Source organism: Symphodus melops (assembly GCF_947650265.1).
Source record: "Symphodus melops genome assembly, chromosome: 16".
NCBI lineage: Eukaryota > Metazoa > Chordata > Actinopteri > Labriformes > Labridae > Symphodus > Symphodus melops.
Window position 1 is genome coordinate 20,671,941 of NC_136706.1, and position 69,886 is coordinate 20,741,826.

At 42.4% G+C, this 69,886-nt stretch overlaps 7 protein-coding genes across 10 annotated transcripts in view; 3 read left to right on the forward strand and 4 right to left on the reverse strand.

The window, feature by feature from the left end:
* Positions 1-622: 622 nt before the first annotated feature.
* kcnv2a (potassium channel, subfamily V, member 2a) lies at positions 623-6,679 on the forward strand (the record flags this gene model as incomplete). The annotated part of the gene is made up of 9 exons (XM_079364042.1): positions 623-748; positions 1,005-1,145; positions 1,370-1,548; positions 1,630-1,801; positions 3,817-4,008; positions 4,611-4,865; positions 4,949-5,065; positions 5,577-5,702; positions 5,962-6,679. The coding sequence occupies 9 exons, from the start codon at positions 623-625 to the stop codon at positions 6,268-6,270; spliced, it is 1,617 nt and encodes a 538-aa protein (XP_079220168.1). The 3' UTR covers positions 6,271-6,679.
* A 115-nt stretch (positions 6,680-6,794) lies between these two features.
* pum3 (pumilio RNA-binding family member 3) lies at positions 6,795-14,223 on the reverse strand. The gene is made up of 18 exons (XM_079364039.1): positions 13,927-14,223; positions 13,356-13,423; positions 13,059-13,274; positions 12,789-12,975; positions 12,324-12,399; positions 12,064-12,157; positions 11,881-11,947; positions 11,488-11,662; positions 11,269-11,372; positions 10,714-10,792; positions 10,399-10,497; positions 10,183-10,236; positions 10,013-10,093; positions 9,736-9,878; positions 8,893-9,139; positions 8,541-8,628; positions 8,137-8,227; positions 6,795-7,757 (listed from the first exon to the last, which is right to left on the reverse strand). Exons 2-18 carry the CDS (start codon positions 13,420-13,422, stop codon positions 7,628-7,630), a joined length of 1,998 nt encoding a protein of 665 aa, XP_079220165.1. The 5' UTR covers position 13,423; positions 13,927-14,223; the 3' UTR covers positions 6,795-7,627.
* Positions 14,224-14,258: 35 nt separating this feature from the next.
* On the forward strand, positions 14,259-29,881 carry cfap44 (cilia and flagella associated protein 44). Of its 3 annotated transcripts, none has more exons than XM_079364035.1 (35): positions 14,259-14,509; positions 14,708-14,787; positions 14,934-15,084; positions 15,606-15,768; positions 15,988-16,090; positions 16,182-16,398; positions 16,603-16,717; positions 17,022-17,186; positions 17,801-17,956; positions 18,052-18,099; positions 18,284-18,383; positions 18,500-18,594; positions 18,680-18,889; positions 19,645-19,755; positions 19,849-20,001; positions 20,228-20,437; positions 21,206-21,348; positions 21,535-21,814; positions 21,998-22,053; positions 22,146-22,308; positions 22,407-22,537; positions 23,074-23,282; positions 23,359-23,503; positions 23,683-23,860; positions 23,958-24,199; positions 25,239-25,473; positions 25,587-25,790; positions 26,070-26,262; positions 26,357-26,464; positions 27,149-27,279; positions 27,396-27,512; positions 27,968-28,169; positions 28,348-28,508; positions 28,674-28,808; positions 29,476-29,881. In XM_079364035.1, the coding sequence occupies exons 2-35, from the start codon at positions 14,745-14,747 to the stop codon at positions 29,644-29,646; spliced, it is 5,244 nt and encodes a 1,747-aa protein (XP_079220161.1). In that variant the 5' UTR covers positions 14,259-14,509; positions 14,708-14,744; the 3' UTR covers positions 29,647-29,881. The 3 variants fall into 3 exon arrangements, with proteins under 3 accessions (XP_079220161.1, XP_079220162.1, XP_079220163.1); XM_079364036.1 differs by having other exon boundaries at positions 14,364-14,535; XM_079364037.1 differs by having other exon boundaries at positions 14,364-14,535; positions 14,712-14,787.
* Positions 29,882-30,662: 781 nt separating this feature from the next.
* brcc3 (BRCA1/BRCA2-containing complex, subunit 3) lies at positions 30,663-31,905 on the reverse strand. The gene has a single exon (XM_079364038.1). The coding sequence runs from the start codon at positions 31,745-31,747 to the stop codon at positions 30,965-30,967; it is 783 nt and encodes a 260-aa protein (XP_079220164.1). The 5' UTR covers positions 31,748-31,905; the 3' UTR covers positions 30,663-30,964.
* Positions 31,906-32,918: 1,013 nt separating this feature from the next.
* LOC306836901 (E3 ubiquitin/ISG15 ligase TRIM25-like) lies at positions 32,919-35,302 on the reverse strand. Its single transcript, XM_079364270.1, has one exon. The coding sequence runs from the start codon at positions 35,205-35,207 to the stop codon at positions 33,531-33,533; it is 1,677 nt and encodes a 558-aa protein (XP_079220396.1). The 5' UTR covers positions 35,208-35,302; the 3' UTR covers positions 32,919-33,530.
* A 2,011-nt stretch (positions 35,303-37,313) lies between these two features.
* Positions 37,314-39,904, reverse strand: LOC306836902 (cilia- and flagella-associated protein 20-like). The gene is made up of 6 exons (XM_079364271.1): positions 39,801-39,904; positions 38,287-38,366; positions 38,074-38,185; positions 37,778-37,966; positions 37,564-37,677; positions 37,314-37,423 (listed from the first exon to the last, which is right to left on the reverse strand). The coding sequence occupies exons 1-6, from the start codon at positions 39,882-39,884 to the stop codon at positions 37,418-37,420; spliced, it is 585 nt and encodes a 194-aa protein (XP_079220397.1). The 5' UTR covers positions 39,885-39,904; the 3' UTR covers positions 37,314-37,417.
* A 7,056-nt stretch (positions 39,905-46,960) lies between these two features.
* LOC306837522 (ras-related protein Rab-27B-like) overlaps positions 46,961-69,886 on the forward strand; it is a 49,517-nt gene continuing 26,591 nt past the window's right edge. The window contains exons 1-2 of one of the 2 annotated variants that reach the window (XM_079365255.1): positions 46,989-47,061; positions 69,130-69,320. The gene's annotated coding sequence lies outside the window, so the exon portion shown is untranslated. Of the gene's footprint in view, positions 47,062-69,129; positions 69,321-69,886 lie in introns of both variants that reach the window. The other variant, XM_079365254.1, reaches the window with a different exon arrangement.

Below are 69,886 nucleotides of genomic sequence, written 5' to 3' on the forward strand. Positions count from 1 at the left end.
CCAGGTCCAAAATCCTCCTCACACGTGTAACAGAAGGTGGAGGGTTTTACCGTTTCTCTCACTGTATGACTTGTTTAATAGCTGTGATTCGTGAAGCACTGAGGGTTTGAAAAGCGCTTTTCTTACTTGACTGCAATGTGACATCCGATAGTGTCAACATCATTAAACGGAACTGTGATGTATTCATCTTCAGCTGTCCCATCCAGCCCCTCTCAGGCGGGCTGCTGAAGTTACGAGCTGATGGGATAAGTGGGAGGAGAGAAAGAGATCAAGAGATGGATAAAAGAGGATAATAGTATTTAAAACTTTAAGCACCCAGATCATCTCAGTCAGCCGCAGCAGACGAGAGTCACTTCCTACCTCATTACTGTGTGTGTGTGTGTGTGTGTGTGTGACCTGATTTTTTTCTGAAGTCAAGTAAAAACACTTTCTCCCTCCTGCATGCATGATCAACCATTCGCACTATTATCTTGTGTGCTTGTGCTGCAGATGCGAGATGTCTGCTTGGCGTGTGCGCCGCTTTGATGAATAGACGGCGTGTGGAAGATACCAGGATGTTGTCAGGATGCGTCTCTTTGCAGGTTGCACGCTTTTAGGATAAAAACAAACGAACGAACGAACCATGCTGAGCCACATCAGAGCCCGAAGCAGGAGTTTGTTTCCTGGCAGCCGGACTCAGGCCATCAAAGACGTGGACGACTATCTGGACTTCAGCGGCACCTTCATCAGACCGTGGAGCTCCATGCAGGTCACAGACCTTTCTTCTTACCTCCACTTCTTTAGATGGTGACCACTCTGTCGAATGAAGTTGCATTGCTTTAAATCTTTGGAGCCAAATGTTCATGTTATTTTTCACTGTGCTCTGACTAAAGCGATCTGTTTGTGTTTAGGTCCTTTAGGTTGTACTCAGTGTCATCATGTCCTTACACGCAGTCATTCATGTCGTGCTGAAGATGTGGAGTGACACTGCTCAGCTGAAGTATTTTCTTTTCTTCCTGATTCAGGATCTGGGCCAGGACATCTACGATCTTTACGCTGAGTACGGAGACGAGGAGGAGGACGAGGATCGATGTCTGCTGTCTTCCTCTCACCTGCTGCTCTCTCCAACCGAACACGTCGCTCTCAACCTCAACGTTGGAGGAACGGTAACGTACAGAAGAAGCCCTGACTTCCTGTTGTGTCATGAAGGGGAGATCTCCAAACTGTCTGTTTGAGCACACACTGAAGAGTAGAGCAGGCGAAAGACGGGGGATGGACTTGTCTCATAAGTGGAGTTTTGTAGAAGGATGAGGGACACGTTAATGTTAGAGAAACAGGAAGTGTATTTTGCCTAATGTGTGACCTCTGTGCTCTCCTCTGTTCCCTGCAGGTGTACCTCTTACCCTACAGGTTAGCTGCCCGCTATCCAAAGACGAGGATTGGACGGTTGGCTTCATACTCTGACCACAACAAGAAGCTGGCGCTGTGCGACGACTACATCGTCCACAGCAAAGAATTCTTCTTCGACCGAGACCCCAAAATCTTCCACAACATCTTCAACTTCTACAGGTTTCAAATAAAACCGATCCCGTATTTATGTACACGGGTCGACCCCCTTGTGAATGACACCGTCTCTGTCCTCTTCGTCAGAACTGGAGTGTTGTGTATTAAAGACGAGCTGTGTCCCCGGAACTTCCTGGAGGAGATAAACTACTGGGGCGTGAGAATCAAAAACAGCCGACGCTGCTGCCGGATCTCCTTCGAGGAGAGGCAGGACGAGCTGAGCGAGCAGCTGAAGATACAGAGGCAGCTCATAGCAGAGGTAGGACGCCTGTGTGTGTGTGTGTGTGTGTGTGGGTGGGGTTGGTGTGTGAGAGGAAACAATCACTTGTACCAATCACATTCTCTGATTCACTTTGGACCCATCCACAATATTCCAGGGATGTGACGATTCAGACTAGGGGAAGAACAGGCGAGTGAGGTTAGACACCAGGAGTGAGAGACGGACAGAGAGTCATGTGACATCTTAAATGAAGCTGTATGAATGTAATTTCTAACCTTAGATAATGATGCATCATCTTGACCACATGACAACAACATTGCACGTTTTCTTTCCCCTCCGTCGCTGAGATCACAGGATAAATATTCTGACTGGCTGTTATAGACTGGTATAGTAATAATGTATTTTTGTAGGCCAACCCGAAAAAATGGCGCCAGTGGTTCCTACGTAAATTCGCCTATGGGATTTTTGCATTGGATTTTGGATCATTGCAGAAAATAAGCTCTGTGTCAAACACACGTTTCTGATGCATAGCTGTTTTGTTCAGCGAGATAATCTTTACAGATGAACATCATTTATATGAAGTTTGAAGAGTTAATGCAGCCCAGAGAAGTAAAAAGCTAACATTATGCTACAAGCTAACTACACCACGGTCGGTTTGTAAAGACGTCACGGCGTGATGACGTTTAATGTCTGCAACAACCACTGTAGTTTCAGTTAGCTACTCGTTAGCAACCGCCGTTTAAAGTTTGCGTAAAAACTTTAAAATTGACAAGTGGGGTCTTAGCTAACGTAGTTTATCTCGTCTAACAAAACGTCAACATCTCTTCAGCTTGTGTTAACCACAGACCTTATTTCAGGCGTCTAAACACAAACCCATTCAAAATCCCCATTGACTTTTAGTGGTTAGTTATTTTTACAGTCTATGGTTAGAACCATGGCGCTAAAATGCGAACTCACTTCCTGGTTTTAGGACTGATTCCTCCCTCATTCTTTCATTCAGACACTTTCGTTCTCGTTGACGCCCCCTGCAGGTGAGTCTTGAGTTCATCCGGGGTGTTAAAGGCCTTGCGGTTAGGTCGTGATGTACTTTGGGCTTTTGTTCTCCATGCAGGCTGCCCGGGTTCAAGTCCGACCTGTGGCATCTCTCCTGCATCTCGTGGATTGTATGGGAAGATTTTTAACACGAGCCAACATTTAAATATAATGTGAACAGTTTAAACTAGCCTCATTATGTTACATTACATCGGCGACATGAAGTAGGCTGGTCAACTACAATACTACTGACACTCCAGTCCACGCAGGGCTAGCTTGTTTTACTGCTAATTACCAAGAACATGAATCATGTCTCCCCAACATCAGCATGTGAGCAAGTGCGTCCTCACAGAGCTAACAGTGCTAGCATGGCTCTATTTCAGGATTTTATTTTCATTCTCTTGAAACTGCAAGACAGAGTCCAAGACAGATCTCCCTTTGGGGGGACGATGAGGTTGATCCAGATCTTGACTCGTCGTGCGGTGAAAGCATCAACTGTGTCTGTCTCTGGTGAGAGCGGCGTGACAAAGATGTGACTGAATGAATGAAGCATGAGGGGGAAACAGGACCAACATCAGCTCCTGAGGCGGGGAGCTTCTCGTGCTGCTCGGAGCTCGCTGAGTCGATGACGAACGAATGAACTCTTCTGTCCTGACACCATTCGGTTTAAAGAGACATCACCTGCTGGAGTCATTGGTTCAGGAGCTCCAGTTTCTTTTTTTGATTACCTGTGACATGTCAGTAATCTGCTGGCAGGCTGCTGACTCTGTCACTTTGACCTAGATTATAAATCACAACTGCAGCGTCTTGACAGCTGGAGAGTGGAGAATAAGCTCCGTCTTGGCACAGATTTAGACAGATGTTTCCATCACAGAGGTCTGACTGTGATGCAGTTTGTTGGACGAGTATTTTATTTTGAAATCTGGACTTGCTGCCCTCATTTTCCACAGGATGTGTTTTGTGTGTTTTTGATCCTTTGGTCGTCTCGAGTGCTGAGTTAGAATTGCATTTGTGCCTTTGAGGTGGAGATGGAGGAGAACGAGGCGTTGTTCCACGACATGGCCTTCGGGTCGACCAGACGGATCATCTGGAACCTGATGGAGAATCCCTTCAGCTCCATCACCGCCAAGCTGATGGGCGTGGCCTCCTCCATGTTCGTGCTGATCTCGCTTGTTGCCATGACGCTCAACACCGTGGAGGAGATGCAGTACAAGGTGTGTGTTTCACTTTTGTGCGGTTTTTCCAAAGTGACGTGTCAGATCATGCATTTTTAAAGTTGTTTGTTATGGAGGGCATGTTTTTGGTTTATCAAGGAGGAGAGCTGAAGAGAGGCAGGAAATGTTGAGAGGAGAGAGTTGAGGATGACGTGAAGCAAAGGGCAAAGGTCAGAGTCGAAGCCACAGACGCTGCGACCAGGACTTTGTTTACAGCAGGCACAGAGACACAGAAATCCTTCATCAAACAAACATTTTAACCCTTTCTAGGGCAAGTGACTATTTTTGGTCATTTCCACAAACATGTCCGCCTTCTGTACCTCAGTAAGGTGGAGAAGCATGTGATCCCCACTCAGCCAATCAGAAGAGATCACCCTATGTCACTGATCCTGCTATTGTGGCATTTGAACCAAATGTGCTAACTTTGTCAATGTTTATCACGCTTTTTACAATTTTTAAAAAAATGTTACAACAGAATTAAAGTTCTGTTATGTCCCTGAATAACTCTGAGGTTGAGTTTTTGAATTTCAAAGTATTTCAATGATACCTTTGAAAGAGTTTAGGATTTTTTGAAATGATAAGAGAGTCATTTTCTCTTCAAGACTGCGTCAGGTCAACCCAGCGGCAGATTCTACGGCGAGTATGCGGAGACTATCTGCATCACCTTCTTCACCCTGGAGTACCTGCTGCGCCTGGTCTCCACCCCGGACATCAGGTGCTTTGGACGCAGCGTGCTGAACACCGTCGACCTGATCGCCATCCTGCCTCACTACCTGCAGATGATCCTCGAGCACTTTGAGGGAGAGGACATCCACCCTCACTCAGGGGACATCGAGAACGTGGGACGTGTTGGGAAGGTGAGAGGGAGGCCGGGGTAAAAACCAAGAATCCGATCTGCTGTAGGTGTTTTTATTGGCTGGTGTTTTTCTCTCACCTTCAGCTGGGTCAGGTTCTGAGGATCATGCGTCTGATGAGAATCTTCAGGATCTTGAAGTTGGCTCGTCATTCGACAGGCCTCAGAGCCTTCGGCTTTACACTGAGACAGTGCTACCAGCAGGTCAGAGACTGAACTACATGAATCAATCAGGCACAGAGCTTCTGTTTATGTATTAACATACCTGAGACCACAGTGTAGCACAGTGTACTGAGAGTCTAGCCTGGTGACGTTCACGTCTTCTTCTGCACTTAGTGTTCACTTTGTGCACACTGAAAAAAATCTACTGTAAGCATTTGTAATGGTGCACAATGGAGTGTGCAATGCTGAACACGTTCCACCCTCACTGGTTGAAACTTGGCAGAGGAGGCATGAAACAGGAAGCACATACAGAAGTAAGAGTTACAGCTCATAGAATTAATGTTATCCATTTTAAACTCCTTTATTATAAAAAAGGGAAAAAAAGGGAAGGACTGAAAAAAAAAATCTTCATCACCCTTTCCAGAAAGGTCACAAAATGTTGTTGACGACACTGTATGGATGGAAGTATCCTAATTAAGACAGAATAACATTTATGAAGACACGCTTTATTTAAAAGGATGAGCTGAACATTTGTTGTTGTTTGTGCGTGCAGGTCGGCTGTTTGCTGCTCTTCATCGGTATGGGCATCTTCGTCTTCTCAGCCATGGTGTTCAGTGTGGAGCACGACGTCTACAACACCAACTTCACCTCCATACCACAGGCATGGTGGTGGGCCGCTGTGAGTGCTCAGACACGTGTTCACACGGTGGGATTCAACCGAAATGATTATGAGAGGAGAAAGCAAAAAGGATCCTTCAGACAGAACATAATATTATTACACAATATTTAAAAAACAAAACGCAAAAGGATGTAGTCAAAAAAATTATATTTTTTTAGTCAGAAAAAAAAGTTTAAACATTTAAAGCCTTTGTCTAAAAGTCTGTTTATTCTTCACAAAGTGTGAACAAACTTTCCCTCTTTGCGCTCTCCTGCTTCAGGTGAGTATTTCCACAGTGGGCTATGGCGACATGGTTCCTGAGACCAACCTGGGCCGAATCTTCGCCTTCGGCTGCATCTCCTTCGGCGTCATCCTCAACGGGATGCCCATCTCCATCCTCTACAACAAGTTCTCCGACTACTACACCAAGCTCAAGTCCCACGAGTACACGGCCGTGGCCAAGGCGCGCGGGAAGCTGCACTTTGCCCGGAGGGCGGCCAAGAAGTTTGCAGAGTGCTGCGAGGACGCGGTTCAGCCGAGGGCGTCCGGCCTGCAGGGAACCAGGTTTAAATTTACAGATGCTCAGTGAAAATCACAAGGCCCACAGTGACTGCACGTGTGTGGATCTCATGAATCAGAAAAACGCTGAAACTTTCAATCTATAGAAAAATCTCCCAAAAAAGGAAAAAAGGTTGATTTCAAGGTCCAGTCGATCAGAACGAGGCAGAGGAAGCTTGTCTGTGTTCACTGGGGGTGGCAGTAGCTTAGTCCTTCAAGTCCTGGTATGGACCCAAAATATAAAAATGAGTCTGGTTGCTGGAGAGATGCCAGGATACTTCTTCTAGTACCGCAGAGGGGCCTTTGTGCAAGGCATCAGAACCCCAACAACCCTGGTGTGCTCCGTGTATCAGTGTGACATCACTGTTTGTGAACGTGTGAGATTATCCACACGTTCATCACTCAGTAACAGAGTACTGAGTTCTCTTACATCTTCACACTGTTTATCAACCCAAAAATATCTCATTCGTTTAGCCTGAGTTCAACAGTAGCTGGACCTGTGTTGTGTTTGGTGTATCAACATGTTCACTGTCTGCTTCAAAATAATGAGAGAGATTTAATCACACAATCTTTATTTTTCCAACATATTTTTAAAGAATTACTCCTCACCATATAAAATCTGACTTTTCATTTCAAACAGGGAGAAACATGTTTTCAGTTTTCTGGACAACATGAAGCGGTGCTGCTGCAAACATTCAACATTCATCTGTCCATGTTTAGACACAGCTCTGAACCTCGAGTACAAAATAAAATGCTCTCTGCAGGAAGAAGTCAAAATCAGACAGCATGTTTTTTTTTTTTTTTCTGTGGTTCAACATAACTCACCCTTTAACACCTCTGCAGATGTGCACCATGAAATGTGAGTTTGGTTTCTCAGTTTGATGAAGAGATCATTTTCTGCACATTTAATGAAGTCTCATGAATGTGCTCGTTTGACCTTCTTCATTACAAACATGAACAGTGAGACGTCAATAGGACAGCAGAATCATGTCGCGCTCACCATTTTTGTAGTTTCTTCTCTTCGATTGCCATGTCGTTTATCCGCTTTTCCATTCTGTGCCAACTTCTGGCAGATGTTCACATTTTAAACTCAACTCTGAGGGCAGATTTATTTCACCAGCTGAGCTCTAATGTGTTTCAAGAATAATTTGTATTGGTCCTTTTTTTATTTGTGTCAAACGTCTCCTTTAACCCTTCTTCCTCCAAACCCTGCTCTTATTATCCCCAGTAAGAATTCAACAGTTCATCCATCAGGCTCTGAACGTGGTGGCTGTGCAGAGTTTCAGGCTCCATGTTCTTCAAAATACTCCTGCAGCTCTTCTGTGAAAAAATCATCACTGCTCCACAGAAGTGAAGCAGCGGACAGTTTTGTTTTTTTTGTAAAGTCTCTACTTGTTCAGATTCTCCAGCAGGATTTCAGCTCCTTTGTTGTTGCTGAGGCTGCTGAGCTCTGCTTTGATGGACTCCAGCGCTTCCTTCACCTCAGCAGACACTGACTTGTCACAGCTGTTCAGGAGGCTGTAAATGTAAAGGAAGAATTGTTTGTGAACAGCTCATCAGGTCAGCTCGTGCAGCGTCATGGACAAACGTGTGTGTGTGTGTGTGTGTGTGTGTGTGTGTGTGCGCGCGTGTGTGTGAGAAATCTGCCCCACACTGTCCAGAAGTTCCTTGCAGCCACGTGACCATATTTGGATGGATATAAATGACTACACCTATATCTGAGTTGACATGTTGCCATGGTAGCTATACCAAAGCGCAAAGCCTGCTTTAGCTTCTGTTTGGCTTGAAAAGGGAGCTTATTTCTGCCCCCTGCTGGCCACTACAGGTCAAAGACGTTTCCCATTGGAGGAGGATTCTAATGAACAGTGTGTGTGTGTGTGTTTGGGTGCGCACTGACCTGCAGAGCACCATGGCTCCTCTGTTGACTCTGATCCAGGTCTTCATTTTCTCTGGTCCCACCGTGTCCACCAGAATCCTCCCGAAGCGCTCTGAGAGGACGCGAGCAGAGGACAGGCTTTAGTTTTCCACATACTGACAGATTACACCAAAGACGGCCACATTAATGACTCCCTATTCTTTACAATGTAAAAACACTGATTTGACTACATTTGGGTGGAAAACATCCGTTAACGGGTCACTGGCGCCCTCTTGTGGCCATTTCAGCATTTAACAATTTCACCAACGTCCAGAGTAAAGCTGGCATCTGTGTTTTTATTTTTGTCCTCAGACATTTGAAATGGTATCTATTAACCTCAGCAGAAAAACAAAACAAACAGCTGCAGGTATGTCTGTGATTATTACCTTCCTTTCCAGCCTCTGCCAGAGTCATGTCCTGCTCTATGAGCCACTTCAGCACCAGGTGTCCTGCAGGATGCTCAGCCATGTGAAGCTGCAGCACACACACAGTACGGATGACGGGCAGCAGAAAAGAAACAACACAAGGTAACAGGGGAAACTTCCGTTACACGCAGATGAAAAGCCTTTAAGTGTTTAAATAAATGAAAGGTACAAAAAGATTCAGAATGACTTCGACTGTTAACTGTGACAGCTTCAATCTAATCTCTACAGTCAAAAGAACCTGTTCAACATTAACTCAGCTTCTACATCAACCAACACACACACACGCACGCACACACTGTACCTGTACCTGTACTTGTCCCTGTCCCTGTCCCTTTCCCTGTCGCTTGATCCCTCCGGGCACCAGCTCCTGATTGGCCAGCTGAGCCACAGCCGTCATGGCAGGCCGCAGGTCGCCGCAGGCTGAAGCCAGGATGTCACTGACAGTGACGCAACTCGTCTTATCCATCACCATGGCGGAGGCGTTGTCACGGAGATACTCCAGCAGAGCGGGGGAGACGGGTTCGATCAACTCCTTCCTTCGAACGGCCGAGTCTTTTTTACTGATGGGTGGAAGAGACAGCGGATATTTGACTGAAATAACTGGTGTGAGATTAGAGAAATCATAACGAGTCAGGACTGTTTCTGTTTAGTTTTAGAGCATCGACAGGTTTTTTTGGGATTGTTTGTGATTTTTTTTTGCAGGTTTGTGAAACTTGACTTAAAAAGAACCACAGCTAGGTTTTTGGTTTTTCAAACAGTGGACATGTCACCTGACTGAACCTGTTGGCCGGAGAAACTGAAGTTTACTTCTTTTTTCTCTCTTCTAGTTATGAACAGACCCCTAAAAAGTAGAGCGGGATTTGTAAAAAGAGTCGCCACTTCACATGTAACAGCAGTAAAAAAAAAAAAGGGTGTAAATATCCTGTGGACGTTTGTGACTCATGTCAGTGTGTAGCACTGGGCCATGGACGACCTTGGAGGTCACGACCTCTTGGTTGTCCTTGCTTTTTTCTTTGTTAAATTTATTAGCAGGCTTCCATGTGTCCAGCTGCTACGATGCCCCGCAGTTCTGTTACTGACAGGGGGGGCGGGGCTTACACTCCTGACCAGTGAGGTTACGGTTGACTTTGATTTGCAGTACTGTCCAGGATGTTACCTGTGTGTGTTGCCGTCTCCTTGCTCCAGCACCTTGATGATCTCTGGCAGCAGGTGAGCCGGGTCTCTGGGGCTCAGCAGGTACAACAACACCTTTTTTCCATATTTGTTGCCGATGACCTCGTTCAGAGACGCCAAGATTTCCTGACGGGAGGAGAACGCAGGAAACAGGATTTTAAGGATGTTACCAAATCATTGTTGTATCTTTCTTAACAGACAGCTTTTAGATGCTCCAATGAATCAATGTGACTTTTTTTTCTCAACATAATCAGACTCACTGAGAGCACGGCCTGTTTGACCAGCTTCGTGTCGTCCACACAGTCAAATATAGCCAGAAGAACGAGGTGACCGAACTCCCCCTGTAGACAAGAAGAGCAGGAGTTCATGATCTGTCAGTCTGATCTTATTCATGGTTTGTATGCTGAGCGGCGCCGCACTGAGAACTCACCGTAGCAAACTTCACCATGTACGTCTTCATGGTTTTGATGATGACCTTTCTGTCCTGAAAAACAAAAACAAAAGCCGAGCTCGGCTCAAATCAAAGACGCACAACGAGGCACACTTATTTGTGTTTTTTGTCCCTCCTTTTGAGGCTGAATCTGTTCATACAGGCGTTATCACTGGAAACAAAGAGCTCGGCATTATCTGATATGTGAGTACAGACCTTTGCCGTTCCGTGCCACAGACAGTTCATGGCCACTCGTGCTCCGTCGTGCGTGTGAGCCATGTAGACGACGGACTCTCTGATGGACTCGATCATCTCCTGCTCAGAACAGACCAATCAGAGGAGAGGGTTTCACTCTTAGTGCAGGAAGCACGACAAAAAAACGTGCCCGTTCATTTTTCAAAGTGTCTGTCTGTTGTCTCCTTCACCACTTCATTTGATTTTTATTGGATTTGTTTTGTTTCAAACATTTGGTCAGACTTTTACAGCAGACTGGACTTCAGGTATTTAATGATGAAGAAAGGTTTGAATCACCGTTCTCTGTTTTTCAGGAGAGAGCAGGAAGAAATCCAGAAAGACTTTGTGGACCAGAGAGTGTTTGATGACCTGTTCTCTGAAACGACAAAACACCAGTGAGTTCAACTCCTTCTATTCAGACAACAAAGAGGAAAAATGGGTTTCCTTATTTCAATTAAGTATATAAAGGATAACCGAGAAATACAGCTTCTTTATGAATTACATTACTTCTTATTACTTTTTTATTCTTACTTTGAAACCAGATTCATTTCAAATAGCGATGTATATTCATATAAAAACTTCATCATGTAAACTTGATCTTCCTTATTGATCATGTTTGAAATGATAACACACATACAGGCCTGTAATAGACACACACACACACACACACACACACACACACACACACACACACACACACACACACACACACACACACACACACACACACACACACACACACACACACACACACACACACACACACACACACACACACACACACACACACACACACACACACACACACACACACACACACACACTTTATTCACATGTTTGTTTTGGTCTTACTTCTGAGCCATGGGAGTGAGGGACTGTTTCATCTCATCGATGATGTTGTTCAGCTTGTCCGGGTTCTCCCTGGCAACCTTATCGATGGTGTTACACACAGTTGACTGCAAACACACACGCACAGACACACACACAGACACAGAAAGATGATCAGCAGCAGATATTTAATACACAAAGCTCAGCTCTATTGTGTGTGTGTATATGTGTGCGTGTGTGTACCTTGCACACGATGAAGGTGTTCCCGTACAGCTCCTCGGTGAGCATCAGTCTCTGTCCCAGCACGGCTTTGTCGTTGTAGGCGTACTCGATGATGGACGAGGCGGCGGAGTGGCGAAGCATCTGACGCACGTGACCTTTAAATGTTAGCATGACCGCCGCCAGCAGCTCCTTGTTCCTGAGGAGGGAAACACAAACACAACTCATTCACAACAAACTGAACGAACATCTGTACAGATCTATTTTATTGAAGGTTCTGCTGTTTTACAATCATTTCCCAACTGTTTTTTTTCTTTTCAAGTTTTCTCTTCATCTGCTTCACAAACCGTGTTGAACAGGAAGTTTGTGTTTGTCTTTTTTTAAACTTGGATGTTTGCTGAAAGAGAGCCGACTCACCCGTACATCAGCAGCTTCTTCACCACGTATTTGCCGTACTGAGACTTACACAGAGTGATGGTGTCATCTGAGGAAGACGACAAAGAGGGAGAGTTAACGGAGTTCAATCTGTGTGTCATCTGGACACACACACACACACACACACACACACAGAAAGAAAAGGGACTGAAGTTGTGTGCTTACCTTTGAGCTCGTCAAACACTTCTTTTCTCTGCTCGTGGCTGCCGAACTGAATGAAACACTGCAGGACTCGCACGGAGTCGTGAGCAAACGCCATCTAGAGGCAGCGGAACAACAGTCAACAAACAGCCAAACAAGATGCAGAACAAGATTTCTCCATATTCCCAAATCTCAGTGATCGACAGTGGACAGTCTAATGTCGTCAAGATTTAATGATGGAACTAAAAATAAACCCCCAAAAAAAGAGAGAGAGAGAGGCTCACCTGTTTGACCTTCCCGCGGATCAGATCGTGAAGCTCCGTCATCAGTTTCTTCTTCATTTCGTTTTTACATTCCTTCCTGTGAAAAACAAAAACACCGGCTTCGTCTTATTGAAAGGGAAACATTCAAACATTCAGCTCGAGTCACGAATCTCTTCGACGTTTCAAGAAAGACTCCTGGACTGATCTTACATCCATTCAACACAGACAAACTTCTTATCTCGACTTCACAAAGCTTTCAATCTTACTATCAACAAATCTGCAGCTGTGTTCATGTGCAACTGTGGTCTCTAAATGAGGCTAAAGAAAAACAGCACTCCTCCGGTATCATGGTGTTTATGTTGCAGACATAGACAGACAGAGAAGCGTTGGCTGGACGTTGATAAACTGGTAGATTTTGGATATCTTGTCTATCAGACGATGGTAGGTGCTGATTGGTCCACAGGTTAAAGTCTCTGTTGCTGTTACCTCCTGAGTTCTCCCCACACTCGTTTGGCAAGACAGATGATCTCGAACATGTCCTTCCTCTCCGCCTGCTGTCTGCTGTTCTTCAGGTCCTTCTTCCTCTGCTGTCGGTTCTTCTTCAGCTCCTCCTTTGTCATCTCCTTCGTCTTTGGCTTGAACTCACCTCTCTTCATCTTTTTTGCATCAGGACCTAATGACACGCAGACAAACATTAGCGCCGTCATTGTGTGTGAGATATGTCATTGAAGTGTGAAGAGCAGACTGCTGTCTCACCTTCACCCTCCTCTTTACTTTTGGCTTTAAAAGATGCAAATTTCCTCTTCTGGGGTCCCTTCCCGTCTTTGGAGAAAGCAGATTTCTGGTGTGTCTTGCTGCCATCACCGCCCTTTCCTGGTCTGCTCTTGCGCTCTGTATTGTTGTATGGTTTAAAGGGCTTTTTACCACCTGGCTTTCCTCCTGGTTTACCACCGAGTTTGGTCCCCAGGGAATCTGGAAAGAAGAGGACATGCTGATGAGAGACTGGGTTAAACTGACGAAGTATGAAGCTGGATAATGTTAGCTCGAGCTTACCCTTTCCTTTCTGTGAGAACTTCTTTCCACTTTTTGGAGAGAAGGGTTTTTTAGATTTAGCCTCCATCCTAGAGACAGAAACACGGCAGGTATGAGAAATCTTGGCTTTGAAAAAAAGAAAAGAAAAACAAGAAGTAAACTTGGGGTGGGCAAACTGAAGACAGTTTATGTTAAGAGTTATCAACATATACCAACTCCAACTTTCACATTTCTCCATCTTTAAGCTTCCTTTAACAGTTGCCTCTGAATTTACAAGACAGAAAGGATTTTAAAAAGGCTGATAAATATTTATTAAAATATTTAATTTATAAGAAAAGTCATTTTATCTTTACTTGTGCACACTTCACTGATTAGATGTTAGTTATCTCTGGGAATGACACGTAAGTAATATTGTTAGCTTGGTTTCTCCTGCTTGTTTTGTAGTTTTTTTCAGAGGCTAGCTAAGTCAGCTAATGAATGACAACACGTGACGTCACCGTGTTTATATATGCACGCGCTGCTCTTAAATAACTACACCGTTAACACAAAGAACCGAACAAAAAGTTTACGAGGTTTTTTAAGTGTAACTCACGTTTGAGACGCTCACACGCTGTTCAGACCAGTCCCATGCGTTCTGTAACCGTCACAGTTTACGGCACACAATCGTCCAATGACACTGAACGTTCGCTGCCGTAAAAATGTGTCTTTACGACAGGACTGTTCCTCCTAAAAGCAATAACTCACAATCAACACCAGCCCTTTACTGTAGAATAAACTTAAACGAAGTTCTATATCTTAATTCTCATCGACAACCAGCGGGTATAAAAAGGTGTTATCTCTTTTTTAACAGCGAGCTTTTCACGTGTTGTGTTGTGGCAGCAAACATGATACTAACTGTTACCATGGTAACATTGGTGTTGCAGATATTATAGTTTGGCATGATTTACTTTTGTGAGCCTTCCAAAGAATTTTGAAATAAAAATCACTAATATTCTTTTGTCACATCCCCCCTTTTCGGAAAAGAAGAAGAAAGGGTCAAGAAAACTCCAAAGAAACTAGAACTACAATACCCAGCACGCTTTGCAGTGGTGTGACTTTCCTTTCCTCGTTGCCTGGTAACACCCCCAAACTAAAACGGACCAAGGGAAACAGAGAGCCTCATTGAAAAAAAAAAGGTTGGAAATATTAATTATGGGTCAACGTGAGTTTTAAAAGTTTTAGAAAGATGTTAGCTTGATAGGAAAAATTTGTTTTGTAACTGGAACCCTTTTTATTTTTGCTTTGTTATAATATCCGGTTTAAATTTCAGGTCAATTTCGTGTTAGGCAAAGTTCATTTGAATAATGAAGTGACGTTTTTTTTCATTTTTTCAGACAGAATGACAGAGATGCAGATAATTTAACAGCAGACATGTCTGAAGAGAAGACAGCATCAGTCGGTGAACAGGAGGAAGGTACACTCTCACTACACTTTCATGACTCAGACTTTTACACTTTTATCATAAAGTTATAAATTATTGATAATTCTACATTTTTTCAGAGAAAATGTCTAAAATTTTTAGGCATAAACCTGCTATTAAATATGTCTCTCCTCTGACAGAATGTGATACAGTAAACTCAGCAATGAAGCCAGCAGATGATGAATCTAACAAGCAGCTCCCTGCAGACATGAACTACACATACGAGGAGATTCACTCGAGACCGTTCATCACACCGGACTCTGACATCCCAGAAAACCTCCTGCACCTCTCGTATCCTTCTATGAAAACATAGTTTCATGGAAACATATCAGACACCTTGTATTTATCTCAATACTAAAGTTAGCAAACAGCAAATATAAATGAGTAAATCAATACTATATACGTTTATGTTTACCTGAGTTTTTAACTTCTTCAACAGAGAGAACGATCTTAGAATTTCCTTGAAAGAGAGGGTTGCATTTTTATTTGCCAGCTATTGTATTAGCATGAAAATAATTAAAATAATAATGTAAAGAATGTTATATGACCTATGTGCAGTCTATGTACTAAACAGTAATTACACATTTCTATTAACTATAAGGTGTAGAAATTGAAAACTGTGATACAGTTTATATTGTGTATATGAAACGGCATATTTACAACCAAAGTAATATAGAATTGAAACAGATTTAAGTAATGTAAACTTGCACTTGATTGATTTGAAACTCATGTAAATTAATTATATTAAACTCCTCAACATGATACAATAATCTGAAGAAATATCAGTGAGTCTGATCTTTAACCTCATTCAGTCACTCCTTTGGCTATGACAGCAGACGCAGGGGCAACCTGCAGCTCCTGGATGACACAACTCTGATGTTCATAGCAGGAAACCTGCTCGTCCTGCTGGACGTTTCCACCAAGGAGCAGAAATACCTCCGCTCCTGCAGCGGAGGAGGAATCGGCTCCATCGCGGTGAGATGACTGATGAGTGCATGCTACTAAGAGGCACTGGTCTGTCTTTGACTGATGTGAAAACTATCTGTGGTAGTATTACTGTACAACTGATGCTCAAAGGATGTGGGGAAATAAAAACACACAGCTGATATCTCTGAACAAAACAGTCTTTGTTTTCCTTCTACGTGTGTGTGTGTGTGTGTGTGTGTGTGTGTTTGTGTGTGTGTGCATGTTAAGGCACATCCCAGTAAGGACTACTTTGCCGTAGCAGAGAAAGGAAACCATCCCAACATTATAATCTATGAATATCCCTCTTTGCAACCATACCGTATCCTCAGAGGTAAATACGACCGGTCGAGTAATGGAACCATTTTTTTAGTTTTTATGTTTCTGTTCTCTTGATAATCACTTTTCTTCCATCATGCCTGTAGGCGGGACAGAGCGTGCTTACAGCTTTGTGGATTTTAACCGAGATGGGAACCTGCTGGCCAGTGTGGGTAGTGATCCCGACTACATGCTGACACTGTGGGATTGGAGGAAGGAGGAGGTGACGCTGAGCTGTAAAGCCATTTCTCAGGAAGTTTACAGAGTCAGCTTCTCTCCGTACAACTCGGGACTGCTCACCTCTTCAGGATCACATCACATCAAGTAAAAGACAATCTAAATCTTCCATTAACCCAAAGACCCTGTTAAGACACTGTTGTGATCGAAGTGATTGGAGGTTATGTGCCAGACTTTTTTCTTGGCCAGGACAACTTTGTTCGCGGAATTCTGGTCTCATCATTCGATGAAATATTACCCAGAATATGCTTTTGAAATGATGTACAAACCTTTACCCTTTCTCCCTCCCAGGTTCTGGAAAATGGCCAACACATTCACAGGTCTTAAACTGCAAGGGCTGATGGGACATTTTGGGAAAACAGCAGCAACTGATATTGAGGGCTACATGGAACTACCTGATGGAAAGGTGCGTGCATTACTTTTCTGATAGTTTTGATTTTTACACCAACCAATGAGACAACAAATATCCATCAAGTAATACACAAGTCTGTCTAATCTGAAACATTTCAAAACAATCAGCATGGTGCCTTTTTCACCCATTTAAATAGATTTAATACACATTATAGACATTGATATGATTATCATTTGCTGTCAAGGATGATCTAAATCTGCAAATTTTGACAAAACTATTTATTTTCCATTCGTTCCAAAGAATCCTCTGACAGACTCAAAAGAGAATATTAAATATAATATGAATCTGCTCCCCTCAGGTTGTGTCTGGCTCAGAATGGGGAAACTTGCTGCTGTGGGACGGGAATGCCATCAAGGTGGAGATTTGCCGAAAGCAGGGACGGAACTGCCACGCAGGGAAGGTTCAGCCCTTTTCTCTGGAAGATGGACTGCTCATGACGATTGGCTCTGATGGAGTGGTCCGGGTATGATACCTGCATCCACCATCATTCAAAAATGTATTCTCTAATAAGGACAAAATAAGTAATGCATACTCAGAGAAAACATTCTGACAATAAATGTATTTCCTAACTGAGAAACAGAAGAAGACGAGTTAATTCACATCAGTCCAAAACTGAAGTCTTGACTGTAAATGAGGTGGCTGGCTGACCTATAAACTTACTAGTGCTCAAGTTTGTCTGTTGAATTCAAATCAGATAGATTAACACATAGGTGACAATTAACACCTACAAATTAAAAATAAAAAGAAGTATAATGCAAGCAAAGTAAAAACAAAAGATCACTTAAGAGTTTGATAAAAAACAAACACAATTATATACAGTATATCTATTGACTTGCAAGTCTTTGGAAAGAAAAACAAAAACAAAAACATTACAATATGTAATCTATCTGATGTGAGGTGGAAACAGGTTCAGTTATGAAGAGGCTCTGTTGATAAATTATTTACTTTTTTGTATTTTGCAGAATTTTCTTCCTCACATTCAACGTACGGCTAATTTTGAAGTTTGATTTATGTCCCCCCACACACACACACACACACACACACACACACCCGGGCCCCGCTGTCTGTCTCCTGCAGGGCTGGGACTTTGAGGGCATCGACTCTGCCGACAGCAGTGAGCACAGCAGCAAGTTTGAGATGGAGCCCATGAATGAGATGGTGGTGGGACACAACGTCTGCCTCTCGTCTGTGGTGAAGAGCTCAACGCCCGACTCCTTCATCTGGTTTGCTCAGGTAAGAAGGTCAAAGGTCACTTCATAAACCCATTTTAAAATCTTTCTTTATATATGATGCAGTTCCATCAATCTCCTCATTATGTATTTTTTCAGGATTCCAACGGAGCCATCTGGAAACTGGATCTTTCATTTACGTACACTGTGAGTTTCTTTCACACCTTTTGACGTCGACTCAGTGTGGACATCTCTTCAGCGTTTTTAATTTGGACTGCAGTGGCCATTTTTTAGGTGTCAGAGTTGTTCCATTGTTCCTTTAAGGAAAACGTACTCTGGAAAGTATCATGTCATGTTGTCGTACATGAGTTGAATAACAGCGTGTGTTCAGACTCCAGATCCAGAGTGCCTGTTCTCCTTCCATGCCGGACCGATCCAAGGCCTCGACGTGTCGAGGAAGTCCCACCTGATGGCCACGACCTCTCTGGACCGTGAGTCACACTCACCTGCACTCTACACACACACACACACACACACACACACACACACACACACACACACACACACTATAAAAAGGACTCTCTCTTTATCTGCACCTGCTCTTCAGGATCAATTAAGGTTTTCGACTTCCTGGCCAAGAAAGAGCTGACCACCAGTCGCTTCAATCAGGGCGGTACTGCTATTAGCTGGGCTCCAACTTTGGTAAGTGTGCTGCCAGCAAAATGTGTTCATCTACCACTGGAGGTGGATTTGTGAGGAAAAGTGAGCATGTGGTGTTTGTTGACAGGTGAACCAGAGTGGAGGTTTACTGGTGACAGGCTTTGAGGACGGGGTTGTCCGCTTGCTGGAGCTGTTCAACCCTCAGAGGCTACACCTGGCCAGCGGGCGCAGTGTCAAAGGAGATGCCAAGCTCCGCCTCAAACAGGCCTTCAAACCCCATAATGCACCTGTGACTGCTATTGCATATGAGCGAGATGGAGAGATCTTAGCCACCGGGGTAAGAATTTCACCATGAAGCTGCAGTTTACTTTCATGAATACACTTTCAGTTTTCATCTTATTGTGTCCATGGAAACAACTGCTTTCAAAAAAACTGGAAAGAGCTTAAAGTCATAGCATTTTATTCAAAGCTCTACTTAGTGAAACAAAGAGAAAAGTTCGATGAGAGAGGTGCCGTCTTATCGGACATCACTCATTGATTTGATGCTCCAGAGGATCGGATTTCACATCATCCTCTGTCTTCAATAACCAAGAAAAGACCAACCTTAAAATGCTCGCTTAAGGGACCAGTCTCTCAAGGGTCGGCATGTGATGAGCTGGGATTAGAAAAAGTCTTTTTAGGACTCTGTTTTCTTCTTCTTTTTTTAAACCTGCTTGTTTGATGTCTTTGGGTTTTTTGAAAGGCGCCCATAAATAAAATGTACTATCATTATTATTATTATTATTATTATTATTATTAAAGTTCGTACCAAAAGCAGAGAATGTGTGAATACATTTCTGTGACTTCACCCTTTATGTTTTATTTTCTGGCCCCTAAAAGAGGAGAAAGGTCTGCACCTTGTTCAGCTCCCACTGGACAATTGTATTTCAACAGGTCAATGTTTGGATCTATAAGATCTTCCTCCGGCACAGCTTTTTTTTTTTCTTAGTTTATTGCATGGGCCAGCTTCCCCCGCAGCCTATCCTGTGAACTTGTATCCTGATTAATACTGTTGCTACACTCCTGACCTCTCACCACCACCTTCCCTCTCAGAGCTCAGACAGCACCGTGTTCTTCTTCACTGTCGGCGAGAAATACAAACCCATCGGCTTCGTCCATGTTCCCGGGCCGGTCCAAACGCTGGAGTGGTCGCCTCATTCCCACGTCAGTATGGTTTCTCCAATTCACATGAACTCGTCATGATCATGTGACAGGACATTAGTGATCCATCTCTTTCTCTGACGATGTCATGCACAGAGTGAAAACAGGCTGCTCGTCCTGTGTCAGAGCGGTCATGTTGTCGAGCTGCAGAGTCCCGATCCAGAAGCACAGAAGCCCAGCAAAACCTTCCAGCTGCCTGAACTGCCCAGCAAAGTCTTCAGGTTCAGGAGCATCAAGTCCCGAATCAAGGTCTGAACAAGATCTCCTTTATGTGAAGTCAGAGCAGTTTCATAGTCACAACCCTCTTCACAATGATTATTTCTCTCATTTCCTGACACTTTAAACTGTTTTGTTTTGTTTTTTAGAAAACGAATTTAAATCAAATTTAAGGTTATTTATGTATAAGATTTTAATTAAAGTAACTGACTAACTGATTTGGGTTTTGTTGTATTTTATTTTTGATCTTTGGTCCCAGAGAGAGGAGGAAATTGCAAGACGTGAAGAAGTAAAAGAGAAGAAGAGGAAAGAGAGGGAAAAGAGGCTGAAGGAATCCAAGCATCCAGAATTACAGCTGGAGGAGGAGGAGGAAAAAGAGGAAGAGTTACCCGCTATATACATCCCCGATCCTCCAAGTCCTCTCTGCTGTGGTTTCTACTCTCTGCCGGGACAGTTCTGGATCTCCATGGTGCACTCACGCTGTCACAGAGTTTACATCTCATGTCACTCATGTTGTATCATAAAAGTTTATTTTATTAGGAGTTTATTTAATTACTCCTCTTATATCCAAAGTGAATATCCAAACCTTCTTATGACATTTACTGCTTACATTTCTGGTCAGCTACTCGATTTTATACCTAATAGACGAGACCTTAAATCATCCCAATCTTTTTTGTCTTGATGCCTTCAGTGCACTAGAGACTACTGGAACTACTTTGAGAATAAGTTTATGCCTAAAAATCTCTCACACCAAAAGACTTTATGCTCACAGTTTATGAGATTTTGTACATAAAAACAGCTACCTACAGAGGCTGGTAGCCTAGTAGTTAGTGTGCACGCTCCATGTACAGAGGACATTGTTCTCCAAGTGGACGGCCCGGGTTCAAATCCGACCTTCGGATCATTTCCTGCTTGTCAGTCCACACTCTCCGTCCCTGATTTCCTGCTCTATCCTCTGTCCTATCTCGACGATGAAGGCACCAATAAGAAAAACATTTACGGGAGGGGTAAAAAAAAAAAAAGGTGCTGTAAAAGAAGCAGCATTTGGGAACCGCTGCCTGTGTATGAGGAATTGATTGTGAGAGATGTCGTGATTGAAGTCGTTGAGCATGAGATGTTAAAGCCAAAATAAAAGAAGTAAAACAATGATAAGACTATTGCAGAAGTTACCGAAAGAGACACGTGTTGTTCTCAAAGTTTGAATCTGTTGTTTTTTTTTCTCTTTTTGTCTCTTCAGGGAGGCTTTGACGCAGGTTTCCTGTATCACTGTAAGTTCTCGGAGAACCAGGACCAGGAGCCAGACCAGCGTCAAGATGAGCCCTTTGACTTTCAGCCAGTTCAAAATGCAGATGAAGACCCCGTTTGTTCCATCACGTTCAGGTAAGGAGGGTTTTTTCACCAGCGCTTTGTGCTGTGATATTCAAACATGGCTGGAAAGGTTTTAACAACACACGGTCAAGAGAAGATTTCTCTACCCTTAAGCAGTAAGAGCGAGGAACAGGACACTTCTTAACGAGATAAACACTCATCACATGTGCTTCTCTTGTTTGTGTTTTGTTGCGGTAGCTCCGACAGGGGGCTGCTGCTCTGCGGCATGCACTCAGGCTTCATCAGGATCTACCTTCTGCAGCCCGGCGACCACAGCCTCGCCTCCATGCAGGCCTACTGGACCCTCAGCTGCCACGACAACCAGTACGGACATCTTCGGCACATCTGCTGTAGCCATGACGACCACTTTGTGCTGACAGCAGGAGATGATGGAAACATCTTCTCCTTCAGTCTGCTTCCTCCAGAGGAGCTTCAGAAAGAGCTGCAGAGGAAGAGGGCCAAGGTTCCTTCTCCCAGGGTCAGTGGAAATGTGTTTAATGTAAATGTACTGCTTTCTTTTCTCTTACAGAGTATGTAAGTAAGTGAGTAGATGTGTAATGAAATAAGTCCGTTATTAAGTATGTAAAGGAAGGATGAAGGGAAAAAAATGCAGAATGTTTGGTGAGCACATATTAAAATGTAATACTCTTTCTTTGAACAGAGGGGTCTTGAAAATGAGTCGTTAGCTCAGGACATCGAGGACCCAGCAGCCTACAGGTGAGCCTTTTGTGCATCTGTCCTTTCTCTTTCTACCAGTTTCTCTATTTGAGAGAATCAATTCTTGTAAATCCTGACTCTCTCTCGTTCAGCATAGAGACAGCTAAGCAGAAGCTGGAGAAGGACCGTCTGCATCGGGAGGCCGAGCTGAAGATCGCAGCCAAGCGGAAAAAGCTGGCTGAGCTCCGGAAGAAACTTGAACAGCTGCTGAACAACCACAACAGTCTGCCACAGCGTGTTCGCCTGAAACCTGAGGTACAGCCCGAAAACAGAGACAACCACACACACATTCATGCACTCTCCTCACTGAAATGTGTGTGTGTGTGTGTGTGTGTGTGTGTGTGTGTGTGTAGGAGCGGCAGCTGGACCGGCGGTTCACTGAGCATGCAGAGAGGTTGATGGCTCAGCGGGTGTTGGAGGTCAGAAAGCAGATGAGCTGGGAGCAGAAGCGGTGTAGCATAGCACTCAGCAAACTACAGGACTGGTAATAACTACATGAACACACACACACACATTTTTATCTTGCTCCTTTCATTTCAAGACATTTCACAGAAAGAGCAGGCCCACACCGTTCTCTCGCTTCATCATCTCCGAAACATAAAGGATAATGTTTCTTCATCATTTTATTTACATGTTTGGATGTATTCTTACCGTTCTGAAGCTTGTCTGAGGTATAAAATACAAAATATAGAGCTACTCAAAGAGAGCATCGAAACATCATTAAGCAAAAAGAAGATAATTATATATATAATATAACGGTAACAACAACCTTTAATCTGTTTCGACCAACACAATGTTCAATGTGTTCGATCCCGTGCTCCTGCAGCCACATGTCCGATGTGTCCCTGTTGCAAATGTTGAAAATGTTTGATTGGTTAAAACTGATGGTCGCTTTACACAGCAGCCTCTTCCATCAGTGTGTGAATGTGTACGGTAGGCGTGACCAGCAGTGTGAAAGTGCTTTGAGTCGTCAGCTGACGAGGAAAGTGCTACACAAGCTCAAGTCCATTTTGTTTTCAGGTTCAGGAACTCTCAGGATTCCAACATGGTCACTGTGGTCGCCATCCGCAGCGAGCACAGAGTCTCCTCCTACTGTCTTCCAGCGCTCACCAAGACATCAGCCCAACTTGTGCAGAGCAGGACCAGCCCGCTCGAGGGAGAACAAAACGCTGTACGAGGACGCAGAAAATCCAAAGTGGAGCCTGTAAAGAACAGCAGCATATTAGAAGGTAGTGAAGTGTTAGTGTGTCTGTTTCTTTTGTCCAAGACATGCTGCCAGGGACCTAAATGTTTTCTCTTCTCCAGAGGAGGAGATGCTGCACCCTCCGGTGTCTCGTCCAGCTGGGATAAAGCTGGCAGATCGACAGGTGGAGAGGCTCCGTAAGGCTTCAGAGAAAGCGGAACAGGCTCGGGCCAAGATAGAGAAGAGGAGGCAGGAATGGGAGAAACTGTGAGTGTCAGATCCAAAAAAAACAGAATCCAGGGCATCTGGGCTAAAATTACAGTTATTAAAAAATATGCCACTGTCCTAGTGTTTCTTTAAGTTAAAAGTCCAGGACCAGATTTAGATACTTCTAAAAATAAAAACAGCCGTTCCTGCTAAGCTGTGATATTTTATTGGTGTTTCAGGTATGCAGAGAAACCAGACGAGAACTGTGAGGACCCGCTTGACGTGCAGGCCATCGAGAAAGCCAAAGAGACCATCGGAGACTTAAAGCTGAAGTCAGATAAAGACTTCATGGTGCCCAAACACCTGATGATGAACGCTCAGAGGAAGAGAGCTGAACTGATGGGCCTGGAAGACAATGTACACACACCCACACACACACACACACAACAAAAAATCAAGATATAATCAACAGTGGAGCGAACAGATGAGTTAAACGTCTGTGTCCGTCCTACAGATCCGTCAGAAGCAGGCTGAGATGAACAGACAGATCGTGGCTCTGAGGGACTCGAAGGTTGGCCTGCTGTCTCAGCTGCGTGCTCAGACTGAACAGTTAAACAACATCCAGCAGCGTCTGCCAGCCCATCTCCGCCGCCCTGTTCCCACTGTCCCCACCATCCACCCAGAGGAGACCCCAGAGAAGAGGCAGCAGTACAGCCAGGCCACACTGGAGCGATACCGTGTTCTGAGGGATCAGAGGTAAGGCGGCCATGTTTGAGCAGGGCTCTCCAACTGGTAGCTCGCCTGCAGGTTGACTGACTGTTAAAAAATATATATAAATAAATTGGAGGACTTTAAATGCACTTCTTCCCACCATTCATATATTTGGCCCATAAAAACAAGTGTAAAGTAGAAATGTTTTTTCTTGGGCCTTGATGTAAATTCTCAATAACATAGCTGACTATGTGGCACAATAAGAAGTGTAAAATGATATATTTTCTTTGACCTTGATGTGAATTTACAATTATTGATAAGGATTGGCTTATTGTAATTTAACACGTGTACAAACAGTATCTCAGTTCAGCTGAGGTGTGCTATGTCAATAATGCAAGCGATGTGCTGCAGGCCACTTTCGTTTATTCAAAGTAGCTCTCAGATACAGAAAGTCTGGAGACCCCTGATCTCGAGTCTCAGATGTAGAGAGAGAGCTTCTTCTATAACACTGTGTCATATTTCATCACTTACAAAGTGTATACATCCATGGTCCATAAATACTGTGAACATCTTCACTACAGCAGATAAAAACATTAGATTCTGAACTTTTCTTTCATCCCACCTTTGGAGAAAACATCATTTTAGATGAATAAAGAAATACTAAATAAGGAGGAGTAATATAAGAAGTTTTGCAACATAAAACGTTGATCATCCTACAAATCCAACTCATTTTCACATATATATTATATTTGGTAGAAGACGTCTATCTGTGGAGGAAAATGACAATGCGTCTGATTTACTAAACGACAGCGTTTAACAGAAAACGTTCAAGTCTTCATGAGGTGTGCTGGTTAAATGCAGCTGTTTGAACAGAAGCACCAAGACTGGAGAGGGATGCAACATGTTCTTTTCTTCTTGATACTTAAAGTGGTTGAAAAGCCCATGTTCTCTGTGCTCTTCGCTTCACTTTAGCTACATTTCAGACATAGATTGCTTACACAAGAATTCAAATCCATGACTTTTTATCTGCCATTTAACCTCCAAGCGGGCGCCGGTCTCAGAGTTGATATTAATATCGTGACAGGCTGCAGACGGTGGAGCAGGACGATGACACGAGTTTACTGGATCAGCTGGAGGAAGTGGAAGAAAATGAAAAGAATGGCGAGGAAAGGACACCCAGCCTGTCAGCTTATTCAGTAACCGGAGGAGAAGACGAGACAGCAGGGGACGAGGGAGCAGAGCGGACTGAGCTGGAGGACGAGCTCCAGAGGGAGGAGGAGCCCCAACTCTTGTACGAACAGGACTCTCTACTGGAGGAGGTCAATTGTTCATTTTGACTCTGTGTTCTAGTTATTCAATGTTTTATCAGAAGCAAATACCTTCTTGAATCTTCCAAACATCTTAACTTTTTTTTCCTTTTTTTTACAAGCAGATGGAGAGTTCAGTGTGTCAGTTTGATGCTGAGCTCCGGCTGCTGCATCACCAGAAGCTCCGTCTGGACTGGCACCTGAAGATGGCTGACATCCAACAGCTGATAGTGTACCAGGAGCTGCTGCTGGTCCATGATTTTGAGAAGAGGGAGGACAGCCTGCAGGAGAAAGTCAACGCTCGCGTCAGGGAGGAGGAAAACGTCACGGTGGGACAGAGTTTCATGTCCATCCAGTCATAACTGTAACAGTGTTATAGTGACGTTCAGCCTCTGAAGATGTAACCTTTTCAATCACCTCACCTGGCTTCATTTACACAATTACTAACTGCTCATCATTTGTCACAATTTAATCAAGGATTAAGTATTCTGAGGGATCCTTCTTACGTCCACACGTCTGTAAATCTCAGCGATGCCTGGAGCAAGTTTTGATTTACATCTTTGTCAGGCTGTTTGTACAAAAGAATCTTTCCTTCTCTTTCCCTTCAGTCTTTGCTGGAAGAGTTTAACGAGAAGCTTGCACTGAAGCGGGCAGACGTCGCCCGGCTGCAGGAGCGAGGGAAGGCTCTGTTCGCCGCCTTTCAGGCCTTGCTGGGCCAGGAGAACAAGTTTGAAGAGTCTCTCACTAAAGTCTTTAAGAAGAAGATCAAACGTGTGAAGAAGAACGAGCAAACGGAAGAGGGTGAGAGGACGCAGCACGCCTGTGCTAAAAGGATCCACCATCCTACGCTGTGCATGTGTGTGTCCATTTTCAATTATGATCCAATCGTTTGCAGGAGGAGAGGAGGAAAGTGATGACGACTCAGATGAAGATTGTGATGATGAAGATGATGACAGCAGCTCAGAGGAGGAAGGGGCTCTGGACAGCAGCGTCTGTCCTCCAGGTACGTTTTACAGTGAAACATATGACGTCTTTCTCTCGTTCACAGTGAAATCTGAACTTCTTATTCAGGTCCAGGTAAAGAAGTCTATAAGGTCGTTTATCAGTCATGAAGCCTCAATCTTTGGAAATTTGGCTTCTTGTTGTGTCCATACTGTATGTCTGACCATATTCAAAGATTTGGAGATGACTGCTTAATGAACTCTGTGCAGTATGAAGAAGACTATGAACTTCTGTTCTGTAGACCACAAACATCTCTGGAAATGTTCCTGAGCTGATAAATCCAGTGAAGTGGGTTTGTTTTCTCAAAGACTTTTCAATAACTCGACTTCTTTGTGCCACCAGTGAAGTCAGCTGGCCAATAGAAAGACAGCAGGTTTGAACCTCCAAGAAAAGATTTTATATAGACTACGGTTTAAACCGACAGTCAAACAGAATGAACATTTCAGAAGGAATGTCCTTCATGTGATTTAAGTCCAGCACAGTGATTCAGTCTGCTGTTCTACGATGCTAAGATGAACAAATGTGATTCAAAAACTTGAGAGCTCGCCATGCTGTCAAGACTCAAAACTGAAGGCTCTAGTGTTCTGGAAACAAAACATTTAGTGACACTCACAATGCTGCAACTTCAATAATGGTTAACTTTAGCTTTGACTTGAAGTTGTGTGACGCTGCGTGTGTCTCTCAGGCTGTGATCCAGAGTTGTTTGAGAACACGCTGCAGCTGCGGGAGCGCCGGCTGGACCTCGAAGAACTCGAGGTGGAGGAGAAGAAGATTGCGGAAGCTCTGAGGCGGGAATGTGACACGCTCGTCAAGAAGGTCCTACTGATCTTCATCTTTCTATCTCCTCGTCTCTTCTGCCGTGTTTCTGTCAGTATGCGTTCTTCGATCACTCACATCCTGTTGTGTGCGTCTTTGTGTGCGTGGCCTTGCAGGAGAAATCTATGAAGAATAGTACGAAGGCAGCAGAGGAAGACTTGGAGTTAGTCCACAGGGAAAAACAGAAGAAAATGAATGAACTTCAGGTGGTGGTTCCTCTCAGACTGAACCAGGTAAAACCTCAAGGGACACACAGTGACAGAAGGACTGACAAACTGAGGTTAAATGGACGACAAAGAGCCAGAGACGTTAACAGCTTTGGATATTCAAAAGCCATAATGGCCATAAAGCATTTCCTATTATCATTTTTGTATAGACTGTAATCTGCATATTCATATAAGGATTTTTAAATGTAATGTTGCCTCTCATTTACATCTCCAAAGTGTGCTAATTGGACTGCAAAGAATGAGCAGAAATGTAAATCCTTGCCTGAATGTCCACCATCATCTGCTGGCTACATAACTACATTGGCCACTGACACCAAAGTCTTAATTCCAATCATCAGCTGATGGGATCCAATAGTTTCATTCAAATTTACTTTTTTTTTTTAAAGTATCGTCATGCTAAGAGTCACTCATTTTATCACCCTATGCACTTCCTCTCTCCATCCTCAACATTCCTCCACCAGATTGAGTTTTTCACGAACGGCTCGGTGCCGTCTGACTTGAGCCCGGCGCTGGTTCTGGACAGGACGGAGCTGAACAGGCTGCAGGAGCGAATAACGCAGCTGCAGGATGAGAAAAGCTACCAGACAAATCTGACCTGTGAAGCCCGCCTGCAGCAAAGCAGACTCCTCCATGACCGCAAGGACATGAACACCCAGACTCAGAGTGAGGCTTCCTCTCGAGCTCGACGTGAAACTCTGATGATGTGCACGACACAGCTTGAACTGAAATAAATCAGAACAAAGATATGAACATAAAAACAAAGTGTCTGAAGTATGACAAAGAAGGAAAATTCTGTGATGTGAAAATAGTGATGTGTGTGCGTGTGTATGTTGTGTTACAGTGCTAGAGGATTCTTGCAAGCAGATGATGATGATGAAGTACGGGAAGCTGGTGGATCTGGAGATCCTGCAGACGTTGTCAGGGAGCAGAATCCTGGAGGAGCTAAAGCAGGAGAAACTCCTCAAGGAAGCTGCATTTGACAAGGAAATCAAGGAGTGGGACGTAAGCTCAGTGTGTGTGTGTGTGTGTGTGTGTGTGTCTGAGTGAACTGAAACAAGTATATGATATATATCTGTCTTTTTCTAGTATGAGCTTTTTTAAGCTACTCCCTTTTAAAATCAGGGTAAATAAAAGTTCTGGATCATTCTCTGGATTTGTGTCTTTCAGATGAAGGTGGAGGAGGCACGTGATGCTCTCATGGAGGTGACCAGGTGTAACACAGAGCGTGTCCGCACCATGACGAGCCTCATTAACCAGAAGAACGAACTGGAGCACAAACTCAACCAAAGGCAGAAGAAAATGGTGAGTTGTTTCACGGTCAGTTTATTTTAAAATGTGACTTAAATGTGCGTCTCAATCATAAAAGAGAGAAATATTTGACTGTGTTCAATTCAATTCCATTCAAAAAACTTTATTTGTCCCCGGGCAACAATTCGAAAATATGCGACAGTGCAGCTATACTAAAAGTTAACCAAAGATAAAGTGTCAACAAGAGGGAAAAAAAATGTTATATCTAACTTTTATTTTATCAGCTTTGTCCCATTGACTGCTACTGTAGGTTTGATTTCCATAGAGGCCTGTGAGCATGAGAGCATCAACCTGAAACAGTAAAATGAGACATTTACAGTAATGGCCCAAAAAAAAGGAGGGAAAAAAACACAAAATTCAACCAGCTCAATATAAATGATCCTGTTTATTACACCTTGGCTTTCTTAATAAATCAATGTATACAATACTGCTAAGGAAAATTGTAATTGGAAATTGTAATTGTGTATTGGAAAAAAATGTTTGTTTAAAAATGATTTTATTATGTAGTCTGGAGTTTAGTTAATTCTTAAACCTTGTAAAAATGAGTTCACTGAGCACACGCTGGTCTCTCCCTCAGAAGGAGGCCAACACAAGCTTTGACTAATAATACAGTTTATACGTACACTGCAGGCCTTCACAGAGATGTTTGTTTTGCATACAGGGCGGTCAGTTCGAGGACGAGCAGAGGCGTGCGGTCCAGGAGGACATGCAGCGGCTCTGGGACCTGGTGAAAACACAATCCCAGCACACTGAGGCCTTAAGAAGGGAGATTTTCCTCCTGTCCCGGCAAGGAGGCCAAGTCCTGCCCCCCGGACAAGACCAACTCTCATGACCCCTTCCCCATCCCCTCAGAGCGCACCCCCACAGGGCTGTTTAACTGAGGTCAGAGGTCAGAAGAAACAGACACTGAGATCACGTGACAGCATGCTGCTACGGTTAATCTCAAGATTAAAAATGTGATTCATTTATTTGAATATTGTGATTATTTAAAATATAATCCAACATTCAGTCAAAGGCTTTGATTCTGTCAGTAACAAAATTCATCTGCTGTGCTTTGGGATTATTAATCCTTTTGATAGAGATTTGTTAACCCTCCCTGATGATGTTTCCTCTCACATTATCCTCAGATGATTGAAAAGATATCTAAGAACAGTTAACAGAATTTGTATCTTCTCTTGTTTTTAAATGAAATATCTTCAACAATCTGCAATCCCTGGTTGAATATTGAAAACAAGCAAAGTGCTAATAATTCAAGCTCCCCAAGTAGCTACTGAAGGGGAGCTCCAGAAACCAGTCAATCCCTACAGAGCCCCATGTACGAGCTTTACAGCTGAATGAAATATGAACAAGGTGTCAATGTGGCTTTGGTCTCTGGTGCTATTTCCCCCTCATGTTAACTGCATGACTTGTCACTTTATAGTACAGTAAGGCCTTGAAGTTAAACAGTATTTGTGGTAGTTGGTAGTCTCTTAACAGCAAGGTTGAAGGTTCAATCCCCAGCTACATGTCTGATGTGTCCTTGGGCAAGACACTTAACCCTGAATTGTTACTGATTCTTACCTTAAAGGAGTCTCAGGTCGTTTTTCTTGCTTTCCTATTTGACAAAATGAACCTCAATTCTCAAACCACTAAAAAGGCTTTGTCTCAGAAGAGCTTTCTAAGGATTTAAATAAGAAGAGATAAAAACACAATTATTTAGAATTGATGTGTCAGTATCTAAAGCTGAAACTGTCAGAGAAGAGAAGAGAAATGTAACTACTCAGTTGACCAGGATTGTTTTTGGTTTAGCTTAGTTTAGGGAACCACACTGACATGATCAGCAGATTAATAAACAGATGCATTAAGTGGAACCATTTAACAGACCGAATGCTTTATTGAGAAAATAATCTGCAGATTCATAGTCAGGTGTAATCCTCAGGTGAAACCCTCGTCTTCACACAGCACAGCTGTACAAAACATCAGTCCAAATGAAGTCCGGCTGAAGTAGGCCTATAATGTCTATAAGGACACATTTAATCAATCATTTGTTTTATAATATATCGCATCAGTTACTGATACTACGTTTAAGTTAAAAAGAGTTTTACAATAGACAGAGGGTCCTTCAATTCTGTCCGCCAACACGGGGGGGGTCTCTGCTCCGTCCTCCAGGATCACATAGCAGCCAGCTCCTGCAGCAGCCTCTCCTTCTCCCGCTGCAGCTCCACCATGCTCTGCTTGTTCTGCTCCAGCCGGTCCTCCAGCCACTGCAGCAGCGGCCCGCTCACAGCAGACATCTGGCTGCACAGGTTCTTGGTGAACACCGAGCCGTTGTGGATCTTTGTGACGGGGTCCAGGTGTGCCAGGCTGTGGATCTTGCGGTAGGTGTCCTGCTCCTCCTGGCACAGGATCCGGGGCAGCTCCACGGCAGACTCCAGGCACACTTTACCGATGGCTTCACGAGGCACGACGTGGATTGGGATCTCCACGCGCTCGTACTCGGAGCCCTTCTGCGCCTGCACGGACTGGAAGCAGGTGTAGAGCACGCGACCGGTTTTGGTGTTTTTGTCCTCGATGAAGCAGGAGAAGATGAGGCCCACGAAGCACTGGTCCAGCATCTGGTACATGGCCTGGGTCCTGACGTCGACGTGGGACGGCCACACGGTGATGTGCGGATGGGAGTGGTACCAGCCCACCACCCGCATCGGTCTGCCGGTGATGTCGGCCAGCCTCTCCGCCTCCGTTGAGGCTGCAGACAGCTGCTCGGGAGAGATCTCGACCCGGTCCTTCCTCTTGTCGGAGCGGCGGAGGATGATGACCGAGTAGATGTGGACGATCCGGGTTACCTCCACCTCTCCGATGCACAGACCCATCACCTCCTCCTTCTCCGTGCTCAGAGCGTGATTCATGCACACCAGGAAGGCGTCGGACTCCAGGTGAACGGCACTCACCGCCATGCTGCTCCAAAACTTCACTTTTTAGAACTCGATCTGTGAGAGGACGAAAACATAAACACAGGAGCCAAACTTCACTTCCGCGTTCTCGGTGCCGCATCAAAACATTCCGTGGTGCTGCAAAACGGCTTTTTCATCATCGACGAAAGGTTCCGCTTTACGCTTCTATCAGAGAAGGTTCTCAATAATCCCCATACTATAAACGTACAGTAACTATATCATGAAAGAAAAATACAAATAATCTACTACTGTGTAATATATGACAGAGTATCTTTGTATTCAAAATTCCAACTAATGTGTTGTGTAATGAGGACACACCTTGGTGACATCTGTGTAAAGTTTGCGATTGATTTATTGCATCAATAAAGTGTTAAAATAATCAATAATAAAAGAGCGAACATCGAGCACAGAATAATCAAGCATTCAAACTTCAACGTGTTATAAAATATTTTCAATAAAACATTTCTCAACCTAATATTTAATTAAGCACTTGATACATTTTCTTCATCAAATTCAATAAAAAACCTGACTGTGGCATTTATGCTATACAAATATATTATTAGTAAGGGTTGTACAATAGAATAATTAGATCACTTAGGCACAGTGTTAGATACGAATGATATGATATGTATGAATATGAATGAAACCTTTCATGTCAAATGCAAGTCATTAAATCCTCAAGAATACTGCAAGAGTTAAACACACAAGTTTCCTGCTGCCAATTCATTTGAAATGTTTTTAAAAAAAATATAAATCCAGAGGAAACACGACGTTGAAGGGAGATCAATTGATGAAATGAAGTTGATTTGAAAAAAAGATTTTCTTGAAAAATTGCACACAGCGATCCTTAAATTAAGACCAAACCACAGACATGTACCTTCATAAAACACTAAAGTGCAAATATTCAAATGAAATTAGAAAAATAATTTTACTGATTTAAATCAGCTGTAAACAAAAGATATAAAGTCTCATTTAGGCACTTTAACGCTGCAGTAACTGCTCAAACATCGGAGGCAGATAATCAGTTCAGGGGCAGAAAGACAACAATTACAAACCTTCAAGGATAATGTGCTTCTGTTTCCCTCTTGTAAAAATAATAATCTCTTTTACTCCGACTAGCTCCGACTGACTTTTAATTCAGAGACAAGACGTGAAAAAGTACAAATACTGTGTTATTCTTCTTCCACAGGGTTCAGCTGCAGAGTACTCACACTTCACTTCAAACTCATCGTAACACAAATATCTCCTACTCACCACTGCAACACTGGCTGGTTTCTTTAGCTTGAATACATCTGAAGTAATATTTAAGTATTTGTACAGAGCATGGATGTGTGTTTGCTTCAAAATATCAAGACATCAACATATTTTTGATGACGCAACAAAAACAATGAAAAGATTCTGGGGCATATCAGAAGCAGTCGATATAACATTTGTTCAGCGGACCTATTGACATATTTCACTGAGTACATTTTGTGCCTGCACTTTTTCCACTTTAGTGCACATGTAGCATCAGTAACGTGTGTCTGTACTTCTACCTGAATTATAAATGTGCACCACCTTGCAATAGATGAACTGCATATTTTTCCTTCATAATATGAGCAAATCAAGCTTCTGTTGTATTTCATTTTCAAATATTTTAAGGAAAGAGCGAACAAAACGGATGCCATATCATCAAGAAATATGTTGTCAAATCTACTGCAAGGTTATTCTGTGCACCGAATCGCAATTAGCAACCTGAGTCTCTGTAAAGCTTCTCGATGCTCACTGACTGCTTCGTCAGGTCTATTCACTTGATCTTACAGAGCTCAGCAGCAGATCCTTTACTGTCTGTAGCGAAGACTCCGAGTCCCTGATGGAGCGGCTGAGTGAACGTGGTCTGGACCCTGTGGAGGAGCGTCATGTTTCCTGACACGCTGTAGAAGCACAGAACACCTGCACTGTGATCCAGGTACACTCCTATTTTCGAGGCCTGAGGGCCTGAGACGCTGGTGCTGGTGCTTTTGTGTCTGAACTGATAACTGTTGTTGAAACACTCGAGAGCCCATGACTTGCCATCATTTCCAAATCCACTTTCATATCCCGTTCTGCTGATGTCCTTGTACGTCACTGCGACAGAAACCTCAAACCTGCTTCTCTCCACCTCCCAGTAGTGACGCCCGCTCAGGCTCTCTCTGCTCGCCACCTGAAACATGTCAGCAAATCTGTCGGGGTGACTGGAGTACGCCTGTGTCTCACTGCTTACTGTTGCTTTTCTGTCTCCTTCAGACACTGACAGCCGCGTGTTTGCTGTGTTCGGATCGAGTGTGGTTTCGCATGCGTACTGTAATAGCTCAGCTCTGGTTTTTGGCTCCGGTTGTGGCAGTAAAACATCCGCCGGTCTCACTGTCTGTGAGAGCTTGGTCCATGAATCACACAGAATATCCTGCAGTTTATCTCTGACCTCTGACACAGCGGTCACCACGTCATCAAAGTTCTGCAGGGGGCAGATGTTGATGCTGGACGAGTCTATAGATTTACTGAGACACGACAGTGAAGGGTAATTTAGTAGAAAGTGGGTGTGATCCTCTGTGTGTGTGAGCTGCTTCAGCTCGGCGTCTTTCCGCCTCAGTTCCATGATCTCGGCGTCAAGTTTCTCCTTCAGCTCTTTGGCCAAACTCACTTGAGTTTTCTGCCGAGCTCTGATCTCCTGCTTCACATCAGAGCTTCTGTTCTTCAGGAGACGCACCACCTGAGTGAAGATCTTGTCGCTGTACTTCACGGCTGCATCGGCAGAGAGATCGATCGTCTCCAATCTCTCCTGAAGCACGTTCACGTCTCTCTCTCTGACCCTGATTCGCCGCTGGATCCTTTGGCGATTTGTTCCCAGCTCTGCCTGCCTCTCAGTCCGCTCAGTTAGGGCTAAGACTGTGTTGTGATCTTTATGTTCGGCCATTGAGCAGAGAATACAGATACACTGTTGATCACTACGGCAGAAGATCTTCTTCACTTCACCATGGCGAGTACAGATGTTCTCCTTCAGCTTCTTGGAGGGCTCGACCAGCTTGTGTTTCTCAAAGGCCGGGGAGTCGTAGTGAGGCTGCAGGTGTTGCTCACAATAAGAGACCAGACACTGGAGACAAGACTTTCGAGCCTTCAGCTTCCTCCCAGTGCAGAAATCACAGGCCACGTCTTCAGGTTCAGCGTAGCAGTCATCAGTAAAAACAGCTCGAAGTCCAGTCTTCTTCATTTCCTCCGCTAAATCTGCCAACATGGTGTTTTTCATCAGGACAGGCCTCGCTGAGACGCTCTTCCGACACTGAGGGCAGCTATAAACATTCTTCTGATCCTCTTCATCCCAGTGGCACTGAATACAGCTCATACAGTAGCTGTGCCCACAGGGAATAGTCACCGGATTCTTCAGAAGATCCAAACAAATCGAACAACAAAGTTTTTTTTGATCTATCAGGTTCTGTTGCTGCGCCATTGACCCTCGATAAACACACGAACACCGTGAGACAGTTTCACTTACTCATTGAGAAAAATGTGGAAACTGCTCCAGCATAAACTTTAGTTCCCTGTCCTCATCAGGCCTCGCTTTTTCAACACACTGCGCCTCTCTCCAAACTGGTAGATCAGTGAAAAGTGCAGAAAACAGGAAACATCTAGACCGCGTGGAACAGGCTGTGAATGGGACAGGCTGTGTTAGAAAGCAGGAAGAGGAGGGAGGAGTTATAATGCTCTTATTCATCCGAGGAGGAGGAGGAGGAGGAGGAGGAGCAGCTTGAGTGAGGCAGAATGTGCTTATATCCTGTTTACAGGACATAATGCACATCTCTGATTTTATCACAGCGCTAAAACTAACACAAACTCCATTTAAAACGACATCAAAGGCTGCTTTTTCTTTTAATATTTCAGGGATCAGTGATTTATTTTTTTACAAAATCAAACCATACAAACAAAAAGAAAGAAGCCAACACTACCATCCCACAGAAAGTCCAAAACTTCTATCAAAACTCAAGACGGCGAGTCATTATTTGCAGGAGCTGATTGCTCCTTTGTTCAGAAAGATAAGGGATAATAATAATGTATTCCAATAATGCTGACCCTCATGGTGTAAACAAACAGACAAACACAAGCAGTCTGTCTGAGATGGTGATTCTGTTCTTATTTTCTATTTTTGATAAAACCAGAGTGTGCCTGTGATGACATACGTATGCCTGTATGCGAGGGTTTTATGCCAACGTGTATTTGATGGAGACTGACTTCATTTTAGGATAAGCTGTGACAATAAAATGAACAGCTGCTTTCACCCAAGACCTTAAACTTCCTGAGAATGAAAAGCATGCTGCGCAACTGGTTCAAGATCTGAAGACGCTGCACAATAAAAAAAAAAAAAAAAAAAAGGTCCATTCTGTCCTACAGTCCGTCCCCTCCTGCACTCTGTTACTGAGAGAGTGAAGCTGTGTGCTGTTTGAGCCTCTCTCTCTAAGGGCACAAGAGACTGGAGACTCAGGTTAGTCAGGTTCCTACTGTGTGCTGATCTCCAGGAACTGCATGACTTACAACTGGTGCTCGTGATAATAATGTGTTGTCAAACTTCTGCTAAACTTGAGTAGTAAATAAAGGAATAAGTCATGGATGCCTTAAAGACAATCTTGTCATCTGATAATACACTTCTGGGAGGGATAAATGGCGTCTAATTTAAAAAGGTTGCAGTTATTGTTGCTGTTCTTGTAAATAGATGGAGGAGAGAAGGATTAGGGAATTCAGAAGGAACAAAAGACTCAGACTTCCGTTACCGTCTGTCTGAGATTTCCACTTGATCACTTATAATTTGATCATCGGGTTTGTTATTTCTTATTAGTCGGCACAGCAGTGACTCCACCAACTACAGCAAAAACAATTAGAAATAAAAGGCTAAAGAGACAATCATTTTGTCCTTTGAAAAAAATCTTTTTTTTATTCCCGTGAAGTAACACAGGGAAGTCACGCCCGAGAGGAGAGGTGATGGATGCTGCGGGATTGCAGAGGACACAAAAGACTAAAACTCCAAACTGAAATTAAATTCTGTTCTTCTTGTTTAATCTCCATGTTCACGTCTAATCGCTCAGTTGTGATAATAGATCATCCACTTTGCCATCAGAACACGCAGAAGTCCAGGACTGAGCTGACCTGCAGACTCGGACCTGTTCTTTAGACTCTAACAGAACACGTGTCATACCCATTAGATATGTGATGTTTCCCCCTCTCTGTGTTCATGTTTTAAGCCTCTAATGTAATAAAAAAAAGTCGTTGCAGTCATTCCCACACGGTTCAGCAGTTTCTGTTCCCGCTCAGTCTGCTCCTGAAATATGACTTGAAAATGCTGCTTCAAGCTTAACTGTCCTTAATTCTGTTTGTGGACTTTTCTTTGATGCAATATTTAATGAAATAAATGATTTGCTATTCTTTACATGTAATATACTAAAGACCCCAAAGTGACAAAGGCAAACCAGTTTCAAAGCCTTTCAAAGCCCTCAAAGCCTGAAAGAGGCAGAAACGTGATGTTTGATAAAGATGACTTATATTTGAAGAATGGACTCTTCTGGAGTTCTTCAATATTAAAGGTTTAATGAATCATAAGTCTGCACACAGAATAATCCTACAGTTGAACTCCGTAGCTGGTCGTGGGGAACGGAGCGGAGCTGAGAATCTCTATTGCTGCAAGAAACAAACACAAATAAACGTGTTTGAGAGGTTCTTGTGTTTCAAGCAAACGAATGCAGATACATTGATTGTGGTGATGAGCGGTGTGATGTTTTGTATCTCCAGTATTTTGTAGTTGAACGTCTGTGTTTCACCTTTGCATTTGGCTTCTGGACAGGCACGAGGAGTTTATAGTCTTTAGGGAGCTCATCCTCCGAGTACAGTCTGTCTGCAAAATAGACTCTGCGTATTCTGCAGTTGGCGTGGATCTGAGAGGAAAGAGAGAAACATAGTCATGACGTTAGAGATCCTGCAGACATTCACAAAACATAAAATGTCTGGTTTTGGGAGTGGTCGTCTCCCACTAACATGCACACGGAGCGTCTCGACGTAATTGTGTCCAAAGGCCCTCCTGGTTAAGTCAGACAGATTTAGCTGGATCTGGTTCCAGCCTTTGTCGAGCTTCATCGGCATGCTGCAGCATAAGCGCGTCACTTGTGTACAGCTTCGACAGTTACTCGCACGCAACCTCCGCCGAGTATTTTGACTATCTAACACCTAAAAAAATTGAAAGAGGAGGGGGGAATGTATGGATGGCTTCAAACCTTTGCGCATGAAGAAATGATTACAACATGTTGTGTCTGGGTCTGTTTCAGAAGGACTACCTCAACTTCAAAGGTAAAATAGTCCTGCAGGTTCTTCACCACCATTACGAGGAAAGGAAGCCTGATGCCTAATGTCTCCACTGGATCTGCAGGGCATGTTATAAGCGTAGTACTACAGGAAACAGAAGACAGAAACACAGGCAAAGATGCTACGATTAGGTTACCAGGGCTTGAATGAGTTGATCAGAGCTGATGTTAGACTGACACACGTACGCGATATTTGTCCCCTTTAACTCCAACACCAGTGAGCGGAGGTCCTCATCTGTGATCCTCTTGATGTGGCCGTTCCTGGACTGTGAACACACACAAATGTATTCTTTCTAAAGGTCTGTTCACAGAAAACAAGTGTGATCTTACTGGCCAAAGACAGTTGTTATCATTATTAGATTAGTTGATGTGCATGCAAGTCCATACACATGCATTGATGTATTAATTGGCTATAATAAAAGCAACAAATTGCACAACAGAAATTCTATGGAAGAGATAATTTACCATCTTTCGCCATCATTTCAGAGGATTAATTTGTTATGCTCGGCTAATATTTGTAATCTTTGCAAATTATTACTGGTAATGACTTCAAACATAATCTGTTTTAAATTAAGAATATCATGGAGAAAATCATTTAAATAAGCTAATGATCCAAAATGACCGGAGGCGAATTCAATTTCAACTCAATTCAAAGGGCTTTATTAGGATGGAAAACATACATTTCAAAATAATACACAAAATCCTGTACGATACAAGAGATTATAAAAGATGAAATATTTAAATAACTAATTAACTTTTTTTTTAAATACAAGAAAGAAAAATTAAATAATTAAAATGTCATAATATAAGAACAAAATAGATTCAATATTAATAAACAGAGCAAATAAATAATAATTACAATTTCATTTAAACTTTTTTTATATCTACAGATGAATTATTTGTTTGTTTTTTCTAAATACAAGAAAGAAAGTAAAGAAAAGAAAAAATAGAATGACAAATCTTAACGTTTTTTATATACATCTACTCATAATTAACACAAATATAACCTTTAAAGGTGTGTGTCTGCTCTCTTGTTGTCACAGCAGCTTCTTAAATTCTCCTTCGAACCCACGGCAAAACTACGTCATCACTTTTTCAGTCTTTTGAATGAAATGATTTTTGTTCTGTTGCTAAGCAAAAAGCGCTGGTATGATTTAACACACTTATCAACTCTTGGACACTGTATTTACAATATACATCATCTATTATTATTTTCTTCTGAATTACATTTTTCACAGTTTGTAATTATTATTTATTTCCTGTCTGTTTTTGTTGTGCTATCATTTCTTATTTTTATTATGTTCACTGTTGTCTTATGTTAGACTACATGTTCGGGATAAATAAACAAATTAAATCTCCAACATCTGCTAAAACCACAATAACAGACTCCTCCGGATTAAAGTCACCAGTTAACAAGGTCGCTCTTTACACCGTAACACCTCATAATATCAATCTGGTGCTTGCGATCGTTGATTAATGATGGTGTAGTAAATATAGTATATCAGAGAGTTTTACTTCAATGTGTTTAATGTGTTGAGCAGTTTAGACTTTTTCAAATGCAGCTGACACAAGTTTATTTCACTGTTAAAAACTGCTTCCTAACCAATATGCAGCAGATTATCTCTAGGTTTCATATTGTCAAACAGTATTAAAACACAATGAGCATGAACATGTTTAGTATATTCTGAATGGCTGCTTACCTTTTTATCCCACAGCTCCAGAGGTTTACTGCCGATGCTGTATAAGATGGACAGGCGTCCTCCCTGGTATGCGTTTGCAAACATGTCGTTTGATGAACCTTGTTAAACCGTCGCAGAGTAGGTAGTCACTTTTTAATAAAGCTGTTGCTGAGGAGATGGATCTTTTGACATTGTGCACGGTTGCCATAGAGTTTCTTTTCCAGAGCCACACTGTATATTTTAAAACATGTTGTCGGTGTTCAGCCACATCGTAAGAATGAGTTGTTTGAACTTGGAAATTCAAAATATTTATTTCAACTTTATCTGTCTTATTTACTAGCACACGTTTTTAGTCTCAATGTAACAGAGTGGAAAAAAGTTTTTTCTTGATTGATGGCTAAGCCACGCCCTCAAACGCAATAAGCCAATCACCGTGCCAAGAGCCACATACACGCGGACGTCCATTCAAAAGCATGGCAGGAGGTTTGCTCGGCCTTGTGATTTTTTTCTGATATTTTAAGTCTAAAAATGGTCAAACAGTGTCCATGGGGGACATGCAACTCTGACACAAGGTTTCCTGAGAGATTGTGCGACGGGGTACCCTGACCCTGTACCTGGGGTGCACACATCCATGACCTCACACAGCTTCAAGTCACACGTGATCTAAAATCAAGCTGTATGAAAAAACAATATAAAAGGATATGCACACTGTTACAATAACTCCCAGCATCAGCAATAACAGGCAACAGATGGGTTTTGAGAAACGCTTGCTGTCATGTTTTTATGAATATTTGAACTGTCTTTTATCCACATACTGTGCAGTTTGCAGACTGTAAGTGTATTATTTTCCTGGTAGCTCAAACCACATCCAATTGGAAGTTTCTTTCCCTGTACTGTCACACTAGCAGCAGTTTGATTGGCCAGGTAACTTACTGGGGTCCTGGTCATGTTTTTTTTTTTTTTTTATGACATTATATACTTCTGCTTTCACGCCTGAGTCTTTCCTAAAAAAAAGTAGCCAGGTTGTTTTCGTTAATGTATTGCAGAATATGAGCTTTATAGTTACCTGACATCATTACAGTCACTGCTGTACAGTACATGCAGCAATGCCAAGCTGAAAACAGGCTGTTTCTCTGAGTTCATGAAGAGAAATATCCTTATAAAATCTCTATGTGAAAGTAAAACACATGGACTGTTTACCTGCAGAATATGTACTGTGACAGTTAAAGATGACGTTGCTTTAAGTAAGGCCTTAAAGGTGCAGAAACCTGGATCAGAACCATAACTAAACCTCACCACACAGTATGATTCAGTATCTTATCTTAATTTTAATTGGGTCTAGAATATCTGGTTTGAACTGCTCCCCCTACTGGAGAGTCTCTTCTCCTGCAGTTTATACACCCATTTGTTCTACCTTGGTCCCTTGAGATGACTAATTTAACCGGTGAAGAAGAGAGCTATCACATGTTTAGACTTTGTCTGAATTGAGGAGTACATAGGCAATAAGTTAACAGTAAAATATGGTCAAAGAAAGTAAAGCATGAACCTGTGCTATCTTGAATACAGATCAGTCAGCATGCCTTCCTGTCAGTCATCCAGGTGATAGCTGTGCAGATGTGAGCGGGGACATTAAGCAGCCTCAAGAGTCTTTTCTTTTGACTGAAACCTTAAAGGAGTTTTGTGAACTGAATCCACGGCTGACTTGTGTGCTGCAAGCAGGGCTGTGCTACAGAGAGGAGGACGTTTCCAAAACTGACAGGGATTACATTTCCCACCACAGTGTGGAGGTAGCAGACCAGTAACTACACAAGAAAAACAACCATGCTTAAAGGGGAGAGCCTCAAGTAGCCTTAGCCGGGTCTGTAGCCGATGTTTGTTTGCTCGTGCAGATCTTGAGAGATTAAGTGAATTCTTTGGTTTGCATATTGAAAAGGTAAATAGGATTTGTAAAGCAGATAAATCATGCAGCACGTGACGGCAGCATCATGTGGAAGGCTATATAAGAAGCTTTCACTTTGTTCAGCATGTTTAAGTATTCAGTTTCAGCAACAGATTTCAGTTTCTAAAAAAATCCAGCTCCAGGTTGATTAAGTGTGTGGTAATTTAAAAGGCAAAGGTTTCAAGAATGCAGACTCAGGCTTCTTAATCAGAAGCATTAATTCACTTTTATTCCAGTGAATAGCTTATCTGTACACTTAACTCACTACTTTCTATTCAGGGATCACGGCTCTGCAGCCCGTGTAACACTCATTTCAGATATGATCGACACTGAAATATCTCCTCCATGTAATCACTGTTAAACTAACAAATATCTCTTGTTTATTTCAACCATAGACAGTACAGTAAATATTCATAGACGGAGCTGGAGTGACGTCAGCCATCTGTTCCTGCAGGGGGATCTGGTATTGTGCATGTCGTCAGCAGCCACCCTGCTGGAAATGTTCACTCCACCTAAACTTTCAGTCAACCGAAAGACAACGAGTGCTGGAGCTGAAGCGGGTCTTAAAAAACCTTTACATCGGGCCCATCTGTCAGAATCAGAATCAGCAATACTCTGTTAATCCCAGGGGGAAATTTGGTTGTTACCGTTGTTCAAAAACACAATACAGAAGTAAACAAATGATTTAATGTAATAAATAATAATATAAAATCGAATAAAGACCCTAGAAAAGAAACAAGTACCAGGTGGAATAATAAACTATGTACAAACACAAATATCTTAAAGATGGAACGTAAAACAGCATTTACAGTTACTGGTACAAGGGTTATTAGTGTGGATATTGCATGTTGTATTTAAAGGTTTAATAATAATGGGGTTATAGACGGATTGCTCAGTGTTAAATGTGTGAGACGCTCACAGGTAGGAGTTGTAGGAGCTCTGTTGTGCTTTTAGGGTGGGATCAGCCTCACGCTGAATGTGCTCCTGTGCCTGGCCAGCACGTCGTGGAGTGGGTGAGAGACATTGTCGTCAGAGAATCCAGCTTCACCCCCACTACGTCGCTGGCCTTGTGGGTTAGTTTATTTAGTTAGTAGAAGTCTGCTACTCTCAGTCTGCTGCCCCACAGCATGTAAGAGTACACAAGATGGCACTGGCCACCACAGACTTATAGAACGTCCTCAGCATCGTCAGCAGACGTTAAAGGACCTCAGCCTCCTTAGGAAGGAGGGGCAGCTCAGACTCTTCTTGTAGACAAATGTGGTGTTCTGGGACCAGTCCAGTTTATCGTCAATGTACACTCCCAGGCATTTGTAATCCTCCACCATGTCAGCACTGACCTCCTGGATGGAAACAGGGGTCACTGGTGCTGTCAATCAGGTCAGTACGTGCATAACTATACTGCTGCATTGGCTTCATTGTTTAACACCAGATGTTGCTGCTTGCTTTTGAATTGAAGTTTAACTTTAAGGAACTTTTACTTTGCGTCCAGTTTTGCGCTTTCTTTTAACACTCACTACGTCACTCTGCGAATCCTTGCTGTGCAAAAGTGTATACCGCCTTTTTTGGAGGCGTGCTGTGACTCACTTCACCGACCAATGTAGGCAATGTTCACGAGAATACAAAATGACTTTATGGAAAGGACCAGTCCTCTTGCTGATGATCTGGTTTGATTTTTATTTAGGTCATAAAGACGCATCAGTATTAATGTCTGTGTGTTTTCTGTTTTCTAGGGAACCATGACACACTGAATCCACTATCAGGTATCAACACATGCACTATCAAATGGGAATTCACTCGATCATATGATGCCTGCAACGTACACACAAACACCAACAAACACGCAATGACACGTGCACATTTGATATAAAACTCTATGTAGTCACTCTGAACTCCCTATAAGTGTGTGTGTGTACTTTGTCAACACACACGTTTTCAGAAATATCCAGTAACATGCAGACAGTAAAATTAAGATTCAGAGAGAGTCTAACTGGAGCCAAGAAAGTAGGTGGCGTATAATTTAAAGGATAAGTCATATGAGCCAGAAAAGATCTAAAATGCAGTTCTTTGGATTCGACGTGACAGAAATTGATCAAGAAAACAGATTTTCTTAACCAGAAAAAGTCAGCCGTGGCATCACGGTCAATACATAATGTATAACACAACCAAGTGCTAAAAGCTGGTTTCATCTGATTTGAATGAATGAGCAGTAGTGCGATTGTTTGGATCCTTTTTGATGTTCTGAAATTGTTGTCCTATTATGTTGTTGTTCAGTGAAGACAGCCCTTGCTCCAGTCAGACCCATACGTCCTCCTGATAAGTTACATAACCGACCGTGTGGCCGTGAGTTGCCACAGCAGCCAAAGCAGCATTGCCACCTGCAACAGAGCAGGACTCCATATGGAAGCTCCAGGTAATGATGTCTCTGATACTATACCTACCACATTGCCCTCTCACAGAGTGGAGGGGGGAGGGAGAAACAAAAACACACTCAGCACTCACACAAAATACTGAGAAATTTAAAAAAAACACAATTTAAAAAAAAAAAGAAAACACACACACACCTCATGCAGGAGTCAAGGAACAGGTACCGTGACACTTTACCACATGAACATCACAGTCCTAAACAGCACTGGTCTGTATGCAAGCTCCAGGTAGTGACACAACTGATACTATACCGACCACATGGACCCAAATGACCCTGACAACTATTTCTAGTGCCAACTATACACATAACACAGAGATTATATGATCAAAATATTTATGCTGCTAAACTACTTCCACTCAGCACACATGAGCACACTTTAGGAGTGAATCCACGGTTCTCATTTCTTTTCACTGCAAGCTGATAAGTCCTTGCAGAAAACGTTATCCTTTATTTTAAATGAACTTAGTTCCTCTTCTGTTCTTATAACCTCACACTGTCAGCGTTAGACCGATTGTGTGTTTGCACCTGTTGAATATTTAGGCCAAAGTGAATGAAGAAGTAAACTGGAGGTGCTAGGACCCTGCGGATTCACGTTCTGATGTCAAATTGGATAAAAGAGAATCCATACACGCTTGATGCTGCCTTCAAGTACTGCAGGATTTATCATTCTTTTATTTTATACATTTTTTTCTTCTTACTTTGGTGAATATGACAATATGGAGTTTTTTCTTGACATGACCTGCCTTGACTGAATCCTTCATATTTCTTTAAATGAAGTGCAACAGTAATATGTAACAGGGTTAATTTAATTGAATCTTCATTCTTTTGTTGTAGGCCTACACTTTGTTTTATTGCTTCATTCAGGTTAGCTCCATGGACACAGGTGTCGTCCTTTAAGCGGGCGGCCCGGGATCAAGTCCGACCTGTGGCTCCTTTCCTGCAAGTCACTCCCCAAGTCACTGTCACTGTCCCAGAAAAATACAGGCTAAAAGGCCCCCAAAAACTCACTATGGAACATGTGCTTATAGACTTGATTCATGCTAACCTTCTTATAAAGTAATCCAGTATGAATTTGTTTAAAGGTTATGATGGCATTAAAACTACATCCTTTCATCCATTATCTATAAGACTTTTCCTATTCGGGGTCACAGTGGCTGGAGTTGACCCCAGCTGACATTGGACTGTTGCATTAAACTACAGCTTATTTAAAAAAAAAAGATAAATACCCACGATTCTTCCCCTCTCCAAAACATGTTTCCTTTTTTAATAAATGACGCAACAACAGTTTTTGAATGTGTTGTTTATCTTTCCTGTGGAGGTGGGTGGGGGGTAACTGAGCATGTGCAGTTTTAGGGATTTGGTTTGAATCAAATGTTTTTTGATTTTGGATTCTCCTCGCCACACGTCACCTCGCTTTCTGATTGGCTACATGTCACGGTCAACAGGCTCGTGCTCGTTTTCTGCTCAGGGGGGAAAACACCACACACGATGAGAAATCGGGCCAAAACAATCCAACATGTCGAATATCCCCGATTTGAGATCGGAGCGGTCCCGACATCCTTCCGAGCAGATGAGAGCAGTCTGAACACACCACACACGGCAGGATTATTTTATAAGATTATTTTAACATGATCGGTACTTTAAGATTATCGTAAGGGGAGAATCGGGGCCAAAATGGCCTAATTATCCTGCGGTGTGAACCAGCCTTTACTGAGATGATCCTTTTTCCTGCTCCTGAACTGTGTGTAGGCGACGAAGTTAAATCAGCCCCAATGGCTGTACTGAATAGTTAATAGAAAACCGTTACGTAGCCTCAGTTTGACACTTTTTGTTCTTTGGTTTCAGAAATGTTTGTGGGGACGATGGGTTGATGTCCATTTCAATCACAGGTAAACAAACTCTGAAGTACAGAAGCCTTATATGGACAAACACGTATTTCTTTTAATGGGGTTGTTATCTTATGATCTCGTCTCCTTGATCGCGATATCTTTGGATAACGACGCTGGTTTTTACTGTGATAGCCTTTAAAGATGTCTGGAACAGCTCAAATTCACTTAGATTCACAGGAAAAACACTGTTATCCTGAAATTACAATAAACTCAAGAAAGCCATTAAAATATGGTTGTTGTCACGTAAAAACAGAGTTTAATAGAATGTGTGAATATGTCTGTTTAAGGCTTCTGTAATAAAAGTACACCTCTGCTCTTTTTTTTTTTTTTTTTTACTCTAGGGACTTTTATTGACAAAATGAATATCATGATGCATTGAAGACATCTTGAAATAATCAATCAAGACTGTAAGTCATTTGGAAAATGTTCACCCAGGTAATAAGTCAAATGACAAGATCTTATAAGACTCCGGACTTCTTTCTGCAGCACATGAAGAATGAAGAAATAATTCAGGTTTCAAGCTCATTGGCATTGACTTCACTCATAAAACTTCCTTACTTATCTCATACAGCTGAAGTGGTTTCTTCTATTAATTTATGTATCATTTAATTGTCTGTAACCTAAGTGAAACATCAGATTCAGAGGCAAATAAAAGTTGCCATGTTTCCACAAATGGACATATCCGAGTTTCTCAGGAGTCCCTGAATGCGTCACCAGCGTCAAACCCTCCACCCCTCGACGAAGCCCAGCGACATCCGTCACACTGGTTTCACTCTCAGAGGTACACTTGATCCCTCCTCACTCTGAAACACCGACTCCAGAAACAGTCGACCGGGCCGCCACCAACAGCTCCCGCCAGGTTCGGTGATCTCTGCGCGGATTTTCTCCTCCATCAGGACCGGGGGAGAGATGCGACGTCTCGGAGGAGGAGGAGGAGAAGACGAACTGGCCAGGCAGCAGCAGCAGCAGCAGCAGCAACAGACACCTGAGAGGAAGATCTGAGTTAGTTTTCTTCAACGTCTAAGACAGGTAAGCACTGAAGAGAAACGACAGAAAATGCACCGGGACATGTGTAAGTTGGGCTCGAGTCTGATGCATGTGGTTGTTGTTGTTTTATTCTGGTGGTTTCCGTGTTATTGTCGTTCCCAGTAAACAGAAGAAGGGAAGGCGGTATGAGTCATAGCCCGGTGCAGGGCTGCTGGAGGGGCAGCTGAGGAGCAAAGTGTCTGCAGCCTCCAGAGCCACACTGAGCTTCATCTGCACATGCAAACAGCAGCTGCTCCTGTGCTGCTCTACCAAATGACTACTGTGTGTGTGTGTGCGTGCGTGTGTGTGTTTAGGAAGTCAGACCTGGTGTTCAGTGTTTGTAGCTGGCTTACCTGTGGGTGAGCGTGCACGTGTGCGATCGTGACATCACACCTGGTTTGGAGTGAAAGCCTAAAATCCAAATGTCTCCCTGGTGTAGCTGCAGCCTGCCAATGTCTCCGTGAATGTACAAACAAACATATGCAGGTGGAGTGCTTGTTGCAACTGTTTATTTTCTTTCCTGTTTCGTCATCACAGTGACAGAGACAGACAACTTTTTTTTTTTTAACACAGGCTGAAGCCTCTCCACCATGATAGATTATGAGCAAGTTAAAAACTGCATTTCACGCAAGTCTTTAGGATTCTGTGACTGGTGGAAGCCGACCTCAGTGGTCGGATTGTTTGTCTTAAAACATGAGACGCTGTTAAAGTGGCCCTCTTTTACATGTGCACAAAAAGAAGCAGGTAGGCTCAGCATGGCAGCCTGCTGTCTTCTCTTCTGGGAAAAGCCAACAACCATGACTCCCCAGAGGTCTGTTAGCTCACTCTGTACAGATTCTGCCCCATTTAAAATCCCCATCATACCCATACATGAGACTCAGTGTTGAACAAACTCTATCCTGTGATTAGACTCCACATGTGTATTTTTTCTATTTATCTTAAGTTCCCTTTTCTAAACAGAGAAACATATTCATAGTTGGTTAAACAAATTATTAATATTTTGGCCTGAGAAGGTTATTCTCAAACTGCAATGTAGTCGTCCAGCACTCACTGGTTTATGAGCCTTCTCTTCTGACTCTACTACCCGGATGGAAACAAGCAGAGGGAAGCACGCTTGGCAGTATTTTGACTTAAAAATGTAGATAACAATGTATGTAGGTTGTGTCAGGTTAAATTGGCATATTGACTAGCATGGGCAAGTGAATGTAAACCTGCAGGGAGGCTGGAGTTAATAGCACTGCTAACATTAGCCACTCTACACAAATCAGATTACACTGTTTACCCGCTGACCTTTAACCTTTAGACAAGTCAGTTAGTCTGAATTTAAATTTCCCTTTAACAGACCATGAAATGAGTCACCTGGGAACATCCCCAACCATCATTCAAATAATGCATGAGGTTTTGTATTGCTTGTTTAGAGACTTATTGGTATCATTCTACTCATAGCAGACACCTCAGCTTCTTTTAAGTTACCTCGTTCATTCCCCATCATTCACGCTCCCATGAACCAGAGATTAAGTCCCTGCACCTCTGAGATCACACGTCCTCGGATAGCCTAAACATACTTAACTTGTGAAAACCACCTGTCTAACTCAACCCATGGACTTGGTTAGATCCACTTATCCATGGAAAACCTCCCAATCATTTTTACTCATTGACTCATCTAGTTTGAGCAACAAGTCTTTTTAAACTTCCACAAGTTCTCTAATTTTATGAGAAAATACTATTCGGAAACCCACTCTGTGTCTTATGTGTTGAACACCAGCAGTCAGTGTTTTATAAGCCAAAGAAATATTTACTGTGTCCCAATTCAGGTGTAATGTCCTGCAAAGGACCCAGCCATCGTAGCCTGTGCAGGCCACTCAGGCCGAACTGAGATAAAACAGATTGGTCCACAGAGGATTTCATGTTTGTGTCATCAGCCGCCCTTACCCTATTGTTTCTAAGCACTGCTCCTGTCGCCTAGCAACCCTCGACAGCTGTCTTGAAACTAGCTAGGAGGCCTCAGATGTGTCATTCGCGGCCTGAGTAAAGTGGGACGTATTTGTCAGACACATTTATGAGACTTGAAAATGGAACATCCTTCGCCGCTCGGCCCTGTGACGCCATTCGTCTTCACGTGTTCTCTTCGAAGGATGCAGTCTATGAATTGAGACACAGCTATTGGTCACTCCTGTCCAACCCTTCCCGTCCAAATATGGTCAGTATAGTCGGGCTCCCAAAAAGCAGCATGGCCACACTTTTAACGCTGAATTTGAGGCTTCATAACCAAAGTTGGAGATCCAGTGGGCGATCTATGCTAACATGACAGTCCATGTAACTGAGTGTGAAACAGATTATAATGAGGTCAGATCTGTTGATGTTACAAGGATCTCTTTCCTGACAGATTTGTCCTTGTGATGATGACTCCGAGAGGACGAGGTCTGAGGTTTGTGGTCAACTGCTTCACTTTGCAAAGAGGTCGAGGGAGTTCATATCGCCTGATCCGTGCAGCTCCAAAACATGCATTTGGCTATACCTCTAGTGCAGTGGTGTCCAAACATTTTTTTCTTGCTGGCCAAAATATCTGTGTTAGAGTCGCTCGTGGACCACAGGTTTTGTGTGTTTCTAATATTTTGAATGATATTGTATGGATTTTTTGTATTTTGACCTCTGTCAATGACTCTGTTTAATGACTTAAATGTGCAATAGCTAATTGCATTGAAAAACTGTTGTGTTCTAATTTCTTTAAAATGTTCGCAAAAGAAATCCTTGAATAAAAGGACATCAAATATTTCAGGGTTTTTTTTGTAAAACTCTCAGTATTCAGCTTAAGTTATTAAATGGTTAAACAACAGTTTGCTTGTTTGCAAAAAGTATGCACAGGTTAATTTTCATAGTTAATAAAAGATGTGCAAAATAGTCAAAGCTTTTCAAAAAAAGAAAAAACTGAAAATGTACTGAAAATGAAAATGTTCTATTTTAGGAATATATTTCAGCCCTCGCTAACATGAAAAAGAAAAATAACCAAAAATGCCATCTGAATGAGGCCTTGGGCCAAAATCGTCTGATTCTTTGATTCAAATCAGGGGCCGCACTTTGGACACCCCTGCTCTAGTGTGTACACTGAATATTATAGAAATCATTGTAAGCCTTATGTTTCTCAGTTTACTATAAAGCACAAGTTAATCTTCTTCTTGGTTTGAATTCACAGTCAGTTGTTCATCCAGGTGTTTCCCTCAATGACTGATAGTACGTGAGCTCCACACACGAACAGCTGCTCGTTCACTCTGACAGTAATGAGTGTCTCCCTCCAGCCCACCGGCAGACTCATGGTAGGACTTGATTCATGAATCAGTTTAGTAAACAAAGATGAAGCAGCAGAGGTCATTAGTGAAGCAGACGTTGCCGGTCTGATAGTGTGTTCAACATCCCGCGAGCTTCCTGCTGCTTCATTGTTTCACGTTTTCGACATCAATCTGAGCTGAAGCCTTGCTCACGGACTCATAATGGAAATTAGTGATTACATTTGGCTCGTGGGATTGTTATCTCTGCTGGTTTTATTATATAGTGACGGCATCAATTAACTCAGTCGCTTTTCATTTGTCCAACGTTCATAAGAAGTGAAATGAATCAACAAAGCAAAAATAAGATAAAGACAAACTGTTTTTTCCTTTTTTTTTTTAAACTTCTCTAAATACATCTGTGTCAATCAATCCTTATTCAGATGCTTTACAAGAGATCACACGGGATGATATGCAGGAAGGTTTTCTCCTTTTGTAGTCCACACGTCCTTGAGGTGGAGGACGGAGCAGGCCGTGCATGAATGAGGACGACACAGTCTGATGGTGGAGGTAGGGAGGCGTGTGATTGGTTCATCAGATTGGTACCTCATGGCAGACATTGGTCAACGTTTTTACAGACTTACAACATGCAACAGGTGACAAAATTTCTTTTTTTTTCTTCTTTTTTTTTTCAGAGCACCTGAGTTATTACTTTCTGTCAGGACCTAAAAAACATTTTCAACCAAAATCTTACAAAGTGGATCTGGAGGAAGTTACCAAACCCTGCCTTTAAACAGTGTTGATACGAAATTGTTCTGAAATTGATTCTAAAACGTTGGCTCACGTTTGACATGGCCACTCAATATGAATAAATCTACAATTCACTGAGCGAACACTAAATCTGAAGCTGTTCTCACTAATGCACCCCTGAAAACATCTGGGAGAGGAGTTCTTTGTTCACACGTTTGTGGTGCCATGACATGACAATAAAAAGAATGATGCAGAAATGGCGGTCGAAGCAATCTCACATCACGGTCATGTTTTTAAAAACAACCCTTAGGATGAACTTTGCATACAAGATTGGAAAGCACTTAATTAGCAGAATTCACATTTTCCTAATGTTCATGCATCATTTATTGCTCCCATCTCGTACAAACCAACTCTCTCTCCTCTTCTTTCATCCCCGCCTCGCGTCAGAGATGGCATTAACAGGGAGTCAAACTCTACCGACCTCTCATGCCACTGTCATTTACTTTGCTGAGGTGTACCAGCAGTTTCCATGGTGATGTTTGAACAACCAGTTGTACTTTTGAGGTTCATCCAGAGCGAACTGCAGTGTGTGGTGAGAAAACGTGAGGCGTTTGTCTGCGATGACTCTCGTGACCTTTCAACTCTGGGACAGCTCTCCCTCACCACTGTGCCCCTTGTCCTCTCAGCCCCTGTCTTTGGTGTCTCTGTCACTGCCTCCTCCTCCTCCTCCTCCTCCTCCTCCTGACGCCCACCTGCAGAGTATTGACCAGAGCCAGCATGATTCAACCTTCCTAAGATGATTAATGCAAAGATAAGATACCTCAGAGCGCAGCCTTGACTGCACTCGTCTCGAGGTCGAGCTTGGTGTGTTTGCTTTTCTGATTGACTGATGATACATTTCTTGGCAGCAGTGATCTGTTTTTTTTTTTTATCAGTCGATGGAGACTGTTGGTGTCCCAGAACCCCTGTTTTCATGTAGCAAATCTATCACAGGCTGTACGTTAGAAATGTTATTAGCCATTGTGTTGACATCAAATGAATTAGTAACCACTTCCTAATAGCTTTCTGTTTGGCAATTCTGCACAGGCTTCACTCTAGAAACCCAACGTCTGCTGCTCTATAAAGCTTGACAGATCTTTTTTTAATTTCTTGCTTGGTGTAAGCACAGTGCTCTTTGCTCTTTACATCATTGTGTCTTTAAATCATCAACACATTAATTAGGCTGTGTGAAGAGCGATGGTCGATGGTTGATTGATTTTGGAAGCATCACATCTGGCCCCACTGTTGTTCCAAGCTCTTTGTGCTGTTTGTAGTGGTTCTCTCGTCATGTAAGGACGGAGGAGACGGGGTGACGTATTCAGGTTAACAGTTTGATCTCCAGTGTTTCGCTCGGTCCGTCCAGTCAGTCTGTATCGCTTCCAGTCAGATGAGCACGAGAGGCAAAGACGGGCCTTTGAAGGACTGAGGATGACAACGGCTCAGAAAGCAGACGCAGAACGAAAGAGAGAGAGAGAGAGAGAGTAACATCTATCTGAGGATTTCAACTGTTGAGCAAATATTATGCAAAAGCCAAATATGAAAATGCTGCAAGAGATCGAATTTGAATGAGGTCCATTTACATGTGAAGGGGTGGAACTATGCATCTTGCAGATAAAGCTACAAAACCCTCACGATTAATCCATCATTTGTATTTGATATGAGTGGAAATAAAAGTGAGAGAGGCAACAACCATATCCCGAATACGATATGGTACAAAACCAGGATCAGGCTTATAAACAGGATTCTCAGATCCATGTAAATGCACTTTGTATTGTCCCACTGATAGAATCAGAAAACAAGGCATGACTTGTTGTACAGTGACCAGTGGTGGGCACATTGCTGAAAATGACAAACTACAGTTACGAACATTTAGTTACTACTGTCAAAAGGTAAAAGAGTTACTGCTTTATGACATTAACTGGTTACCGTACTTGGAAAAGTCTTGAGCGATACTTTTCTTTTTTGGACCCTCATGTTAATGTTCACAGTATTTAGTGTTGCCGTGACAACTTGCACATTTCAAATGACACGACAGTCATATTCAATATGAAGGTGTCGCTCAGAATCTTAGGGCAACAGATGATATGAGGCGTGCTGCTGCATCATGTCTGTCCGACAGTACAGAGGCCATTCTAGATGCTGTTGGGGCCCAAGGCCAAAATCATTTAGGGGGCGGGGCTTTTGAAGGGGCATAGTGGGAGGGGTGTGTGTTGACTGGGCACTGAGGGAATATGTTTTAACATGTTAGTCCCAACAGAGATGATGATAAATTAACTGTTTTTTTTTTTTGTTTAAATTTGGATTGAAGGACTTTTCCTTCTTTGGAGCAAAGACATCTAATAATAAATAAAAGAAACTCTGAGACTTAAATTCCTGAGTAGAATCTCATCAAAAATAAATTTCTCAAAAGCCTCCTGCACCTCACAGAAACACGCAGACATGGACAGATTTACAGAGGGAGCAGAAGAGAAATGTTTGATCAATAATGAATACTGTTCTTCTGGCCAGTAAATCAGCTCGGCAGTACATCCTCTCCTCTCTGTGGGCACTTTTATCCACGCTCATAAATACACAGATTACTTCTTCTCATGATGGTGAACTCCTCACAGCGTCGAGCCGTTTTAATGATGGAGGCTGATGTTGATTTCTAAACAGCCGAGCATCTCTGTTCTCTGAAGGATAAGATGGATGCTGCTTGTGCATCCTTTATGATCTGCTTTGTGAACGTCAGAACTCAGGTTAAGGATTGCTCGTCTGTAATGTTCCGTCTCCTTGTCACCTTTTTCACTGATTTGTTTTATATGATTGACTCATAAGGAGTTAAAGGCACAGTGTGTACGTTCCGCCACCAGGGGGCTCTGAATCAATACAATAACAACAGGTGACGTTGAGGCTGGCAGGGAATCATGGGAGTTCTCTTTGCTTGTAATTTCACAAACAGGGAGTTTATCTTTTATGTACATGTTGATCTTGTGCAACTGGCTGTTAATAAAAGACACTTTGATGGAGTTTCGCCATTCAGCTGAACAATATGGAGATATGAGGTTTGGTCTGGGCCTTACAGTACGTGTGACAGTTTTCTGCTGCTTGTTGTTACTAGTCTTTGCTGACATTGAATAATCATTTTTATTGACTTTGCATTTGGCTTTCAATAAATGCTGCAGTGCCGGTCCCTTTTCATAGTTCTCTGGTGTTTTATTGACATGAATCAAGAAAAATGATTTCCAGATTTATTGATTTCAAACCATAAAGGCAGCCAGGCTTCAGAATAAGTTTCTCTTCTGAATAATCTCTGGATTCAAAGTTTTGGTCCTCACAGTACTCGTCTTTATAAGTAACAGGTTGTGGCTGATTTATTATTATCTTTGAGAGAGAAGTCGGCACCATGGATTAATAAACTAAAAAGTAATGAGATCTCGGCATCTGCCTTGCAGCACCATGATGGGTCTATAAACACAATCACTCCTGTGCTAGAGTTCTTTAACTGGATTCATTATTCAGTTCTTTGTCTCATGCAGGCCTTTTCTTTTTGCAAAGGGAAAACAATTCTTTCTTTCGTTTGTGTTACTGTCAGCGTTGACTTTTGAACACCTTTGAATCAAAGTGTTTGTAACAGAGAGATAGGCACCTGGAGGCAGAGCCGGAGACAACTGTGGAAAAATCCTTGACATCATGATTGTCTTTGTGTCATTTTAAAAACATTTGCTTTCTTAGCTTTGACAGACAGGAGATGGAGGCATGATTTTTCAAGTGTTGCCCCGACAGGTTCTTTGTTTTCTTTCCTGTCTTTGTTACTTTTTCTCGCACCGCTTCACATCTGTGGTAAAATCAGGATTATACGATGGTTAGATATCAGTAATATTATAGGAGAACAACGGGGCCAAAATCTGTTGCTCAATATTGTGAAACACTGCTTTGGAAAACGTATTAATAGGATTCATAGTGTTCTGCTAAAAGTAAAAAAAAAACAAAAAACTACGTTATCTGCATGCAATAATTTCAACATGGTGATATGCTGATGATAATGAGCTCTAGTTTTCAAAGTAACACAATATTATCTGACCAGAACTGGATTGAGTTTGCTGCAAATTCAGAAACAAAATGCTTATCTGAATTTCTTTTTAAGCTGAGTCAACATCATATATATTTTATAATCGGGTCAATATTATCAAATCAATTTTTTTTTTTTACACATGCAAACAGCCATCTATTTGCTGGACGGACCTGAGGCAGCTACAGGCAAAGTGTGTTTTTCGCTCACATAGATATAACACAAAGTTCTTTAAAGAGTCTGAAGCATCAGCGTCCCGAGGATAAATGTGCTCATGAAAAACATGTTTTAGTCTTTTCACGACGTCTGTATCAGTCAGAATGTGTCTGTAGATGAAGCAGAGACTTAGAAAGTAATTGCAGCTCATTAATAATAAATGTAAGCAGCAGCTGTGGAGGTACTGAATTCACAGAGTACACACTGGGGAGTGTGTGTGTGTGTGTGTGTGTGTGTGTGTGTGTGTGTGTGTGTGTGTGTGTGTGTGTGTGTGTGTGTGTGTGTGTGTGTGTGTGTGTGTGTGTGTGTGTGTGTGTGTGTGTGTGTGTGTGTGTGTGTGTGTGTGTGTGTGTGTGTGTGTGTGTGTGTGTGTGTGTGTGTGTGTGTGTGTGTGTGTGTGTGTGTGTGTGTGTGTGTGTTCCCCTTTTTTACTCTCATGTGATTCTGAGAATTTATTGCCTTACTTTGGTGTCACTGCCTCCTCCTCCTCCTGACGCCCACCTGCAGAGTATTGACCACAGCCAGCATGATTCAACCTTCCTAAGATGATTAATGCAAAGATAAGATAAAAAAACTAAGTTCAAAATCACTAATTCAAATTACAATAAGTACATCCAAACATCACAGAGCGGCATTAGACATAATGAGCAATTTTTTAAAAAGCTAAACGCTGCTGCATCAGGCAGAGTCGTGTTTGTAAGTTTACCAAAAACTGTTCCAAAGAAATGTAAATGAACGTTGAACTTTGTGCTGGCAGCACATACAAACAGGAAGCAGCAACTGAAACTTTAAAAAGAAAAAAAAAAAAGTTTTAAACTGAAGTGCAACATTTAGTTTGTTTCTATTGGTAACAAAGAAAACAACTCAAAAAAGCGTCACCATTTTGAGGTGTTTTACTATTTACTCACTCAGAGTGTGAAACGATACGTCACTCTCTAAGATCAGTCATGTTCTGTGTGTTTGGATGAGTGGAGCTGATATGTTAGTTATCACTGACATGAATGAAAGAGAGCGAGCTCCAGGTCTGCCGGGGGCGCTGATGAGCCAGGTCTGTTTGATTGGCCTAATGACCCATCTATCTACTCACTATCTACCGACCTCACAGAAACGCAGGATTAGTCAACTATACACCAATCAGAGAGAGTTTATAACTAACTGAATCCTGGTGAGATTAAATGTTTCTTTCATTTCTAAGCTAAAGTCAGGACTGTTAAAACGGGAAGCTTCTCAGATGTTCAACATGTCGTCTAAACCAAAAAAAAAAGCCTTCGATATTTTATTCTTTAATCAGTTAGTATTCAAGTACGATGAAAAGTACATAACAAGCCTGTTTGAAATCCAACAGATTATATTTACTCCATCAAGATTTTGTTTTCACCTCTACTCTCCTCTCTTCTTCTTTCGTCTCCTTTTCCCTTCTCCTCCCCTCTCCTCCTCCCCTCTCTTCTCTTTTCCTCTCTCCTTCCCTCTCCTCCTCTCCTCGCCTAACCTCTCCTCTCCTCCCCTCTCTTCTCTTCTCCTCTCCTCTCTTCTCGACTCCTCTCTTCTCCTCTCGTCTCCTACAGTATCTTCTCTCTTCCTTTTCTCTCTCTTGCTCTGAGGAATTCCCTTCATGTACATCAGAGTCTCTGCTCGGCTCTTTGTCAGGAAAAGCTTCAAGGGGAAAACTCTGCTCGTTTAGATTCAAGGGAAGCCAAAGAGTGAGTGAGAGAGAGAGAGACAGAGGAGCAGAAAGCATGATGATTCAAACAGAGAGAGAGAGAGAGAGGACACAAGAAGCCAATTGGGTCAGAGAAAGAGAGCAAGAGATAAACAGGAAGGGGGGGGGGGGGGAATCCTCAAAAAACTACTTGTTTGTTCTGTCAGGGGGGGATTTTGATTTTTTTTTTTTTTTTAAACGTCTTTGTTTTGATTTTGAAAACTGTACGTCTTATCCATATTGAGGCGCTTAACTGGCGTGATTGACAGGCGGGCCTGATGTAATGGTTGTCAAGAGGTTTAAAACCCGCCTCAGCTCCAGCTCGTTAGGTTGACTGAAAGTTAGGCTGAGGCAGGATTTGCTGCCGATGATCCTCTGGAGACATCACTCAGGCTTCGTCCGTTCATATTTACAGTCTGTGTTTCAAACAGCTGGAAGTTTGCGATGGGTTTTTCTCGTTTCTCGTTTCTCGTTTGTTTTTTTGCGTGAAAGCACTGCCAGCTAGACAGAACGCTTCTTGAACAACTTGTACGGCCTGATGCAGTCAGCTTCAGCATCACCAGAGTCGACAGTTATACAAAACCAGCTCAACCAGCGAGGCCTACACAGGAGGCTTGTTTGCATTCAGCAACTTATTGGGAGTAAAATCAATGGATGGAGAGCTTACATTTTGTCTTTGATGCTCTTCAGCTGTGTCAAGCACTCTAAGTTGCTTTCAGTATGAATGGTGATCTACAAAAAAAAACACTGCATGGAGTAATTAAATAGAACCAATGTTTTGGAAAGCGGGTTTGTTAGCAGATCTTAGCTAAACGAGTACATAAAGTCGACAAGAGAATGTAGACATGGTCATGAAGCGTTTCACGTTGGGTGTGAAGCATTTACACACGGTTTCCTGGACAATATGTCCCAATAATAATAATAATACATTTTATTTCACAGCGCCTTTCATAGCACTCAAGGACGCTTTACATTGGATTAAAAACACAATACAAATAAATACAAATGGTAAAAACAACAGACAAGTAACAAAAGGGGGTGAAATTACAGTGAATAAGCAGATTGGAACAGACGAGTTTTGAGTCTTGATTTGAACTGTGGTAAAGAATTGATGTTACGGATGTCTGATGGGAGAGATGCAGATGAGTTGTAAATAAAGGTTATTTTTCTCAGACAGGTCGATGAAACTGAATCTGAAACGGTCTCTCCATCACGACACATGATGCAGACACTAGAGGCTGTGAGAGTTGATGTTTCAGAAAACAAGTTCAAGCGGAGGTTTAGTGAATCGTGTGAAAGAAAGAGAGAAAACCGTGTTCTGAGTGTACATCTAATGCACAGCCTGAGACAGAGGGAGGTTTAATGCTTGTGGAAATAGGGAGTGACAAAGACAAGAGAAAGAGAGAGAGAGAGAGAGAGAAACAGCCGAGAGAGGGAGGAAAGGCTAGTTGCCTGGTGACGGAGCCAGAAGGAGAGAAGGGAGCGAGAAGGTGAAGAAGGGAGAGAAACGAGGAGGAGGAGGAGGAGGAGAGGAGCAGAGTTGTTTTTCAAGTGTAAAGAGTTAGTGGTCACGAAGCTTCATCTGATGCTGCCATCCCTCCTACTGCGCTCACTCAGAGGACGGAGGAGAGGTGTTGGCTCCTAATTTGATCATCTTGCGTCTTATGCTGAGTGATTAATGGGTTTAATTGCTAATAATGAAGGCGTGTTTTCGAACTGCCAGTCCACACCAGATTTTTTTTCTTTTCAGGCTGCAGCCAGAGAAAGTTGGGCCGATATTGGGAAGAAAACTTTACTTAACTAAAGTAAAAAAAAACAAAAAGGCTTTTGTATTTCTGACACCTCACTTTTCTGTTTCAGTAGCTAGGCGTACATCACTTTGTGTTTAAGAAGCCAAAAATTCTTTCCATTAAAAATGGCGGACTGTCACAACACCACACAGTGCCAAACAACGATATGCCTTTCCTATCCCGTGAGTACGATGTGGTCTCCATTAACCCCACACACACACACACACACACACACACACACACACACGTGCCCACTTTCCTTCGATATTTAAGTGCGTTTCTGTCCTGCTAAGTTCACGTAACGTCTTGTTTAGAGCAGCAGCAAACCACATCCGAGAAATCAGGCCGCCAGCTGTTTGACAAAACTTTGCCAATGTTTATTATGAAAATGATATATTGTACAATTACATGTTTGTATTTAAATGTGGATCAAGCAGAACAGATCGTCTTTTAATAACAATGATGATAGCATTATTAAGACAACAAGCTGCTTTAGGTTTTTTCTTTTCAATTTATAGTCAGCGCCATAGAATATGTAAAAAAATAAAATAAAATAAAATGGACGACATGACAGCTCGCCCCAGAGTGAATCCAAAACACTTGGAGCGCCCCCTACTGACTGGCTGTAGTATAGGTTATGAAGCGTAACTCTTCCAGTTTAATAGATGGGACATGGGTCAAGCTAGAAAACAAAATTACACGTCAAATTAATTTGTCTTTAACATGGTTTCTGTCATTGGTAAATAGATGCTTTAAAAAGGTTTGCAACACCATTCTCTCTCTTAAATGATCAAAGTAGAGGAGGAGACTTTACAAACACTAACACAGGAGTCACTGAACCTTCCATCACTGTGAGTGTCTGCTTGAAACCGTCACTGTGCTGCTGTGGATGTTCCCAGCTGAGGGATCGGTGCTGTTTTATTGGTAAGTAAATTGTGTTGGTGACGGTAGTAAAACGTCTATGCTAGGGATGTCCCTAGGCAACAAATATATAACTTTTGGATTAAAGCTTGAATTTAAAAAAGTCTCAAGGTAAGAAAATAGTCACACAATTTATGAATTTTCTGCAGGTAACTGGTTTACTTGCTTTATGTGGCTCGCGCTGCCAGCTTTTGGTCCTCCCTGCTGGTTAGCATCCACATGCTTTGCTAAATATGGTCCAACATTGCTCTGACTGATCGAGTGTTTAACCTGATGCTACATTTTCATCAACATTTTCTAGATCAAAATAATGCCAGACTGCGCTGCTGATATTCTATCTGGTCACCGCACACTTTTTTATGTACAGGTCGTAGATCTGGGAGAGCAGGCTAATAAATCGAAGCTACAGCCAGTAAATTTAGCCACGGTATATAGTCGACTTAGACTTTGACACTTTAAGGAGCCGTTCTCTGTGTTTTATTGTTGCCCGCTTTCCTGAATCAGTGACCTGAAATGAACAACCACCCCCCTCAGTGACCATCACAGCATCACATTTGAGGACGGGGCAGTTCAAACATGGAAATCTCCACTGCAACAGAACAGTTTTGTTTTCCAACATTCGAGCTGCATTTGAAGCATCTTTCCCACTTTGCTCTTCTGCATTATTAACTGTGAAAATATTGATGTCTCCCAATGTCAGTGAACATGCTAACATCACTCACTCATTAAAGTCAATGAGATTCACTGAATGGTTTGAAGGAGGAATTCATTATTTATGACTGCGGTGGTTTAGATCTGAATCCACTGGGGGGTCATTACGGTTCTCATCGATACGCACTGAAGTTACTCTTTACTATAATTCAGCACAAGGTGGGCTTTGGTTTAAATACATTTAGGATTGTTCCCCCTCACAGTTTTTTTGAAGATATGAAGAAATGTATGATTTTATTAACATTGCTGCAAATTATTTGAATTCCAGTCAATGCAAACTTATTTACAAATCAAGTTTTAAAAAAGCTGCAGCTGAACAATGTGCCACACAGTGCACTAAAGACAATAGTTATCAGACAATAACAAAAGTTCAGTTATTGTTCATAGTTGTTTAAGGCAAATGATTGCAGTGCTAACTTCCATGATCCCTTTTCTTTTTTTATAAACAGGGTTTCATAGGCCTATTACAGTTAATAAATCAACATCAAATAACAGCAAAGGATCTCCCCGAAACATGAAACAAGAATGTCTAAAAGTCACGTTCACCTTCTGCACACACTCAATGAACAGTAATAAATAAAATCAGTACAAAGGCCATAACTAATTATTAGTCAAATCAATATAAAAACCAAACGCAGATTGTCTCCACATTTCTCCTCCAACAAATCTTTGGATGTGTGAGTCGCTTTAAAAGTGGCGGACGCAGAGAATTGTGGGGCGGCACTTTCTCACCTCCTTTCATAACGGACTGGTCCAGTGCTTCCTGTGCTAAAGGAGTCAATTGGACCCTCCTTTCCTTAACTTTTAGAGAATTTGAAGCGCTCTTATCCTGGCCGCCACTTAAAGGAAAGAAGGAGATATGAAGGACAATCTGAATGCACCTCTGTCTCGTTTCCATCCTTCCCCCCTTCTTCAGGCTGTTGTTATCTCCTCCTCCTCCTTCTCCTCCTCATTGTGGGACGTATGACTTTTTCTCCCTGAGCTTCAGCTGATGTGAATTATTTCTATCAGGCAAACAGAGACATCTCTTCCTGTCTCACATTCAAGAAATCAGCAGGTTGTGTGCAACATGAGCACATGATGTGAGACGACTCACTAAACTGTTCTTTATCTGTTCTTCATTCTTGGCTCTGTTAAATGCTAACACACACACACACACACACACACACACACACACACACACACACACACAGAGGCAATCTGCTAGAGGCTGGAGACTCATGCATTTTTAAACTGAAGAGTTGTCGTCATCCTTTTCTTCCTTTCTTTATCCTCCTCGTTTCTTCTCCTTCATTTACTTCTTCATTTAACCTTATTTCTTAGTTAAAGGTGACATGCTTTTTTTTTTTTTTTCTGGACTTTTTCTTCCTTCAGTTTATTGCATGAAGAGACCGTCCATTGAATGAGGAGCGGCTTTGACAGCCAACATATTTTCACATCACTAGACCTTGAACACAGTTTTCAAAACTCAAGAAGTGTAAGACTTGATGACCACATGAATACTCTCTGTATAAACTCTTATTGTATAGGGCCGGCCAACTGGGGTAAAGACTTGCGAAGGCGTGACTTGTATGCAGTTGTCCCTGCCGATGTAGAAAACACACAATAAACCTTCTTAGCTTAATTCTTCAAAAAACTCAAGTTCGAAGTCACAATTTAAAGAGAAAAATTGGAAACGTGTCATTTTGATCTGCTGAGGAAGATGCACCTACCCACTCCTGCATTCTGTTACCATCAGCTGCAACATCAAACAGTCTCTGCAATCACAAACTGATTAGCAAGCTACGCTAGGTCATTTGGCCATGAGCACAAAGACAGACAGAGACACTTTTGTGACAGATGGTTTGAAGTTGAGGACTTCTCGCCTCCAGAATCTCCTGAAGCAAGAACCACATATCGGTCAAGAGCTGGATGAGTTTGAACCGTTAGCACAGACGGCGAGGATTTCAATGTCATGCCACTTTGCAATCGCCACTTTTCACAGCGAGCCCATTATCCTTCTTTTCTATTTAAAACAGGAGCTCTTGTGGTCACTGCACAGAATCTGATGTCGGAAGCTTTATTCACAATAAAGTGCGTCTCTGACCTGATCTCACGGTTTGTAAAGAGGCTTCAAACCCGCCTCAGCTCCAGCTCTCAGCCTTTTGTTTGATTTGACTGCAAGTTAGGTTGAGACAGCATTTCCAGCATGGTGATTGCCATCAACGGGACTCCAGCGCCCCCTGCAGGAACAGACGGCTGACGTCGTTTCTGTATTAATATGCATGTATGTTTGAAGTGAGTGAATGGTCGTCTGTTTGGCAGCCGGTGCTTGTGGAGCCGCCTGCATTAAAGATGATGTGTGATGTTTAAATGATGGTTTGGTTATTTCATGTCTGAAATATTTTGAGTATTTTAAAAACCCCGTGAAGGCAGCTCTTGTTGCTGACATCCTAACAGAAGGCCCAGAGATGTATCAATAATTCAGTAATTTGCTGTTGTTGGAGCCGTGATGTTCGTCTAAAACAGGATGTGGTCATGACATCAGCAAATGCCATTTGCTGCTATCGTCCCTGTGGCCGGTGACGAGCATGACATAATGACATGACAATCAGCTGTTCTGCTACAATTCTCCATTGTGCTAACAGGAAACAACGTCTGCCACATTAAGCGTCTGAGTTTCTAAACAAATGTTCCCTTCAAGTTTGTGAGGAACCGTTGTTAAGGCGCAGCGTGATGATGTCATGCATTTTGTAAGTTACATCACTCAGCTTTTGTAACTTTAACTTTTTCAGTTGCTTCAGTCTCTTGCCCAATTGGAAGTCTTTGAGAATAACACGGTGCGTTTCTGTCGTGTCTTTTTCTTCCTTTACGTTTGCTAAAGACTTGAAACAGCCGTGTTGTCTTTGCTCTTTCACGTCTTCTGAAGCTGCCAAAACAAAACCCTTCATCTGCGTTTTTCCCAAAACGTCCTGCTATCGAACTGAAGAAGAAGAAAACTATTTTTATCGCCGTGCCTGGTACAATTTGAGAAGTTTAAGAGAAAAATATTTATTGCAAATTCCTTAAACCTGCTTTCCAAGAAACATGATTAAGGTGTTTTTGTATTACAGTAAAAAGTGTCGATAAGCTCCTGTTGAAGTTTGGTGGTTGTGAAAAGGGTGTTTGTTGTTTGCAGCCCTGATTGAATAAAGCAGCCTAATTTATGCAACATTACCACAACGCCTCATCACCATTTAGTTCAACCAGGAGACGCCATGAAGAAAATGTAGATTTTGGATTAAAATCCCTGAGACCAGATGGAAGATGAATTGAGAGAAACTTTTATTCCCTTTGCTTTAACATTGTTACCAGCAGACTCAGATACCTGACTTCACTTGTTTGTGCTGCTCATTGGTGATGTCATGTATATTCATTAATATATTTATTTCAACAAGGATGCAGGGGTAATGGAGCTCTGCTGTTTGTACATTTCACTCACACTGAAACATATTTTCCTCTTCTACATGTCAGCCGTAGCTTCGTCTTCTTGCTGGGCTCTGAACTGCTGACCTTTCCCTTACAAGCTGTCATGTTTCCTCGTCTTACAGGGAGAAAGAGTCACTGTTCGTGTTCTGCTGAGCGTCTCTCCCTGGGTAAACAGTTTAAAATGGGAGAATACGAATTCCTTCAGTGTTTTGAACAGGCCTGTAATAAAAACTGCATGACTGACCGATTGTTTTCCACCTGGAGCTCGGCGAAGGCTCTTCAGACACAAGAGCAGAATATTCAGATCGAATCGATGTGACACCTTGAGAGATTGTTTTTGGAAGTTTGTTTTGGCTTTTGCTTGTTTTAATCGTCTTATAGTGGTAAGTCTCTATACTGACACAAAAGAAACATAAACTGTGAATGAAGGAATCTTCAGTCTCATCTATATTTTATCTGAACACCAGGACGTCCAAATAATTAATCAGGGAAGGCTTTACATCTTGTTCAATCATTTTGAAATCAAACGTGAAGCTTTTTTCCAAATGTCAGAAGTATTTATCTCCCCTAAGAAAGAGGAGTCTTTAGTGTGCAAATCATCACTTTCTGATTTTAAAATCATTTTGCACAGCGACTGAACTCTGCTGAACCGGGGATGAAAACTGAGAATTTAAATTGATGGTGAATTGAGACGAGTTGATTGAAGGATCACTGGTGTATGATCTGGTGTATGATCAGTGTTTTCTGCCTTCCAACCGTCGATGTCTGTCATTAACTTCTTTTTAATTAACCAGCCTTTAATCACCACCGTCGTCCAAAATCAGTTATTTTGTGGTCATTTAAAGCTTCTCCTTCAGAGTTGGCACTTTCTCTCTAATCGCCTTTTGGTTTGACGGATTGTTGAAGTTTGTTGCTCCCCTTTGCTTGTTCTCTTCTTACCCTGTTGTTGTTGTTTGTTTGTTTTGTTTTTTTTGCCAAAGACAAGCGACTGACTGCATCCTTCAGACTTCTTTCATTTAATTAAAAAAAACTTTATTTGTCCCTGGGGGCAATTCAAAAATTCTTGTTGTGGCCTGTTACCCTCTCTTCATCCATACAGATATCCGCTTGACAGAAATCATAGAGCAAAGAACACTGTTATTAACCAATCAGAATCCAGTATGCAACAACACACTGTGTAATAGCTGACAGAGCTGACAGGAAATGTTTTTACTGCCGAAGGAAATGTTTAAAAGTGGCCACTAGAGATTAGTGTATATGCAGCGGACACTGTTTTTTTATTATTGGCAAATATGAAATATGGACACACACACACACACACACACACACACACACACAAAGACACCCGGCACTTCTCAGAATATATAGCAGTAATAACGTTAGTATGACCAGTGGACCCTGATAAACTGATGCTAGCTGTGTGTGTCTCTTATGAGCTTTAGGCCTCAATGAGCTCGTCTCCATCTCCGTGTCAGTTGTTCATCCGTGTTTTGTTCCGGTGAGACCCAACCAATATATTATCTCAATTAATTTTAAGGGCTTCTTTCTGGTTCACTGGGAATCGTGTGGAATTGCTGTCCCCGACTGGAAGCGTGTCAAAGTCGTAGCAGATTGGTTTGGACCCCGCTGGCCTTTTCACATTCAGCTAATGTGGGTGGTGGGATTTAAAACGTTTCTGAGAATCTCTGCTGCGGTCGTGGGCACAGTTTGGTGCCACTGCTGCTACAGGAGAAGAAAAAAACCCGAAACACAGTCATGTATAAAGTCTCTGAGGGATAACGTAAAAAGGTGGAAAATTCCATCTCAGTAATGGAAGTTGCTTTGTTTGGATGTTTGCTCCAGTTGTCTTTCATAGCTGTGCCCACGCTCAGTGCATGACCCTATTAAACAAATCATGTGTACCAGGATGACAGGATGAAGTATTCATGACTGTTCTGCTGATGCTGCCGTATTAACTCCAACAGTGCTCATGTAGTGAACTATGCACTCTTATGGTTTCTGTGAATGGTGCCTTATTACTAACTTAACCTTCTGAATGCTTTAGTACAAACTAGCAGATAAAAATGGTGAAGTTAGCATAAGATGGGTATAAACTGCATTTTATGGTACATTGCAACTTATGTACCATAAAAAACAAACAAACACACACAGCAGGCAGCCATCAATGCAAAACAAGTACTGTGCGTTGGCATGGTTCAACAGGGTTGCTGCTTTTCGAGCGGTATAACTGAGATTGGAAGAGTCATCCTACCATGCTGTTGACCCTTTAATATTCTGTTCACAATAACTCAATAGCTAAAAACAAAGACATGATCGTTTATCACAATGTTCCGGTGGGTTAACTATGTTTACCTTTCATGTTTGATAGATGCCACTCACATTCTTTATTGGCACGTATCTAAACAGTTGATTTTTTTTTGCGTCACTCATCTGTTTTGATCATTTTGAGGCTATATGTTTTGCATAAATCAGGGCGTGGCGGAGTTGACTGACAGGTTGGTTTGTTGTAGCTGATTACCAGGAGGCTTAAGGCGTGCCTTAGCTCCACGTCTTTGCCTGTTTGAGCTGTCTCAAATGTACTTTTGGTTAACTTACAGTTTGATGACAGTCATTGTTAGGCTTTTAAACTGCGCTTCAGGAGCCAACTGGTGACATCACTGAGACGACGTCCATGTTTTCTACAGTCTTTGTTTTTTCCCAGTATAGGCGTCTGTGTCATACTTTTAAACTGTCACTGCATTTCTGCTACAATTGTTTGCTTGATTTCTTTTTTTTCAGCACTTTTGCCCCTTTGAAAGTGCTTAAATGTTCAAGGCAGATTCATTTTAGGAGAGGAGCATTCAAAAGAGTATTTCTTTCACTGCCGACACTTCTTCAAACTCTTGGGTGTTTCATAAAGAACAGAAAGGAACAGAGACAAATGTTTCATACGTTTGTGACTAAATGTCGTCTCCTGCTGTCAGTTTTTCTTGCACAGCCTGTGATGGATGTTGTTTTGTCATGGTAACTGTCGCTGTTGTGGTTAGGTGGCCTTTAACGTCGCCCAAAGGTCACCGACACGAGCTGCATGATGCTTCACCGACCGGACACATGTAGACTCTAAACCAGCTGAGAGAGGCCAGGAGAGGCCTTCTCTTTATTATTTATTGAAGCTTTTTCGACCCATCTCGGAAGTCACACAGTTTTTATTTTCTTACACCCTCCAATACGTGAATGTAGTAGTGTCCAGAAGGAAACATTAAAATACACTTTATGCCATTTCTAAAACGGTAAATGATTCATACTCAAGTTTTTCTCACACTTAAGAAGCTCAGAGAGAAGATGTGTCCCCGTCTCAGGACACATGAGCCCTCGTAGAGAGCGGAGAAAAAAAGATAAAAATCTGTAAGTGATAATTTTAGAGGCTTCATTACGAAACAAATGTACTCCATCTGTTGAATATGCGGGCTCTCAAGGGAGAAATCTTCTTTCTGTATGAAAGATCAGTCGGTAACCATGGTAACGTGTACGTGTATCTGGATGAATGGCTGTACTCTAATATATAAGATTGACTTCTGGGGTCGCCGGTGGCGCAGCGGCAGTGCGCGCGACCCCATGTATTGAGGCTCAGTCCTCGCGAGCGGGCGGCCTGTGTGCCTATTTCCCGCATGTCTCTCCCCGCTCTCTCTCCCCCTTTCCGACTCTGTCCACTGTCCTCCCTCTCAAATAAAGGCAAAAAAGGCCAAAAATAAAACTTAAAAAAAAAAAAAAAAAAAGATTGACTTCTATAGCCAAGACTATTTTTTTTTTACGTTTGCAGCATTGATTACAGTCTGAACATCTAAACGAGAAAGGTCCCTTTGATCTGATTCTGGTGGGTTTCAGTATCTGTTTCAGCAGTAGGATCCTGATAAAGAAGCATATTTTTTTGTGATTTTCTTCAAATTATTGGGATGTTTGCAGAAATAACATGACCATGTTACATGTTAGTGAAAAGTAAACATGTAAGCTCTGTTGGTCCGTTCCCAAGAAGACAAGAAAACATCATTTATAATGTTGAATGGAGGTCAGGCTTCATCCTGGGTTGTCTGTAAATTATTAGCATCCATCAGATCTGTCAGCTCATCTTGAAATGTTTTTTTTTCTCGAAGGAAATATTAGCTGCACTTGAATGCAGAAATGTTTTTATAGAGATAAATAGAGAATAAGTACCACAGATTAGCAACTCATCCAAAAGTAAAACAAACTACCTGAACCTGCAGCCCTTCCCGGAGAGGGAGAGGGAGAGGGAGAGGGAGAGGGAGAGGGAGAGAGAGAGAGAGAGAGAGAGGGAGAGAGAGAGGGAGAGAGAGAGGGAGAGGGAGAGAGAGAGAGAGAGAGAGAGAGAGAGAGAGGTGTTCATTTTTGCATGACGCTCCTCTATTCATTATGATTCCCTTTTTGCATTATAGGGATGTTTGTTGTATGAAGAAGGAGACTCCTCCAGATGATTAGGCCCTATTTAAAAAAAGAAAAAAAAAACCTTGTTAACTAGGGCAGCCCCTTGTGTTAATCAGATTGTATCTGAGAAAAACTGCTGAGGGAGCAGAACTATTCTCATTGCTGTGGTAAAATACCACCTCACGTTGTGTGATTTTGTTGCTGATCTTATCACTACATGCATATAGCCACCAGTTCGTGCAGTGCCTGCACACACACACAAAAAACAAACAGCGCTCAACAAACAAGAAATAACATTCAACTTATTCAAAAGCCCACAAGGAAAAAAAAGTGAGATTCTGCTATCAAAAATTAACATCAGTTAGTTTCATGATGACGTGTGGCTCGACAGAGCAGCTTAAGTGTCAGTCTTATGTGTAACATCACATTATAGTTCTATACTGACATTATAATGTAACGGTTCATTATCCAGCTGAGACCATCGACTTACTAAAAGTAAAGTCATAAGTAAAGTCGTAAGTGTTTTGACTTACCATGACGTAATGGAAATCATTTTTCCATTTAATAATTTACTTTCTTACTTCCTGCTTTACCACTACCCCACACACACACACACACACACACACACACACACACACACACACACACACACACACACACACACACACCTGACCTGACGCTGACCTGCTCTGCATTTCCAAACTGATAAGGGGGTGTGTGTGTGTGTGTGTGTGTGTGTGTGTGTGTGTGTGTGTGTGTTGAAAGCTTGCAAACAGTAGCTCGGCTCCACCCTCTTTTTACCAAGAGAAACAGAGAGAGGGAGAAGCAGAACATGAAGGAGGAGGACGAGGGGTGAGGAAGATCTGAACTGCATCTGAAGGCTCAGTACGAAGCTAACTAAGAACCAGGCCGCTCACTGATTAGCTTTAAAGTAACCAGGTCAGCCAGCTTGCCAGGTTTGTTTACTCTCTCAGTTGCTCAGCTTTAAGTTTTTTTAAATCAGTTTGATACTTCAGTCTGTTTAACCGTTTTAGCAGTCGCTTTTTGATTTAGTAATTCATGAGTTGGTTTGTACTTCGGTTATCTGGTATGTCGCTCCTCAGTATATAGTTTAGTTGATTAGTTAAAGGCAGGGTTGGTATATTTCTTCAGATTAGTTAAAATTCTCTTTTAGGTCCTTACAGAAATGAAAAACGTTGTTGCCACGTCGTAACACTTTGATGAGGACAAGGCCACTCTCAGAGCAGAGCTGAGCTGTTGAATGTAAGTGAGGGGGCGTGGCTTTAGAGGCAGCTCAGAGGGGAGGGGGTGCAAAAATTACAGACTCTGCCTTTAATTGAATTTAATTAATTGAATAGCCACCAAAAAAACCGTTGCGTAGTTATACAGATTTTGATTTAGTGATTATTGAGTTAACTAGTTTATCAGAAAATTGCTAAATTGGTCCCTGTGTAAGACCTGTTTTGGTTTTGTAGTGACTTAAAGGTCTGTCTTTAAATTCCCAGGCAGAATAGGGAGAGTT

Coding starts and splice junctions, on each gene's coding strand:
- pum3 (XM_079364039.1), bottom strand. CDS start 13,422: ATGGAGGCTAAATCTAAAAAACCCTTCTCTCCAAAAAGTGGAAAGAAG. Junction 13,275..13,355: donor GTTCTCACAGAAAGGAAAGG/GTAAGCTCGAGC, acceptor TCTTCTTTCCAG/ATTCCCTGGGGACCAAACTC. Junction 10,793..11,268: donor CTCACTCCCATGGCTCAGAA/GTAAGACCAAAA, acceptor TTGTCGTTTCAG/AGAACAGGTCATCAAACACT.
- cfap44 (XM_079364035.1), top strand. CDS start 14,745: ATGTCTGAAGAGAAGACAGCATCAGTCGGTGAACAGGAGGAAG. Junction 23,861..23,957: donor TGATGGGCCTGGAAGACAAT/GTACACACACCC, acceptor TCCGTCCTACAG/ATCCGTCAGAAGCAGGCTGA. Junction 28,509..28,673: donor AGGAAATCAAGGAGTGGGAC/GTAAGCTCAGTG, acceptor TGTGTCTTTCAG/ATGAAGGTGGAGGAGGCACG.
- brcc3 (XM_079364038.1), bottom strand. CDS start 31,747: ATGGCGGTGAGTGCCGTTCACCTGGAGTCCGACGCCTTCCTGGTGTGC.
- LOC306836901 (XM_079364270.1), bottom strand. CDS start 35,207: ATGGCGCAGCAACAGAACCTGATAGATCAAAAAAAACTTTGTTGTTCG.
- LOC306836902 (XM_079364271.1), bottom strand. CDS start 39,884: ATGTTTGCAAACGCATACCAGGGAGGACGCCTGTCCATCTTATACAGC. Junction 37,967..38,073: donor ATTTTACCTTTGAAGTTGAG/GTAGTCCTTCTG, acceptor CAATTTTTTTAG/GTGTTAGATAGTCAAAATAC. Junction 37,678..37,777: donor TCGAGACGCTCCGTGTGCAT/GTTAGTGGGAGA, acceptor CTTTCCTCTCAG/ATCCACGCCAACTGCAGAAT.